The 57933-nt window shown below is 41.3% G+C and overlaps 2 protein-coding genes and 1 pseudogene across 3 annotated transcripts; 1 reads left to right on the top strand and 2 right to left on the bottom strand.

Moving 5' to 3' along the window:
- The first annotated feature begins 4499 nt into the window (after positions 1–4499).
- LOC105476526 (DNA polymerase beta) lies at positions 4500–44490 on the top strand. 2 transcript variants are annotated; one of them, XM_011732513.3, is made up of 14 exons: positions 4506–4718; positions 5045–5102; positions 11000–11066; positions 15093–15167; positions 16094–16152; positions 18629–18678; positions 21729–21780; positions 23335–23389; positions 23485–23557; positions 33961–34031; positions 35247–35333; positions 41988–42052; positions 42567–42706; positions 44245–44490. In XM_011732513.3, exons 1-14 carry the CDS (start codon positions 4658–4660, stop codon positions 44337–44339), a joined length of 1008 nt encoding a protein of 335 aa, XP_011730815.1. In that variant the 5' UTR covers positions 4506–4657; the 3' UTR covers positions 44340–44490. The 2 variants fall into 2 exon arrangements, with proteins under 2 accessions (XP_070924429.1, XP_011730815.1); XM_071068328.1 differs by lacking the exons at positions 41988–42052; positions 42567–42706; positions 44245–44490 and adding an exon at positions 37085–39786 and having other exon boundaries at positions 4500–4718; positions 35247–35334.
- Positions 7851–8744, bottom strand: LOC139355855 (large ribosomal subunit protein uL18 pseudogene; annotated as a pseudogene).
- A 2235-nt stretch (positions 44491–46725) lies between the features above and the next one.
- Positions 46726–50020, bottom strand: LOC105476524 (dickkopf WNT signaling pathway inhibitor 4). Its single transcript, XM_011732510.2, has 4 exons — positions 49563–50020; positions 48342–48492; positions 47416–47568; positions 46726–47022 (listed from the first exon to the last, which is right to left on the bottom strand). The coding sequence occupies exons 1-4, from the start codon at positions 49671–49673 to the stop codon at positions 46763–46765; spliced, it is 675 nt and encodes a 224-aa protein (XP_011730812.2). The 5' UTR covers positions 49674–50020; the 3' UTR covers positions 46726–46762.
- Between the last annotated feature and the right edge of the window lie 7913 nt (positions 50021–57933).

Genomic DNA, 57933 nt, shown 5'->3' with positions numbered 1-57933 from the left:
GCACCCCAAAATCCGTATTTGTCCTGCATGAAAAATACATTTATTCTGCCCAACATCTCCCAAAGTGTCAACTCATACAGCATGAACTAAGACCAAATTTGCATCTATATATTAGCTCAGAAGTCCTGCATCTCATCATCTAATCAGATGTGGGTGAGACCCCATGCATGATTCATTTTAGGATTAAATTTCTCTGGCTGTGGACCTGTGATACTACAGGTTATCAGCTTCTAAATAACTTTGGAATTTGGATAAATACATTTATTTAAGACTGATGTAATAGGCATGTGATAGATGTTCTCATTCTGAAAGGGAAAATTTGAAGGGATAAAGAAGTCACCATTCCCAACCAATTTCGATCCAGCAGAGAAAATTCTATTAGGATTCAAGGCCCGAAAATAATTCCCTAGCTTGAAGTGCCACCCACTGGGCCCACAGCAGTTCTGCAGACCTTTGTGTCTGCTCACAGCAGAACCATGGGCCTCTCTGTACCCATGGTGGCTCCATAGGCCTCTGAGTCTGTGCTCACAGTGACATCATAGGCCTGTGTCTCTGCATCCATCACTTCTGTCTGCTTCTCTAGCCTCTGTCTCTGTGCCCCTGGATCCGCTCCTGGAGTCATTCTTGCTTTTTCTTGAAGGATGGCATGTTTGCAGCCCAGTAGCTCTATCAATCCATTTCCTGCCTGTAGCAGTTTGGAATTCAATAGGCTTTTCTCATTTCACACTCTGTCTGTCACTTCCAGGCTAAGCTGTTTCTGCTGATGTAACATTCTCAAAAACCTTGTGGGTCCCCTGTGTATGTCATGGAGTTCAATGCCATTAGACAAGAGGGTCCTCCACAAATTTTCTGGGATAATCCCATCTCTATTCCTGGCATCTATTGAGATGGTTGAGTGAGTCCAAGAGTCCCATGCTTCATCTCTTCATGCCACCATACCCGGTACATTTTTCTTATTTTTGTAAAAGAGATGGGGTCTCGCCATGTTGCCCAGTCTGGTCTTGAACTCCTGGACTTGATCCTCCTGCCTCCGCCCCCCGGAGTGCTGGGATTACAGGTGGCCATGTTTGACACTTCAGCAAAACTGCAATTTAAGATATTAATATTTATCGAGTACTTATGTGGAAACAAAAATTAAGTCCCTTCTCCCATGGAGCTGGCATTGCACATTGGTGGGAGTGAGCAGGAGTGCATAATGTGCAAGCCATATGTGAAAGTTTCCAGTCCTTCTTAGTGCTATGAAGGAAACACACACACGGTAAAAACCTGGGCCTGGGCCTGGTCCAGGAACGTGACAAGGGTGTGACTGCCAGTCTGGGACCTGAGTGATGAGAAGAAGGCAGCCAGGGAAAGACCCATACAATGAGGGGACAACACTGAGCAGGCACATGTATGCATGAAATAGGGACATGTGTGTGTCCTAAACGAGAAAAGTGGGAAGAAATGCAGTAGGAGAGCAGGCAGGAGATGGATCACATAAGGCCTTGTGGGCCATGAAAAGGAGCTTGGATTTTTTTGTTTTTTGTTTTTTAAGACTCTCGTTGCCCAGACTGGAGGGCAGTAGCGCGATCTCGGCTCACTGCAGCCTCCGCCTCCAGGGTTCAAACAATTCTCCTGCCTCAGCCTCCCAAGTAGCTGGGATTACAGGCACCCACCACCATGCCTGGCTACTTTTTGTATTTTTAGTAGAAATGGGGTTTCACCATGTTGACTAGGCTGATCTGGAACTCCTGACCTCAGGTGATCCACCAGCCTCAGCCTCCCAAAGTGCTGGAATTACAGGCACGAGCCACTGCGCCCCGCCAGGAGCTTGGATTTTATCCTAAGTGCAGTGGGAGGGTGTATAAATAAATAGGGACATATTTTGATACTACATCCTGAAAAGATCAACCGTCCTGTTTGGGGAATGTTCTGTAAGAGGACAAGAGCAGAAGCAGGAAGCCCACTGAGGAGGCTTTGGCAACAGTTCAGGAGGTCATGGAAGTTTGAGCTAGGGCAGTGGCAGCTGAAGGGTTGAGTGGTCATCCAGTTCAGCACATATTCCTGAGAGAACAGATAAGGTCTGCTGGCAGACGGGATGTGGGGTGTGAAAAGAGCAATTAAGAATGACTCCTATGGGTTTGGCCTGATAGCAGGGTGGATTAAAATGCTATTAACTGAGATGGGGGAAAGTTAAAGAGAAGTTGGTGGGGCAAGAGTCAGGAGTTCTTTAGGACACTTTATCTTTGAGATGCCTATAATGGACTAGGGCTATCCAGTAGACAGCCTGATGTATGAGACTGGAACTCAAGGGACAGGTCAGGACTTGAACTATGAGTTTAGGAGACTTCAAGCTAGACATGCCATTTAAACAGGTAAAACTGGATAAGGTGGAAAAGCTGGTTTGAAGATTGAAGTGTGAAGCCATTTCCCATAAAGGCTGGAGAGTGGAGGAGGAGCTGGGAACCATTGCTCACGTGCACACGCGTGTGCACGCACACACACACACCCTGCTGAGGAGCAGCCAGTGAGGAAAAAGGAAACCCAGAGCATGTGGAATCTTAGAAGCCAATTGAAGCAAGTTATTTCAAGAAGAAAGTTGTGAAGCAGATCAAATGTAGGTTATTCTAAGATGACAAGGACAGATAATGGATTATTTTCCTTGGTTTCTCTGGCACTAATTTTAAAAATATAATATTTGTAAAAATGGGCTGGGTGCAGTGGCTCACGCCCGTAATCCTAGCCCTTTAGGAGGCCAAGGCGGGTGGATCACTTGAGGTCAGGAGTTTGAGACCAGCCTGGCCAACATGGTGAAACCCCATCTCTACTAAAAATACAAAAATTAGCTGGGCATGGTGGCGGGATCCTGTAATCCCAGCTACTAGGGAGGCTGAGGCAGGAGAATCACTTGAACCGGGGAGGCAGAGGTTGCAGTGAGCCGAGATCATGCCATTGAACTCTGGCCTGCGGGACAAGAGCGAAACTCTGTCTCAAAAAAACCAAAGAAAATTGTAAAAATGATCCCACAGTTCCCTACGTTTGTAACTTTTAAAATTCAGAGGTAAATACATTTTTATTTAAGGAGGAATAATTCTTCAGAGCAAAATAATCTGAATATCACCTGGAATAGAGATTGGACAGAAAAAAATGTGAACGGGAAAAACTAGGACAAGTCATAAGTAAATGACGGTAAGAATAAAGAGAATAAATGAGAGTGATCATGGCTCACTGCAGCTTAACTAATCAGATAGTTAAGAAGTTGCAGGCATAAAGTTAAAAAGCAAGTACTAAATTGAGGAAAACACAAATATTTACAAAATTTTTACAAAAGCTATCCATAAAAGGGCAAATAGTAATATATAGAAAGATCTACCAGATTAGTAACAAACTACCCCCATTAGAAAAATGAGTAAATGATATGAATAGGAAATTCAAAAAAAGAAGAATTACAGATTTCCAATAAGCCTAACTTAAGATATACACTGATACTGTAAGGAAACATAATCACCACAGCCTTGCTAATCAAAGAAACTAATATTTATTGGAAAATATTGGAAAATAATGGGAATTTTTAACAGACTGGGTTAGAAGACTAGAAGTGTATGTCCCAAAATATTAATAATAGTTCAGCTGTAGGGTGAGATCACTGATTTTAATTTTCTCCTTTTATACATTTTCCAGATTTCTCTACAGCAACTACATATCATTTTGTAATAAGATTTTAATTTGTCGATGCACAAAGCAATTGCCTGGAATTGCAGTTCGATATGAACCCAGGAGTTACGCTTGTAAAATAAACTATTGCTGATGTCACATTTCCATTTCTCGAGCAGATTGTAAATTTCTCAGATGTAGGTCATCATGTTATAATGAGGGTTCCATTGCTCATGATCTAGATAAAACACTTCTCCGTTTCTTGCAGTCTCTTCATTAATTTGGTCCCTACCGCAAAGGTAGGGGGATTAAAAATAAAATATCTTTTGACACTGGTTGGCAGGTGTACTAACACGTTGTGTGCGGAAGGACTCCTCGGCATGGTTCACGACAGGCTCCGGCAGCGCCCTAGTACTAAGGGGCTGCACTGGAGTGTGGACTGCCCGGTATCGTTAGAGAAAGTTTTGACAGTGTGACGCCAGAGTCGCCTCTGACCTCGAACAAAATGCGCCATGCATTGGGTCGCTATTACAATGCACATTTATGTGCAGGAAGCCAACCCACCAGCGCCAAGTATTTCAGAATCAAGATCGCACTCCTGTTTTCCCTTCTAAGGAAAGGATGCCAGATAAATACTGGGAAAACGGATTTAATCTCTTAACTCAGAACTCCAGGTCTTCCCAAAGGAAGGCCCCTGGGCTGTCATTCTGAGGTGCCTATTTCCTCCGCGCCGAGTCCGCGTCCACGAGTCCACAAACCCTCCGGGTTCCCTCTACTCACCGGCCGCGGGCGGGCGCGCCCCTCTAGCCCCGCCCCGCTTTGTCCCGCCCTGCCCAGGACGCGTGACGTCACAACAAGCGCCGTGCGCCGCGCCCCCTGTCAGGGACAGCCATTGTTCCGCCGGTCGCGCCGGTCGCGCCGGAGCTGGGTTGCTCCTGCACCCCTGTCTAAGTCCTGGTACCTCCTTCAAGCTGGGAGAGGGCCCTGGTTCTGAACACTCTGGGGTTCTCGGGTGCAGGCCGCCATGAGCAAACGGAAGGCGCCGCAGGAGACTCTCAACGGGGGAATCACCGACATGCTCACGGGTTAGCACCGGGCCGGGCCCCGCTGGCTTTCTTCTTTCTTTCCAGCCCCTTCGCCTGCCTTTCTTCTCTCCCACCCCGACTGTCCAGTGGGTGGGGTTGGCTCCTTGCAGCGGGTCGTCTTCCGTGGGGATCTCCCTCCGGCGCCCCTGGCTGGTCGTCAGTCCTGCCGGCGACACCTGGGCCATCGCTTGGGCTGCTTTTGGTCTGGCCCTTGAAGGAAATGGGTGGTCACTGTATCTTAGAGGCTGCCACATGCCCTTCCAGAAAACAGTTCTCGTTTGTTTACTCGTGGTTCTTGTTCACTCGAGCCTTCTGTTGCCTTTCAGAACTCGCAAACTTTGAGAAGAACGTGAGCCAAGCTATCCACAAGTACAATGCTTACAGGTGGGACAGTGCAGCATTCTCGGGTAGCATACGTTCTGGGATACCCTGTTTGGTGTGGCAGTTAACAGGACTGAGGGCCCAGTGGATATTTGGTCCATCTGCAAGAGCGGGAAAAAAGCAAGAATCGAGGCTGGTACTTTACTCAGTATTTCTTGAAGAATGTGGGCAGCGCTCTATAGGATCAGTTCAGATAAGTTCCCAATTCTGATTGCAGATAGCTGTAGCCTGATATGTATTTTTCTCATCATCAAACACGAATTACTAGAAATGCGGTGTAATTTTAACAATAATGAAAGACAGCGGATGAAGTCCATACTGTGAAATACGTGTGGTTCAAGGAATCACGTTTTTTCTTCTGGTTGGTCTGAAGCTGATCCTGTGGGATCCTGATCTCACCTTCATGGGATCCTGTCCTTGTTCATCTCACCAGGGACCTTATCCTATTCATTCTTTCCACATCCACCTACTTCTACTCCTTAGCCTATATTTATGTATGTATGTATGTTTGTATGTATGTATGTATGTTTGTTTGAGACAGGGTCTCGCTGTGGCATGATCACGGCTCACTGCAGCTTCGATCTTCCAGCCTCAAGCGATCTTCCCACCTCAGCCTCCTGAGTGGCTGGGACTACAGGCGCATGCCACCACACCCACCTTATTTCTTTTTTTTTTTTTTTCTCTCCTTCTTTCTTTCTTTTTTTTTCGGTTTTTTGTAGAGACTGGGTTTTGCTATGTTGCCCAGGCTGGTCTCCCAACTCCTGAGCTCAAATGGTCCACCCACCTCGGCCTCCCAGAGTGCTGAGATTCCAGGCATCAGCCTCGGTGCCAGCCCTCCTTAGCCTATAAATATGTACAAGTCCCTCAGCTCTTAAAAGCAAAACCAAAACAATCTTAACTTCCCTCTAGCTAGTACCTTATCTCTTTTCTCACTTTACAGTGAATCTTCTTGAAAAATCTTCATTCCTTGCCTGGACTTCTTAATACCTAATCATTTACTCATTAAGAAGTTCAGTCCTTGCCTGGACCTACCACTGCTCTGAAAATCCTCTCACCTACATCTCATCTTATTGGACTCTCAGTGGCATTCCTCCATAGCTCATGCTGTGAAAGTCTCGTGACTTCTGTAGTGACACTCTTTCTGGTCTTTCATCTCTTCTTCTGTCTTACCTTTTAATGTTTGTATAGGTTGAGCATCCCTAATCTGAAAATTTGAAATGCTCTAAAATCTGAATGATTGCCGACATGATGACACAAGTGGAAAATTCCACATCCAATCTCATGTGGTAGGTGGCAGTCAAAATGGTCAACACTGTGTTTCATGCAAAAAATTATTAAAATGATTGTATAAGAGTACCTTCAGGGTATGTGTGTAAGGTGTATGAGAAATGTAAATGAATTTTGTGTTTAGACTTGGACCTCACATATCCCTAAGATATCTTATTATGCATATGCAAATATTCTAAACCCTGAAACAAATTCAAAATCTGAAACAATGCTGGTCCCAGGCATTTCAGATAAGGGATAATTAACCTGTGGTTCCAGGAAGTCTGCCTGCCCTTAGCCCTCTTTTCTTACTTCTGTAGTTTCCCTGGCAATCTTGCCATTCTTGACTTTGAAATGCCACTTATATTGGTGACTCCAAATCTGTATCACTGGACTGTTTTCCACATTTTTAGCCCTAGTCAGCTGTCTTTATCCCAAGTCAGCTCCCTTCTTTCATTTCCACTCCACACAGTTCAGAGCTGATTGTGCTCCCTTCCTTCCTTACTTCTGTGACTTCCTATGTAAAGTAAAATAATTGTATTATCATCTATGCATTTGATCATTCAAAATCGTAGAGATATTCAACTTTGTATTCTATTTGGATCGCAGCAGGCCTCAGAAAGGAGGTGTTTAGTTTGAAGAAGCTCATCAGGGGATAAGTGAGAGGGCCAGCAGTCTAGACAAATAAAATGTGCCAAAGCATTGAGACATGAAGAGTATAACGTTTTCTAGGAGTCAGAAATTCAGTTTGCTTAAGGGGTATGGTGTGAGTGGGAAGTAAGTCTGGAAAAGCAGGTGATTCCCTACCACTCCTGCGTGCTTCTCTCTTTCCCAGTAGGCATTTCTCTTGATTGTGGCCAAAATATTCTTTTGAAAATAGTTATCTGATCTTGTCATTCAAATAATTAAATAATATTTTCTCTTTACCTTGATAAAACCCAAATACATCATAACATATAAAAGGCCTTTCATCTGATTCTTCTTCCCTTTTAGACTTTGCCTCACAGTGCCAATGACCTGGAACTACTTGCCTTTCCTGAAATGATCCCCTCCATAAACTGTTGTTGCCTGCTTCTTTACTTATAAATATGTCTTTTCAGATTCATCATCAGTCATGTGCTTAGAAAGAAGTTCAGATCCAAATCTAAAGGGTTATTTGTGCTATAACAGAATGAAAATCCAAGGTTCCAAAGACTATCCAGTATTTATGCTTTTGACTTAGCTGTACTGTCACTTCTCATCAGCATCAACTCTGAATTACATTTTGCATTGAAATTATGGACAGAATACCATCGGCGAGCTCCCAGGATGTATCTAATCTGTCAGCAGATTAACAAGCTGGATATGTGTGCAGGTGGACAAGAATTACAGGTCACTGATTTATGCTGAACTGCAATGGGAACAGTTTTTTTTTTTTTTTTTTTTTTTTCTGTCCATAAGTTTATTGTCTTTATCTGAAAAATCCTCATAGAAAATTGGTTTGGTTTAGTTCTCAGCAGCCCACTCCTGAGCCCTGAGGAAGCTTACCTTCTTTTGAGCTATGCGATCTTTCTTCTGAGCAAGGAACATTTTGGGACGGTTCCACCTCTTCTTTTTAACTTCTTTCTTGGGCTTCTTTTCATAGACTGGATTCTCTCCTGTAGCAGCATGAGCTTTCTTATACATCTCCTCCATCATGTCTGAAGTTATGCTATTCTTTATGTATTGAGAGAACTGTTTCTTGTAAGCATCTTTATCTTCTTCCATTAAGTAGCGCATGTAATCTGCAACATTCTGGCCTATGATGTGCTTTTGGTGTACTTCTGCATTGAATTCCTTGCTTTCAGAATCATAACCAGGGAATCATTTGGTACTGTGAGGGATAGACAAACTTCCATCCAGGTCACCAAAAACTTTATTGCCAGTAGTAATTCTCGCAAGGCCTGCATCCAAATAGCAGGTAAAGGCACTTGGTGGACCATCAATGCTTTCCACATTGTATTCATTGCCAGTCACCTCCACTTGGCCTTCATAGATCTTGTCCAATGCCAAACCTATTGAGAAGCCTGTGGGCCAGCAGCAGGCCAGTACAATACGCTGCAGCATAATTTGTCAGGCCAACCTTCACACCATATTTTGGCAGTTCATGTGCATATGCTGCGCAGGCTATCATATCCCCCTCTATACGGGCATAAGCAATCTGACAAATCGTATCTCTGTTTGTTACATGAACTATCATCCTGTATTGGGGTGTGTTGTATTTATTTTTATCCTGTATTACCAAGCATTTCTGAGCATAGTAGTCAGTTTTACCATCTTGTCATCTTTAAATTTCATTTGGTATCTCTTAAAGTAGGCCTTATTCTTAACAACTTTAACAAACTCCATGCTGTGGAACAGAGATCTGCAGGCCCAGCAGCACTAGGGGGTGGAAAGGTGGAAACAATTTTTAAAAACTGATATAGGGGCCAGGCATGGTGGCTCATGTCTATAATCCCAACACTTTGGGAGGCCAAGGCGGGTGGGTGGCTTGAGCCCAGGAGTTCAAGACCAACCTGGGCAACATAGGAACAGCCCATCTCCATTAAAAAAATAAATAAATTGATGTGGGGACATAAGGGAATACAATTTGAAACTATGAATTTTAAAATAGCTATCCAAGGGCTGGATGCTGTGGCTCATGCCTGTAATCCCAGCACTTTGGAAGACCGAAGCAGGTGGATCATTTGAGGTCAGGAGTTGGAAACCAGCCTGGCCAACATGGTGAAAACCTGTCTCTACTAAAAATACACAATTGGCTGGGCACAGTGGCTCATGCCTGTAATCCCGGCACTTTGGGAGGCCAAGGCGGGCAGATCACAAGGTGATCTTAGCAGGTGAGGTTAGCAGATCGCCTGGCTAACATGGCGAAACCCCGTCTCTACTAAAAATACAAAAAATTAGGGCGCGTGGTGGCAGGTGCCTGTAGTCCCAGCTGCTCGGGAGGCTGAGGCAGGAGAATGGCGTGAACCTGGGAGGCGGAGCTTGCGGTGAGCCGAGATCGTGCCACTGCACTCCAGCCTGGGCGACAGAGCGAGACTCCGTCTCAAAAAAAAGTACAAAATTAGCCAGGTGTGGAAGCACACACCTGTAGTCCAGCTACTCAGGAGGCTAAGGCAGGAGAATCACTTGAACCTGGGAGGCAGAGGCTGCAGTGAGTTGAGATGGCACCACTGCACTCCAGCCTGGGCGACTCCATCTCAAAATAAAATAGGTATCCATAAGCAGATCTGGTGTCTAATAATTCAAATGTGGCACATTTTTATGAGGGAGTTATGAACAATTTCTAAAAACTGGCTATTTTAAAAAAGGGGACCCAGTGATAATTTCTACTCCTAAAGAAAGAAAGACAGCTGGTCTCCCCATCCCTTGAGTATTATGTATACAGTTTAAATCACTTTGTTAGTCAGCACAAATCAAAACAAGTCACTTGGTTACTCAGTACAAATCATACTCTGACATATAGGGTTTAAATTCAGTTATTCTCAAATGTGGAGCTTTTCAAGATACTTTAAAAGTTAGACATAGGTCAGGCGCGGTGGCTCATGCCTGTAATCCCAGCACTTTTGGAGGCCATGGTGGACAGATCACAAGGTAAGGAGTTCGAGATGAGCCTGGCCAACATGGTGAAACCCTGTCTCTACTAAAAATACAAAAAAATTAGCCAGGCGTAGTGGCTCATGCCTGTAATCCCAGCTACTCGGGAGGCTGAGGGAGGAGAATTGCTTGAACACAGGAAGCGGAGGTTGCAGTGAGCGGAGATCACGCCACTGCACTCCAGCCTGGGCGACAGAGCGAGACTCCGTCTCAAAAAAAAAAAGTGGCCGGGAGCAGTGATTCACGCCTGTAATCCTAGCACTTTGGGAGGCTAAGGCAAGTGGATCACCTGAGGTCTGAGTTCGAGACCAGCCTGGCCAACATGGAGAAACCCCATCTCTACTAAAAATACAAAAAATTACCCGGGTGTGGTGGCAGGCACCTATAATCCCAGCAACTCGGGAAGCTGAGGCAGGAGAATCGCTTGAACCCAGGAGGCAGAGGTTGTGGTGAGCCGAGATTGCGCCATTGCACTCCAGCCTGGGCAACAAGCAAAACTCCGTCTCAAAAAAAAAAAAAAAAAAAGCTAGACATATAGTAGGTGGTCTGTCAGCTCATGTGAGTTTGAAGTTTCATATGGAGATAGAAAATTAGGCCAGGCACAGTGGCTCGCTCCTGTAATCCTGGCGCTTTGGGAGGCCAAGGCGGGTGGATCACGAGGTCAGGAGATCGACACCATCCTGGCCAACATGGTGAAACACCATCTCCACTAAAATACAGAAAACTCCGGGTGTGATGATGTACGCCTGTAGTCCCAGCTACTCGAGAGGCTGAGGCAAGTTAATCACTTGAACCCGGGAGGCGGAGGTTCCAGTGAGCTGAGATCACACCACTGCACTCCAGCCTGGTGACAGAGGGAGACTCCATCCCAAAAAATACCAAAAAACAAAAAAAAAGAAAATTAGTTATCTTGGTGAAACCATAAGCATAGATATTTGCTTGTATATATATTCCAGTTTAAGAAAAATGAAGGCCCTGCTGGATTTCTAATTGGTTTTCCTTTTTCTCTTTCCTTATAGAAAAGCAGCATCTGTTATAGCAAAATACCCATACAAAATAAAGAGTGGAGCTGAAGCTAAGAAATTGGTAAGTTTAGTTAGCATGTTGATCGAAGAGTTCACATGTGTACAAATTTGGTGGGTTTCCACCAAACCAAACTTGCCTATGTGAAGCGGCCTTGACCCACACAGGCTGATTTCACTACTCCTGATTTCTTGGAATGGCATTCATGCTGTTTCATACACACTTTTTCAAGCTCAAAATGTTTTCATTTGGGGGAAGATGGGTTAAAATTTTTTAAAATATTTGTAATTACAGTTTTCTTCCTCTCTGTTACAATATATACATGTACTCACATTGAATTTCAACTTGAGTGTTGGTTTTTAAGAAGGGCGACCAAGTGGCACTAGCATATCTGGTCCCCACCTATTTTTCTCTGATCCCCAGGTGTAGGAACCTATGTGAGTTAGTGAGAGTGCGTGTTCCCCAGAGAGATCTTACTAATAAGCACATGATTAAGCCCCTTTTATTTTATGGCATTTAGCCCTATTCTCTGTAATTTCCATGAAGCCTTGTGTACCGTATCACAGTTTCTAGAGGGTCACATCCCTTGTTAATTTGTAATATAATACCCCTTATCTGAAATGCTTGGGAACAGAAGTATTTTGGATTTTGGATTTTTTTTTCTTTTTGGAATATTTGTATATGGTTGAATATTCCTAACCGGAAAATCCAAAATCCAAAATACTCCAATAAGCATTTCATTTCCTTTGAGTGTCATGTCAGCACTCAAAATGCTTCAGATTTTGGACATTCTGGAATGTGGATTTTTGTATTAGGGATACTCAACCTGTAATATCACTAAGAATATCCTGAGATGGTCTATCTATTGATAGTCAGATTGTTGTCTCATCTAAATCTTACTAAATGATTCAAAGTTCCTCAAATTTAAGGACCATATCTTATTCATCTTTTGTGAAAGATGTCAAATTAATATGACTTGTTTGTTTGTTTTGAGACAGAGTCTCACCCTGTTGCTCAGGCTAGAGTGCAGTGGCACGATCTTGGCTCACTGCAGCCTCCGCCTCTGGGGTTCAAGTGATTCTCCTGCCTCAGCCTCCCGAATCGCTGGGACTACAGGCATGCGCCACCACGCCCAGCTAATTTTTGTATTTTTGGTAGAGACCGGGTTTCACTATGTTGGCCAGGCTGGTCTCAAACTCCTGACCTCAGGTGTTTGGGAGGCCTTGAGCCTCCCAAAGTGCTGGGATTACAGTTGTGAGCCACTGCACCTAGCCTGAGATGACTTTTGATTAGTCCAGATCCTGATAGTTATCACCTCCTTTTGTTCTTTACCTATTAATGTTTCACAAACGTTCTCTGGAATTTGAGTATTAATATTTGATTATCTTTAACCTTCTCAGGAGATGAGCCATAATTGCCCCTTTTTTTTTTTTTTTTTTGAGACAGGATCTTGCTCTGTCACTCAGGCTGGAGTGCAGTGGTGGCATGATCACAGCTTATTGCTGCAGCCCTGATCTCCAGCCAAGCGATCCTCCCATCTTAGCCTCCTGAGTAGCTGGGACTACAGGCATGCACCACCACACTCGGATATCTCTCTCTCTCTCTATATATATATATACTTTTTAAAATTTCTTTTGTAGAGATTGGATCTTGTTATGTTGCCAGGCTAGTCTTGAATTCTTGGGCTCAAGTGATCCTCCTGCCTCAGCCTCCCAAAGTGCTGGGATTACAAGTGTGAGCCACCATGCCTGGCCCATAATTGCCATTATATTTTTGCCCTTCAGAGTCATAACATTATCATAATCTTGGACATCTTGTAATTTAGTGACAAATTGTCCACATTCAACATGTGCCACATCTTAACCTTGACTTTGTTACTCAGTACAAATCATGCTCTGATATATAGGCTTTAAATCCTTGTGGCATAGACAGTTCTCAGCATCAGTATATCCTCCTTAAAGAGACTAGCCAAGTAAGTTACAAATACATTAGACTTTAATTCTGAGTTTCTGTCTTGGTGAACTGACCCATTGATAGTCTCAGGAACCACTCCTGCTTCCTTTCAGTTCCTCTTTTATCCCTGCAGTACTTCCTTTTTTATGTTTATTGCAAATAGCCTGCTCATTTCTTAGAGAAAAACTTCTGAAAAGCTCTGATACACTTCATCTGAAATCTGCGCTTATGGTATATTCCTAAAAAGAATACAAAGGTATCCAAAATTCCTTTTGCACAAGACTGGATGTAAAAATCTCATCATTGTGCCTTTTCACAATCATTTAAGAATCACAGAGCTACTATCTAGCCCATTTCTAGAATTACTTCTCAGTAATTCTAGAAATTATTCTAGATTATCTAATCTATTACTTCTCAGTAATTCTAGAAATCTGAAATTTCCAGAGTGAGTAGTTTGCCTTTTATTCCTTAATGTTAGGTATAGAAAGTAGCTTGGGTCTAAATTGCTTGAGGTCAGTATGTTATTGAGTAAAATTATTGTAGCGCTATCTGTAAAGGGAAAAATAATTACCTTGTAAAAAATCTTCTGATACAGGAAATGAGCCTGAGCAGTTTCCTTTTTCTAATCTATTCTGCTTTCTAACTCTTTTGTTCATTTCTATCTGGTAATTGCTATTTTCCAAGCTTGAATATGCTTTCAGTAATTTGGGGACATTTATTAAACATCAAATAAATCAAGAATATTGATGAGTGAACTTAGGCCTAAGAGGCAGTCAGAAATAACTGGCACACCTGTTATTAAGCATGCGGAATGTTTAACTAAAAAGGACCAATACACATGAAAAAAAGTTCAATTTTACTGATACCAAAGTTGCAAATTAAGCAAAACACTATATAGTGCCCATCAAATACATGCAGTGTGGAGAAAGATGTGAAAAAAAGGACACTCATTTACTGCCCATGAAAGTGTTGGTTGTTACAGCCTTTCCGAAGGCTGCTTTGTCAGAATGTATATATCCTTTGACCTAGCAATTCCACTTTGACATATTTTTCCTAAGGAAACTAATAGAGATGTGTAACTACTAGGATTCATTAATTCATAATTTTTGATCACCTGTATGCCAGTCACTAGGGATAAAACAATGAAAAGACAGGATCTCTGCTCTCCTAAAACTTAGATTCTAGAGAAGTGCTGCCCAATACAGCAACCACGAGCCACATTTGGCCGTTGAGTTCTTGAAATGTGGATGTTGTGACTGAAGAATAGAATTTTAAATTGTAATTAATCTAAACTTAAATTGTCATATGTGGCTAATGTACCACGTTGGAATGTGCAGTTCCAGAGCAGTGCTTCTTAGAACGAGGTGTCTAGGCCAGCAGCATCAGCGTCCCCTGAGAACTTAGGCATATTCTTGGCCCTACCCCAGACATGGTGAATGAGAAACTCTAGGGTGGAACTCAGCATTCTGTGTTTTAACAAGTGCCCCCATGTGATGCTGATGTATGCAGAAGCTTGACAACCTCTGTTCCAAAGGAATTTTATGAATATTATTATACTGTCAAATAATTGGAAAAAATATACATGTTTACCTGGAGGGTATTTGCTAATTAAATTATTACGCATTTATATAATGATATACTGTGCAGCCATTAAAGATACTGTTGGATTTATTTATTGGTATGGAAATTTGCTCATGATGTATTAAGAACAGAGTGTGTACGTCACCCAACTAATTCTGCCTATATTTGTAAGCAGAAAAGATGTCAAATAATATATACCAAATGTTGGAGAATGAGTTTACAGATGATTTTACTTTTCAGGGTAATGAAACTGGTAAGTGAATGCTCTTCTTTATGCAACTCTGTATTTTCTAATTTTTCTATAACAAAAGTTAATTTTAAATAAGATATATTTATAATTATTTTGTCAGGGTTTCCCTCTTGTCATTCATATAAGCATTCTGTCTTTGGGAGAATTTATTTTCACTGGGGTTCAATTTTCTGTATCCTTTATTTCAAAACCTTATCACATGGTATTCATTTGTTTTTCATTTTCTGCTTTTTACTTTATCTTTTAATGATTTGGTGGTAAGCATTATATTCATATGACTTTTATATTTCTAATTTTCCATGTAGCCTGGAGTAGGAACAAAAATTGCTGAAAAGATTGATGAGTTTTTAGCAACTGGAAAATTACGTAAACTGGAAAAGGTAAAATTTTAACTTGTTTACTTCATTAATTATAGTATCTGCCTTTATGGCCACTATGTAGCGTCATTGCAGGGTGACTGATGCCATTCACTCTAGTGAAACTCACAGGAAATGAGGTGAGTGGAGTTGATGGCTTTAACTATTGTATCTTTAAAATTTTGAATATTGTTTCTATAAAATGTTCACTTGTTTTATGTGGCATTTAAGCGACTGTTAATACCTATAGTAGAGTTGGCTCATCATTTTCAGTACTATTCAGAAAAGAGATTATAAACTTTTGACTAAAAGATCGTTATCTTTTAAAATTTATTTATTTATTTTTTTGAGACGGAATCTTGCTCTGTCACCCAGGCTGAAGTGCAGTGGTGCGATCTCGGCTCACTGCAAGCTCCGCCTTCCGGGTTCATGCCATTCTCCTGCCTCAGCCTCCCGAGTAGCTGGGACTACAGGTGCCTGCCACCATGCCTGGCTAATTTTTTGTATTTTAGTAGAGATGGGGTTTCACCGTGTCAGCCAGGATGGTCTTGAACTCCTGACCTTGTTATCCACCTGCCTTGGCCTCCCAAAGTGCTGGGATTACAGGCATGAGCCACTGCACCCAGTCATCTTTTAGAATTTCTGTGTTTAAACTCTCCCAAGCATTTTTATGGTTTTATTTCAGCCCTATGATAGTAATTATATCACTTCTGATCTGTTATGAATAGACCTTTTAAAAGTATTGGATAACTTAAGAGATAAGACATCTTCAGTTACTCTGTTATTCACCTTTTACTCCCTAGATTACCTGTGAATAATTTTGTGTGGGTCATCCAGGCAATTGTAAATAGCTCTTCATGTCTTTTAGCAGACTGGTATGTTTCCAATAAGATCATTTAAGTCCTCAAAGCATTCTTAAATTATTGTTAGACTTTTTTCTTTTCTTAAAGATTCGGCAGGATGATACGAGTTCATCCATCAATTTCCTGACTCGAGTTAGTGGCATTGGGTAAGAACTATTTTTTAAGCAGACACAGTCATCAATTGGCTTATTTTTCTTGTTAGCCAAAGTAAATTACTTGCTGTTTCTCAAAACCTGTACTTCACCACCTCTCTACCTTAGCCATACAGTTCACCCTTCCATAGTTTATGATCTGAGGCTGATTCTTCAGATAATGCCTCTACTGTAAAGGCCCCATCCAAGGCAAATGTTACCTCCTTCATGAAACCAGTTTGGTTCCCCAGCCAGAAAGAACCTCTCCTTCCTCTGAACTCCACTACCACTTGTTCCGTGTGCATCTATTTCCTGCTCCAGCTTGGCGTCTTTTGTTTCTATTTATATTTATTATGATATTTATCATAGCACCTCATGAATGGAACAAGCCCTCAATTTTTTTTTAAATTATTTTTTATTGAGACAGGGTCGCTATATTGCCCATGCAGGCCTTAAACTCCTGGGCTCAAGTGATTCTTCTTCCTCAGCCTCCCAAGTAAGGCTTGGATTATAGGTGCACACCCCCTTGCCCAGCTTCAGGCATTTTTAAATGAAGGGATTATTATCTTAAAATTTGAACTAGTACCAAGGGGGGCTTTTTTGACACTGGCTGAAGTAAAGATTAACATTGAAATATTAAGACTTTAGTGCTCTCATCTTTATGGCATGGGGCATTCCTTTAAATATAATGATGTGTTCTTTAAATGGCAGCATTTTCAGTGAAAGTTATTCTAAAACATATTAAATTCTTAAACCTAGTATATTGAAAATGAGCATGACTCCTTGGGGGACTCAAGGCCATTTTAAAATTTTCATTAGAGGAATTACAATTTTTTTTTTTTTTTTTTTTTAGAGATAGGGTCTTACTCTGCCATCCAGGCTGGAGTGCAGTGGTGCTATTATAGCTCACTGTAACTTTGAACTCTTGGGGTAAAGTGACTCTCCTGCCTTAGTACTCCTTTTGAGTAGCTGAGACGACAGGGTTGTGCTACCATGTGTGGCCAATTTTTGTTATTTTTTGTAGAGAAGATGTCTCCCTATGTTGCCTAGGCTGGTCTTGAATGCCTGGCCTCAAGCAATCCTCCCACTTCAGCCTCCCAGAATGCTGGGATTATAGGTGTGAACCACAAGGTGTTTTAGAGAGCATCTATTATCCCTTTTTTCCAGGCAAGAGAACTGAAAGTTGAATATAGAACATGAGTAACCATGGCAGAGCCAGATTTGAACCCATATCTTCTGACTCCGAGTTCAGTTCTGTTTCTTCTATGCTGCATTGCCTTCCTAACTAACATCAGTATCAGTTTCTATATCACAATATAATGTGATGATATTTGCACAGCTTATTGAATGATATAGGTTTATTTGTCCCAAAACACTGTGGCCTCAGACTGTTGTGCTTGCATGTTTATATTTGTGTGTATCCTTTTCTTTCTGTTCCCCGCTCCTGCTTTATTATGCTACAAACTGGTATGGTGAGAAGAGAGTCAGGAAATCTGAGTAATGGTCCCAATGCTAGCACCAGCTAGATTTGTGACCTTAGCAAATCGCTTCATCTTTCTAGGTTTCTGTGTTCTTCCTTATGAAATAAGAGAGAAGTTGGGTTAGTCAGTAAGGTTCCTTCTGCGCCCATCCTATAAGAGCATCTTTAGTCATTTCTGACATTCTGATTTATTTATATGAATAAAGTGATATTTTAGAAACCTAAATCAGATTTTGTCATTGCTTTGTGTGGTGTCTTCTAATAGCTTTCCATTGCACTCAGAATAAAATCCAAACCTATCACCATGACTGTAAAAGCACAGCAGAGTGTAACACCTGTGTACTGCTCCATAGCACCTCATACCATCACTTACATCACTCTATGCATCCTAATTTTTCTCTTCTCTTGAGCAGGCCAAGTTCATGCCAGCCTTAGGGCCCTAGCACTAATTGTTTCCTTTTCCCGAAATGTTTTTCTCTTTGATCCCCTAGATAGCTGGTTCTTTAGTCATTCAAACCTCAGCTTAGGTATCATCTCAAAGGCCTTATACCACTCAGTCTAAAGTAGGACCCAGCCATTCTGTCATATCATTCTATTTTAATTTATCCACTGATATTTTTCTTGTTTATGTAACTATCTATTGTCTCTATCTACCCACTTACATTCTTATTCCTGCTACGTTTTCACCACCCAGAAGAGTATCTGACACATAATGGCTCTTAGTAAATCTTAGTTCAATGAATGAACGGTTTTCAAGTGCCATCTGTACATGCGCAGTATGACAGCAGCTGCTTAGACATCTTTTTCATGTCTGAGTTCATAGTTGTCTTCCTAATGATTGACACTTCAATAATTCATACTTTGGATAAAGTTGAACATTACCAAAGTAGCCATGCAACATTTTAGCAGGTCTTGTTTAGCTTAATAGCAACTCTTCTTACTATTAAGACATGGTTGTTACAAGAATCCCAAGTTTCACCCATTATTGAAGTAATGCTTTTCTTTTTGTAGTCCATCTGCTGCAAGGAAGTTTGTAGATGAAGGAATTAAAACACTAGAAGGTGAGTATGACTGTAGGTCACTAATTCCAGGTTAAATATGGTCCTGAAGTACCATTAGTGCTCTAACAAACTTCAAATTGAAAAATCCATTCTCAATCAGATACAAATGATAAGATTTTCTTTTTAACTCTGTAGTAGAGTAGGTATAGGGTATAGTTTATATTACCATCATAAACATTTTTAGGTTTGTAACTAACTCAGAGAAAACTAAGAAGACCAAGAACTAGGGCCGGGCATGGTGGCTTACACCTGTAATCCCAGCACTTTGGGAGGCAGGCGAATCACTTGAGGTCAGGAGTTCAAGACCAGTATAGCCAACGTGGTGAAACCCTATCTCTACTAAAAATACAAAATTAGGCAGGCACCTGTAATCCCTGCTACTCAGGAGGCTGAGGCAGGAGAATTGCTTGAACCCAGGAGGCAGAGGTTGCAGTGAGCCGAAGTGGTGCCACTGCACTCCAGCCTGGATTACAGAGTGAGACTCTGTCTCAAAAAAAAAAAAAAAAAAAAAGACCAAGAACCAATCTCTTGACCTAAAAGCAATGAAATAGTTATCATTTGCAGATTTTTCAAATATCTAAATTGCCTTTATTTCTTTTTCTTTTTTTGAGATGGAGTTTTGCTCTGTTGCCGAAGCTGGAGTGTAGTGGCGTGATCTAGGCTCACTGCAAGCTCTGCCTTCCGGGTTCATGCTATTCTACCTCAGCCTCCCAAGTAGCTGGGACTACAGGCACCCACCACCACACCCAGCTAATTTTTTTTTTTTTTTTTTGTATTTTTAGTAGAGACGGGGTTTCACCGTGTTAGCCAGGTTGGTCTCGATCTGACATCGTGATCTGCCCACCTTGGCCTCCCAAAGTGCTGGGATTACAGGCGTGAGCCACTGCGCCCAGCCCCCTTTATTTCTTTAATAAAATTTTAAGCAATAAAATCTTGTATCAGATTAAAAGCTAAGTTATATATTATTGAGAAAGATTCTGTAAGAGATTTGTAATGGTTTATTAAAGAAATTTTTGCTTTGAAAAAAAAGATAAAAATAGAGCCTAACAAGTAATTATAAAATGTTTTCCTTAAATATAGTAATCCTTTACATGTAAGTATCTCTTTATACTTTTCATGGGTGTATGTACACATATGGATTCATTACAGCGTATCCTTGGCATTTGGGATTTAGTATTTGTGAGTTCAGCTGTTTGCAAGCAGTCCAGTGGTTAGGCAGGTTTTGGAGACTGACCTGGCTTTGAATCCCACCTCCACTACTTTTTTAAGAATGGATGACCTTATTGCTTCAGTTTTCACACCTACAAAATGGGTATTTGTGCTTCATACGATTAAATGCAATAATGTATGTAAAGCCCTTAGCAGAGTGCTTGGTACATAGTAAGTACTACTTAAAAATGGTAACCAACTCTTATGAGGCATGATCAGTAATATTACTAAGTTAAGAATTTGTGTGAGCCATATTGCTAGAGAATGAACTCTACATGTGCATCTCATAGGGGGTTTATGCTTTGCTGCTTGTGGTATAGACAGCTTATATGAGAGAAATGATTGGCTAAAGGGGTCAAGAATCTGTGGGTTTCTTGGAGGTATTGAGTTGCATCTCTTGGGAGTGTCAAGGATCTACTGTTCTGGTTTTTATATTATTTTACAATTCACAGATAAGTAATACAACTATTGATATCTATAACTATATATATCTATATAACACACTCAATATTTCCACTTCAGTTTTAGTCATATACCTTAGTGTATTCTGTGTGCACACAACCATAGGAAATATTAAGTGCTCTATGATTCATAAAGATGCTTATTTTTCTCCATTTTATATCTCCAGAGTGAATGTGTGTATTTGTGACTATAAGGGGGCTTGTAGGAATTGCTTTTTAAGCATGTTTATCTTGCTGTTTCTTTAACAAGGCTCACAGCTGGACTCATGTCCAATAAAGGGACACCTGAATGGAACTAAGTCACTTTTAGACTTAATATGGGATGTTACGACAATTTTTAAGTTAAAAAATGCAGGTACAGTAATAGTTTTCCTTTCAAAAGGATTTTTTTTTTTTTTGGAGACAGAGTCTTGCTCTGTCTGCCCAGAAGTGCAGTGGTGCGATCTCAGCTCACTGCAACCTCTGCCACTTGGGTTCAAGTGATTCTCCTGCCCCAGCCTCCTGAGTAGCTGGGATTACAGGTGCGCAGCACCATGCCTGGCTAATTTTTGAAGTTTTAGTAGAGATGGGGTTTCACCGTGTTGGTCAGGCTAGGCTCGAACTCCTGACATGATCCTCCCGCCTCGGCCTCCCAAAGTGCTGGGATTACAGGCATGAGCCACTGCGCCCGGCTTCACAGGATTTTTAGCACAATGACTGCACAAATCTACTACTCAGTACTAATGGAATGAAAGAGTGAAAGAAAAATGAATAATATGAATAAACCTGGTTAATCAGAAAACATTTAGAAGTTGTTGTTACTACTGCTACTCTTAGAATAAATTAAACCATATTGGTTCTTATAAGGTTGTTTTTTGCTGTAGTCAGTAAAATTTGGTGTCATTCTGGTTTTTTGTTTGTTTGTTTGTTTGTTTTTCCTGAAATAGGGTCTCACTCTGTTGCCAAGGCTGGATTGCAGTGGTGCAATCTCGGCTCACTGCAGCTTCCACCTCCCGGGTTCAAGTGATTCTCTTGCCTCAGCCTCCCAAGTAGCTGGGATTACAGGGGCACACCACCATGCCCAATTTTTTGCATTTTCAGTAGAGATGGGGTTTCACCATGTTGGCCAGGCTGGTCTCGAACTCCTGACCTCGTGATCCGCCCGCCTTGGCCTCCCAAAGTGCTGGGATTACAGGTGTGAGCCACCGTGCCCAGCCCTAAGAGTCACTTTTATCTAGCTCTTCATATCTGAAATTTTTTTCTCATTATGTTTTCAGTCATTTCAGTGTATTTGTTCCCCAGGTGGTTCTTTATAAAAAGTCATTGAGTTTAGCATTTTTCCCCTGAAAAGCATTTAAATTAACATGTCAATTTATTTATCTTTATTTATCTTCTGTACAGATCTCAGAAAAAATGAAGATAAATTGAACCATCATCAGCGAATTGGGCTGAAGTAAGATGGCAAATTTTCTTTTGACACTTGAGATGTAAAAGTAAAATTTTTATAGACATTCTTTTATATACCACGAGGACTCTTCAAACTTAGCTAAACCACAACCATTTTCCTATTCAGAAGTGCTAAGATTTGTGGACTTCTATAGAGTATCTACCTGTGTTCACACAATGCTTTCACTTTTGCTTTCTAGTTTACTTGTTTTGAGGATTTCCCTTGTTCTTTCGACTTTAGCAGGGAACTTCCTCTTGAAATACCTAGGACTGAGTGTATCAGGCAGTCAGTGGGTTTTTATTTCATGCTCACATTGTACAAAGCACTACACTAGGTTTGAGGTAAAGATATAGAGAGGTTGAGTATAACTTTTAAGGAGTTTATAGTCTACCCAAGAAGATAGGACATGAATGTGAAAAACTAAATTAAAAAAAAGGACAAACCTCATACCTAAATAACCATATAGGAATAACTCCTAGGCATATTTCTATATCAGCATCAATAATTATTTTGTACAGTTATAGTGCATAAGCACTATATATATCTTTTCTGGCATTATATAGTGTTGTGGGTGATTCAGTTCTAATAACCTTTTGAATTTTCCTATTGATGCTTTACCATAATATTTTAAACTTACACTACCATTCCAAAATCTTGAGCCAGTAAGAGACCTAGATGGTATGATTCTTGCTTTCCTGGCATTTCTGTAGTAAATGGAGGTCTTCTGAAGAACTGGTTTGGTGAGAATTGGCTGTGAACAGGCGCTTCATCATGCTGAAGCATATGCTTAGATGTTGTTTCACACTGAGTTTCCTAACAGCCTTATTGAGATGTAATTCATATGTCCTGTAATTCATCCATTTAAAATATACAATTCAGTGACTTTTAGTATATTCACAGAGTTGTGCAACCATCACTACAGTCAGTTTTAGGACATTTTGTTATCTCAGAAAGAACCCTGTACCTATTACTAGTCATTCCCCCATTGCCTCCCCCTACACCCACCTTAGACCTAGGCAGCTGCTCATCTACTTTCTATCTCTATGGATTTGCCTATTCTGGACACTTAATGTAAATGAAGTCATACAGTATGTGGTCTTTTGTGACTGACTTCTTTCACTTAGCATATTGTTGTCTGAGTTCATCCATGTTACAGGATAGTATTTGAAAATATAATTTTGCAGGTTGTAAGAGCCATAAACCATAACCCCTTGCCTTGTCAGTAGAGAGCAGTCTACTTTGAAATTATGCCCTAACTTAAATGTATTTATTTACTCTTGTTACATGAATAGGTAGCTTATTTACAAATAAGTTTAGATGGAGTCTTTGAAATATTACAAAGGATGACACTTAAGGATTTTGATCCAATTTAGGAATAAACCTTCCCCCATTCATCCCACCCCCAATTTTGCTGTTGTCTTCTCAATGAATTCATTCTAGCCTTGATTTGTGAGAATGATCTGCTGGTATGGCCTGGACAATTGTTATAAAAGACAATTTAATTTTTAAGGAGATTTAAATTTTGCAAAAATCTTTTGTCTACTTATTCTGTCTTTATAGATACTTTGGGGACTTTGAAAAAAGAATTCCTCGTGAAGAGATGTTACAAATGCAAGTAAGATGTGTCAAATTATATTCTTTGATTAGAATTGAGAGTGTCACGTGTGAAAAGCCATTTTGGGAATACTGACTTAATTTTTCTTCTATTAGGATATTGTACTAAATGAAGTTAAAAAAGTGGATTCTGAATACATTGCTACAGTCTGTGGCAGTTTCAGAAGAGGTAACATACTTCCTAATGTTGGGTTATTTTTGCCCTGCTACTAAAATTGCCTAATGTATGTGAAGAACTTGGATTAAAAAGATGTAATTTGTGGTACTTCATAGACTCACTAAGACCTAGTAGTATTAGTTAAGGGTATTTGTTTATAGATGGGAATATGTAACAAGGGGAAATTCATCCTGATTTTATTATAGGATGATATTTTAATGACTAGTTTTAATGACACTTATTAAATGACTTTAAGTATATTGAAATGCTAGTAATGGTAGTCTTTGGCTCTTTGGCTAGATGATAGTGAAATTGTGGGTAGTTTTGTTAATTTACCTTTCTTTTTCTTTTTTTTTTTTTTTTTTTTTTGAGACAGAGTCTCACTCTCTCACCAGGCTGGAGTGCAGTGGTGCCATCTTGGCTCACTGCAACCTCTGCCTCCCAGGTTCAAGTGATTCTCCTGCCTCAGCCTCCTGCGTAGCTGGGACTACAGGCGCGTGCCACCATGCTCAGCTAATTTTTGTATTTTTAGTAGAAACGGGGTTTCACCATGTTGGCCAGGATGGTCTCAATCTCTTGGCCTCGTGATCCGCCCACCTCGGCCTCCCAAAGTGCTGGGATTACAGGCGTGAGCCACCATGCCTGACTGCCCAAGTTTTCTATAATAGAGCTAAGAATAATGTTTTAGAAGTACCAGTTCAAAACCAATTCTTACAACAAGCGGATTCATCAGAAGAGTTCTGCTTACTATGTGAATGTGAGCAAAGAAAGAACCACACAATCCTGGTGTCTTACTGATTTAAAATTTTGAAAAACTCATACATGCTTAAAAATATTAACTTTTGGCCAGGCACAGTGGCTCACGCCTGTAATCCCAACACTATGGGAGGCTGAGGCGGGCGGATCATGAGGTCAGGAGATTGAGACCATCCTGGCTAACACGGTGAAACCCTGTCTCTACTAAAAATACAAAAAATTAGCCGAGCGTGGTGGCGGGCACCTGTAGTCCCAGCTACTTGGGAGGCTGAGGCAGGAGAATGGCATGAACCTGGGAGGTGGAGCTTACAGTGAGCCGAAATCGTGCCACTGCACTCCAGCCTGGGCAACAGAGCGAGACTACGTCTCAAAAAAAAGTTAACTTTTAAAATTGGAGTAGAAAAACCTTATTTAAAACATTTTAGAGTATGTTGGAGTAGATAGAATAGATACCTGAACTGAATCTCTGGTCACCTATGGGATTTTGTCTAGGAAGTAGGTGATGGCCTGTCAGGAATACTCTGGGTAGCTGCTGTAAGAATCTAGAGTTGGGGAGAGAAGACTAAATCCATACTCACTGATTAGTAGAAAGAACGTTGGACCGGGGTCAAAAGACCTGGGGTCTGAGGCCAAATCTACCACTGTTATGTCTCTCCTGATCTTAGATTCCATACTTGCAAAATGAGAGAACTGAAATTAACCAGTTGTTCAAGTATGTCTGCATCAGAAATACCTAGGACTTAAAAAAAAAAATACATGTTGTTGTACCCTCCTACAAATCTGCTAAATAAGAACCTCCTTAGGTGGGAATTGGGATTCTGTCTTTTCAAAATGTAGATTTGGAGGTACAGCAAGCCACATGCTTGCTATCATGGCTATGACAACCTTCCTGGATTTATTTATTTCTATTTTATTTTTACTTTTTTGGGGTATGTTGTATGGTTATATGCTTTCACATAAAAAGGTATACACTAAGATGTCTCACTTCCACAGTCCCTGTGCACTCCTTCCTACTCCTTCCTACTAAGTCCCATTAAGAACCACTTCCCTATGGATTCTTGTAATGTTTCTTCCTGAAAATACAACTACATGTTAGTATACCACCTTTATTTCTTCTCCCTTTCTTTCATAAAGTAACATAATATGTATACAATACTATACCTTGCTTTTTTCACTTACAAATATATCCTGGAGATTTTTCCATATCAGTATGTAGAAAACTTCCTTCTTTATTTATTTTTTGAGATGGGGTCTCTCTCTGTCACCCAGGCTGGAGTGTAGTGGCGTGATCTCGGCTCACTGCAACCTCTGCCTCCTGTGCTGAAGTGATCCTCCCACTTCAACCTCTAGAGTAGCTGGGACCACAGGCATGTGCCAACACACCCGGCTAATTTTTTTTTTTTTTTTTTTTTGGTAGAGACCTGGTTTTACTATGTTGCCTGGGCTGGTCTCAACTCTTGGCTCAAGTGATCCACCCACCTCAGCCTCCCAAAGTGCTGATATTACAGGCATGAACCACCATACCTGGCCCCTTATTCTTTTTTGTAGCTGCGTAACATTCAGTTGTATGCATGTATCATACTTCATTTATTTATCCAGTCCCCTATTAATGGACCCTTGGGTTGTTTCTGTTTTTTCGCTCATACAGTTTTTTTGTTTTTGTTTTTTTAGATAAAGTGAAACGTTGTTGGTAGGCAGAGGGTGAAAGACATCCAGCTTTTAGGAGAAGGAAATGAGAAGAAGAGAAGGCGTAGAATTTCCTTTACTAAAATAGCTTCCATGGATGTCCAGTACACAGTCTAGTCTTCTTTTTCTTTTTGAGGTGGTGTCTCGCTGTGTCGCCCAGGCTGGAGTGCAGTGGTGTGATCTCAGCTCATTGCAACCTCTGCTTCCCAGGTTCAAGCAATTCTCCTGCCTCAACCTCCTGAGTAGCTGAGATTACAGGCACACACCACCATGCCTGGCAAATTTTTGTATTTTTATTTTTTAATTATACTTTAAGTTCTAGGGTACATGTGGATAACGTGCAGGTTTGTTACATATGTATACTTGTGCCATGTTGGCGTGCTGCACCCATCAACTCGTCAGCACCCATCAACTCGTCATTTACATCAGGTATAACTACCAATGCAATCCCTCCCTCCTCCCCCCTCCCCGTGATAGGCCCCAGTGTGTGATGTTCCCCTTCCCGAGTCCAAGTGATTTCATTGTTCAGTTCCCACCTATGAGTGAGAACATGCGGTGTTTGGTTTTCTGTTCTTGCGATAGTTTGCTGAGAATGATGGTTTCCAGCTGCATCCATGTCCCTACAAAGGACACAAACTCATCCTTTTTTATGGCTGCATAGTATTCCATGGTGTATATGTGCCACATTTTCTTTTTTTTTTTTTTTTTTTTTTTTTGAGACGGAGTCTCGCTCTGTCGCCCAGCCCAGGCTGGAGTGCAGTGGCACGATCTCGGCTCACTGCAAGCTCCGCCTCCCGGGTTCACGCCATTCTCCTGCCTTAGCCTCCCGAGTAGCTGGGACTACAGGCGCCCACAACCGCGCCCGGCTAATTTTTTTTGTATTTTTAGTAGAGACGGGGTTTCACCGTGGTCTCGATCTCCTGACCTTGTGATCCGCCCGCCTCGGCCTCCCAAAGTGCTGGGATTACAGGCGTGAGCCACCGCGCCCGGCCTTGTGCCACATTTTCTTAATCCAGTCTGTCACTGATGGACATTTGGGTTGATTCCAAGTCTTTGCTATTGTGAATAGTGCCACAATAAACATATGTGTGCATGTGTCTTTATAGCAGCATGATTTATAATCCTTTGGGTATATACCCAGTAATGGGATGGCTGGGTCATATGGTACTTCTAGTTCTAGATCCTTGAGGAATCGCCATACTGTTTTCCATAATGGTTGAACTAGTTTACAATCCCACCAACAGTGTAAAAGTGTTCCTATTTCTCCACATTCTCTCCAGCACCTGTTGTTTCCTGACTTTTTAATGATTGCCATTCTAACTGGTATGAGATGGTATCTCATTGTGGTTTTGATTTGCATTTCTCTGATGGCCAGTGATGATGTGCATTTTTCATGTGTCTGTTGGCTGTATGAATGTCTTCTTTTGAGAACTGTCTGTTCATATCTGTTGCCCACTTTTCGATGGGGTTGTTTGTTTTTTTCTTGTAAATTTGTTTGAGTTCTTTGTAGGTTCTGGATATTAGCCCTTTGTCTGATGAGTAGATTGCAAAAATTTTCTCCCATTCTGTAGGTTGCCTGTTCACTCTGATGGTAGTTTCTTTTGCTGTGCAGAAGCTCTTTAGTTTAATTAGATCCCATTTGTCAATTTTGGCTTTTGTTGCTGTTGCTTTTGGTATTTTAGACATGAAGTCCTTGCCCATGCCTATGTCCTGAATGGTATTACCTAGGTTTTCTTCTAGGGTTTTTATGGTATTAGGTCTAATATTTAAGTCTCTAATCCATCTTGAATTAATTTTCATACAAGGAGTAAGGAAAGGATCCAGTTTCAGCTTTCTACTTATGGCTAGCCAGCTTTCCCAGCACCATTTATTAAATAGGGAATGCTTTCCCCATTTCTTGTTTTTCTCAGGTTTCTCAAAGATCAGATGGCTGTACATGTGTGGTATTATTTCTGAGGACTCTGTTCTTATCCATTGGTCTATACTCTGTTTTGGTACCAGTACCATGCTGTTTTGGTTACTGTAGCCTTGTAGTATAGTTTGAAGTCAGGTAGCGTGATGCCTCCAGCTTTGTTCTTTTGACTTAGGATTGTCTTGGCAATGCGGGCTCTTTTTTGGTTCCATATGAACTTTAAAGCAGTTTTTTTCCAATTCTGTGAAGAAACTCATTGGTAGCTTGATGGGGATGGCATTGAATCTATGAATTACCTTGGGCAGTATGGCCATTTTCACGATATTGATTCTTCCTATCCATGAGCATGATATGTTCTTCCATTTGTTTGTGTCCTCTTTTATTTCACTGAGCAGTGGCTTGTAGTTCTCCTTGAAGAGGTCCTTTACATCCTTAGTAAGTTGGATTCCTAGGTATTTCATTCTCTTTGAAGCAATTGTGAATGGAAGTTCATTCATGATTTGGCTCTCTGTCTATTATTGGTGTATAAGAATGCTTGTGATTTTTGCACATTAATTTTGTATCCTGAGACTTTGCTGAAGTTTCTTATCAGCTTAAGGAGATTTTGGGCTGAGACAATGGGGTTTTCTAAATAGACAATCATGTCATCTGCAAACAGGGACAACTTGACTTCTTCTTTTCCTAACTGAATACCCTTGATTTCTTTCTCTTGCCTGATTGCCCTAGCCAGAACTTCCAACACTGTGTTGAATAGGAGTGGTGAGAGAGGGCATCCCTGTCTTGTGCCAGTTTTCAAAGGGAATTTTTCCAGTTTTTGCCCATTCAGTATGATATTGGCTGTGGGTTTGTCATAAATAGCTCTTATTATTTTGAGATACGTTCTATCAATACCGAATTTATTGAGCGTTTTTAGCATGAAGGGCTGTTGAATTTTGTCAAAGGCCTTTTCTGCATCTATTGAGATAATCATGTGGTTTTTGTCTTTGGTTCTGTTTATATGCTGGATTACGTTTGTTGACTTCCGTATGTTGAACCAGCCTTGCATCCCAGGGATGAAGCCCACTTGATCATGGTGGATAAGCTTTTGGATGTGCTGCTGGATCTGGTTTGCCAGTATTTTATTGAGGATTTTTGCATCGATGTTCATCAGGGATATTGGTCTAAAATTCTCTTTTTTTGTTGTGTCTCTGCCAGGCTTTGGTATCAGGATGATGTTGGCCTCATAAAATGAGTTAGGGAGGATTCCCTCTTTTTCTATTGATTGGAATAGTTTCAGAAGGAATGGTACTAGCTCCTCCTTGTACCTCTGGTATAATTTAGCTGTGAATCCATCTGGTCCTGGACTTTTTTTCGTTAGTAGGCTATTAATTCTTGCCTCAATTTCAGAGCCTGCTATTGGTCTATTCAGGAATTCAGCTTCTTCCTGGTTTAGTCTTGGGAGAGTGTAAGTGTCCAGGAAATTATCCATTTCTTCTAGATTTTCTAGTTTATTTGCATAGAGGTGTTTATAGTATTCTCTGATGGTAGTTTGTATTTCTGTGGGGTCGGTGGTGCTGACCCCTTTATCATTTTTTATTGCATCTATTTGATTCTTCTCTCTTTTCTTCTTTATTAGTCTTGCTAGCGGTCTATCAATTTTGTTGATCTTTTCAAAAAACCAACTCCTGGATTCATTGATTTTTTGGAGGGTTTTTTGTGTCTCTATCTCCTTCAGTTCTGCTCTGATCTTAGTTATTTCTTGCCTTCTGCTAGCTTTTGAATGTGTTTGCTCTTGCTTCTCTAGTTCTTTTAATTGTGATGTTAGAGTGTCAATTTTAGATCTTTCCAGCTTTCTCTTGTGGGCATTTAGTGCTATAAATTTCCCTCTACACACTGCTTTAAATGTGTCCCAGAGATTCTGGTATGTTGTATCTTTGTTCTCATTGGTTTCAAAGAACATCTTTATTTCTGTCTTCATTTCGTTATGTACCCAGTAGTCATTCAGGAGCAGGTTATTCAGTTTCCATGTAGTTGGGCGGTTTTGATTGAGTTTCTTAGTCCTGAGTTCTAGTTTGATTGCACTGTGGTCTGAGAGACAGTTTGTTATAATTTCTGTTCTTGTACATTTGCTGAGGAGTGCTTTACTTCCAATTATGTGGTCAGTTTTGGAATAAGTGTGATTTGGTGCTGAGTAGAATGTATATTCTGTTGATGTGGGGTGGAGAGTTCTGTAGATGTCTATTAGGTCTGCTTGCTGCAGAGATGAGTTCAATTCCTGTATATCCTTGTTAACTTTCTGTCTCGTTGATCTGTCTAATGTTGACAGTGGGGTGTTGAAGTCTCCCATTATTATTGTATGGGAGTCTAAGTCTCTTTGTAAGTCTTTAAGGACTTGCTTTATGAATGTGGGTGCTCCTGTATTGGGTGCATATATATTTAGGATAGTTAGCTCTTCCTGTTGAATTGATCCCTTTACCATTATGTAATGGCCTTCTTTGTCTCTTTTGATCTTTGATGGTTTAAAGTCTGTTTTGTCAGAGACTAGTATTGCAACCCCTGCTTTTTTTTGTTCTCCATTTGCTTGGTAGACCTTCCTCCATCCCTTTATTTTGAGTCTATGTATGTCTCTGCATGTGAGATGGGTCTCCTGAATACAGCAAACTGATGGGTCTTCACTGTATCCAGTTTGCCAGTCTGTGTCTTTTAATTGGAGCATTTAGTCCATTTACATTTAAGGTTAATATTGTTATGTGTGAACTTGATCCTGCCATTATGATATTAACTGGTTTTTTTGCTCGTTACTTGATGCAGTTTCTTCCTAGCCTCGGTGGTCTTTACATTTTGGCATGTTTTTGCAATGGCTGGTACCGGTTGTTCCTTTCCATGTTTAGTGCTTCCTTCAGGGTCTCTTGTAAGGCAGGCCTGGTGGTGACAGAATCTCTAAGCATTTACTTATCTGTAAAGGATTTTATTTCTCCTTCACTTATGAAACTTAGTTTGGCTGGATATGAAATTCTGGGTTGAAAATTCTTTTCTTTAAGAATGTTGAATATTGGCCCCCACTCTCTTCTGGCTTGTAGAGTTTCTGCTGAGAGATCTGCTGTTAGTCTCATGGGCTTCCCTTTGTGTGTAACCCGACCTTTCTCTCTGGCTGCCCTTAAGATTTTTTCCTTCATTTCAACTTTGGTGAATCTGGCAATTATGTGTCTTGGAGTTGCTCTTCTCGAGGAGTATCTTTGTGGCGTTCTCTGTATTTCCTGAATTTGAATGTTGGCCTGCCCTACTAGGTTGGGGAAGTTCTCCTGGATGATATCCTGAAGAGTGTTTTCCAACTTAGTTCCATTTTCCCCCTCACTTTCAGGCACCCCAATCAGACTTAGATTTGGTCTTTTTACATAATCCCATACTTCTTGCAGGCTTTGTTCATTTCTTTTTCTTCTTTTTTTCTTTAGGTTTCTCTTCTCGCTTTATTTCATTCATTTGATCCTCAATCGCTGATACTCTTTCTTCCAGTTGATCGAGTCGGTTACTGAAGCTTGTGCATTTGTCACGTATTTCTCGTGTCATGGTTTTCATCTCTGTCCATTCGTTTATGGCCTTCTCTGCATTAATTATTCTAGTTATCAATTCTTCCACTTTTTTTTCAAGATTTTTAGTTTCTTTGCGCTGGGTACGTAATTCCTCCTTTAGCTCTGAGAAGTTTGATGGACTGGAGCCTTCTTCTCTCATCTCGTCAAAGTCATTCTCCGTCCAGCTTTGATCCGTCGCTGGCGATGAGCTGCGTTCCTTTGCAGGGGGCGATGTGCTCTTATTTTTTGAATTTCCAGCTTTTCTGCCCTGCTTTTTCCCCATCTTTGTGGTTTTATCTGCCTCTGGTCTTTGATGATGGTGATGTACTGATGGGGTTTTGGTGTGGGTGTCCTTCCTGTTTGTTAGTTTTCATTCTAACAGTCAGGACCCTCAGCTGTAGGTCTGTTGGAGATTGCTTGAGTTCCACTCCAGACCCTGTTTGCCTGGGTATCAGCAGCAGAGGCTGCAGAAGATAGAATACTGCCGAACAGCAAGTGTACCTGTCCGATTCTTGCTTTGGAAGCTTCCTCTCAGTGGTGTACTCCACCGTGTGAGGTGTGGGGTGTCAGACTGCCCCTAGTGGGGGATGTCTCCCAGTTAGGCTACTCAGGGGTCAGGGACCCACTTGAGCAGGTAGTCTGTCGGTTCTCAGATCTCAACCTCCGTGTTGGGAGATCCCCCACTGCTCTCTTCAAAGCTGTCAGACAGAGTTGTTTGCGTCTGCAGAGGTTTCAGCTGGTTGTTGTTGTTGTTGTTGTTGTTGTTGTTTAGCTGTGCCCTGTCCCCAGAGGTGGAGTCTACAGAGACAGGCAGGACTTCTTGAGCTGCTGTGAGCTCCACCCAGTTCGAGCTTCCCAGCTGCTTTGTTTATCTACTTAAGCCTCAGCAAAGGCGGGCGCCCCTCCCCCAGCCTTGCTGCTGCCTTGCTGGGAGATCGCAGACTGCTGTGCTAGCAATGAGGGAGGCTCTGTGGGCATGGGACCCTCCCGGCCAGGTGTGGGATATAGTCTCCTGGTGTGCCCATTTGCTAAGATCCTTGGTAGAGCGCAGTATTGGGGTGGAAGTTACCCGATTTTCCAGGTGTTGTGTGTCTCAGTTCCCCTGGCTAGGAAAAGGGATTCCCTTCCCCCTTGCGCTTCCCAGGTGAGGCGATGCCTCGCCCTGCTTCAGCTCTTGCTGGTCAGGCTGCAGCAGCTGACCAGCACTGATTGTCAGGCACTCCCTAGTGAGATAAACCCAGTACCTCAGTTGAAAATGCAGAAATCACCTGTCTTCTGTGTCGCTCGCGCTGGGAGTTGGAGACTGGAGCTGTTCCTATTCGGCCATCTTGCTCCGCCCCATTTTTTTTTTTTTTTTAGTAGAAATACGGTTTCACCATGTTGGCCAGACTGGTCTTGAACTCCTGACCTCAAGTGATCCGCGCACCTTGGCCTCCCAAAGTTCTGGGATTATACATGTGAGCTGCCGTGCCCGGCCTAGCCTTCTTTATATTTAAATATTTGGTTAAGGCGCTGTGGCTCATGCTTGTAATCCCAGCACTTTGGGAGGCTGAAGTGAGAGGATCTCAAAGACACTGCAAGATCTTTAGTCACCAAAAGTATGTTTGGCCTCTATTGTACTTATCAAAATGCAAGGCAGGAGATAGACTGGATTCTTTTATGCTGTATACCAGGCACTATAGTGGATACTTTTACATATGTTTTTATTTACACAATAGCAGATGAAGTAGTTTTTAGTAGTTTACATATAAGAAAACTGAGGTCTAGAGGAATGAAGAGTCCTCATTTGCAACACTGAAAAAAAGTAAAATGAACAAATTCCATCTAAGTGGAGACAGAATTTCATAGAATATAGGAAAAGAAAGGTTTAAATAGCTGCATGTAACTTGCCTGAAGCTATGTGGTTGTAGAGTATAGATCGATTAATTGAGTTCAATCATAGGAATTGAAGTGAGTTTTCTTTTTTTAAAAAAAAAAAAAGAGAGAGCCTGGGTCTCTCTATGTTGACTGGGTTGGTCTCGAACTGCTGGGCTCAGCGATCCTGTGGCCTCAGCCTCTCAAAGCGCTGGGATTACAGGCATGAGCCACTGTGCCCGGCCGAAATGAGTTTTCTGATTGACTTTTATAGAGTTACAGTATATTGTTTAATTTGAGATTTTTACATATAGAGTTGTTCATAGGTGTATTTTAAAGCTATTTTAAAACATTGTTTTTATTCATTATTGAGTAGTTACTTAGGTGCATTTTTAACACATTAAATTAACTTATTGTATGCAATGTGTATCTAATGCTGATTACTGTTGTCATCACAGATTCTGCTGTCTACATCAATACACCTGAATAGTTGGACAGAAAATTGAAATCTTTTAACTAATTCTGACTATGAAGCACAGTGAAATAGAAAGTTAGGCTGTAAGAAGTAAGGCTCTTCTGTGTGTGTCATCAGCTTGGTTCCATTTGCCCAACTGATACATTTATGTGGACAATCTCATATGTGTCTTCTGTCATCACAGGTGCAGAGTCCAGTGGTGACATGGATGTTCTCCTGACCCATCCCAGCTTCACTTCGGAATCAACCAAACAGGTGCCTCAGCGTTTATAATCAATGTGATCAGTCTTACACAACAGTGAATTTCACTTTTTAAATGATAGTTGATATTTTCAGAATAAGTTTTGGTTTTGCCTTCCCGAAAAGTCTACTGAAGAGCTCTGTACTGATTGAATTCTGCGAAAGGCAAATTTCTTGAAAGGGATACCTATTGTTCTTCCATGAGGAGCTGGGAGGACAGTCTAACATTTGAAAGAGATGACATCTAATACAATAGTTTTAGAACGACTTACTATCTGTGATAAATACGTTAGAAATACTATAATCAGGTTTTCATTAAAGGAATATTTTCACTTAAAAAATGAAATATTGAGAAACCTTACTTCTATTAGAAAACCTGTGAAGGCAAAACATTTTTTTATTTTACAACATATGCCTTTAAAAGATGAAACAGCTGACTCTTTGGTTTTTTTTCCCATGAGCCATTTCAAGAACAGTAAAACTCTTTGATTTAAGGAAACAGATGAATACAACTGATCATTGTTTTAACAATCATAATACCTTAAACAGTGGTTTCTAAAAATATGTTTCAAAGGTGAATTTTCTATTGGAAAAAGTACTTGCTCAGAACATTAAAAAACATAGAGATGGCCGGGCACGGTGGCTCACGCATGTAATCCCAACACTTTGGGAGGCCAAGATAGGCAGATCACGAGGTCAAGAGATCGAGACCATCCTGCCCAACATCGTGAAACCCCGTCTCCACTAAAAATATAAAAATTAACTGGGCGCGGTGGTGCATGCCTGTAGTCGCAGCTACTCGGGATGCTGAGGCAGGAGAATCACTTGAACCTGGGAGACAAAGGTTGCAGTGAGCTGAGATCATACCACTGCACTCCAGCCTGGCAACAGAGCGAGACTCTGTCTTAAAAAAAAAAAAGAGAGATTTCTCCATAAATAATTAGAAAACTCATGTTAAAAATGTTTTCTTTCCGGGCTCAATTCGCTGCCAAAAAAAACGGTTTCTTAGCCAGGCATGATGTTGTTCCTGGTACTCTGGATGCTGAGGTAGGAGGATCACTTGAGTCCAGGAGTTCAAGGCTATAGTTTGCCATGATTGTACCTGTGAAGAGCACAAATCTCTAGTCTGTGCAATATAGCAAGACTCTGTCTCTAAAGATATTGTTAAATATTTTCTTACCATTACAAAGTAATTACTCTTTTTCTTATTCCCTAATTATGATTCTGCAGCCAAAACTGTTACATCAGGTTGTGGAGCAGTTACAGAAGGTTCGTTTTATCACAGATACCCTGTCGAAGGGTGAGACAAAGTTCATGGTAAGTACTTGTTAAGAGTTAGCACATCTAAAAAAAAAACTTGGAGACTGTTTAGTAACCATTCTGAGTGTGTGACTTCATGGTAGCTTTGAATTACTGTCAACAAATAGAGTATCCATGAGACTTTAAAGAAAAATAATCAGCAGGATGCCTGATTCTCATAACTACTCTCAGAATATTTTAGGAAAGAATTTTCTTTTAATTCTCCACTTGTAAATAACAGGTGTCATCAGAATAGTTAATTAGGCCCGGGCATGGCAGGATAATCCCAGCTCTTTGGGAGGCCGAGGTGGGCAGATCGTGAGGTCAGGTGATCAAGACCATCCTGGCTAACATGGTGAAACCCCGTCTCTATTAAAAATACCAAAAATTAGCCAGGCATGGTGGCGGGCGCCTGTAGTCCCAGCTACTTGGGAGGCTGAGGCAGGAGAATCACTTGAACCCGGGAGGCAGAGGTTGCAGTGAGTCGAGATCATACCACTGCACTCCAGCCTGGGTGACAGAGCGAGACTCTGTCTCAAAAAAAAAAGAATAGTTAATGAGGCATAATCTGCTTTTTGAAAATATCAGTAATGACTTTGACACACATTAAGTTTTTCCCTAAAATAGCAAATGGTTCTCATCTTCTCTGACTCAGAATTCTTCAATAAGTGAAGTTAGAATTGATTGAAAAATATTAATCTATTTCAACACCAAAGAAAGAAAAGTCATCACGGTCTGTGATAGAACACTCAGGGGAAGAAACATGTTACATGGAATGGTAACGAGGGAAGTTGATTGGGGGGGAATTAAGACTTAATAATTCAAGATGAATGGCTAGTGGATTAAAAGCAGATTAATAAGTGATTCTGTATACCAACAGGAACGCAGATAGAAATCTAGAATTGAGATTCTTTTTTTTTTTTTTTTTTTTTTTTTTGAGATGGAGTTTTACTCTTATCACCCAGGCTGGAGTGCAGTGGGGTAATCTCGGCTCACTGTAACCTCCGCCTCCCGGGTTCAAGCGATTCTCCTGCCTCACCCTGCCGAGTAGCTGGGATTTCAGGCGCCTGCCACCATGCCCAACTAATTTTTATATTTTTAGTAGAGACTGGGTTTCACCATGTTGTCTGGGCTGGTCTCGAACTCCTGACCTCAGGTGATCTGCCTGCCTCGGCCTCCCAAAGTGCTGGGATTACAGGCATGAGCCACTGTGCCCAGCCTAGAATTAAGACTCTTCCTCTTTTTTGAGACAGGGTCTTGGTCTGTCACCTAGGCTGTAGTGCAGTGACGAAACATGGCTCACTGCAGCCTCAATCTCTGGGGTTCAAGCAGTCCTCCCACCTCAACCTCCTGAGTAGCTGGGACTAAAGGTACACATCACCATGCCCAGCTAATTTTTGTATTTTTTGTGGAGATGGGGTTTCACCATGTTGCTCAGACTGGTCTCGAACTCCTCATCTCAAGTGATCCACCCTCCTTGCCCTCCCAGAGTACTGGGATTACATACATGAGCCACTGTGCCCGGGCCTCTTCTTTCTTAAGGTGACATTTAGTGTTCTGTCACTTATATACATCATTTGAGTCAATTTTCTCCACACCCCACTTTTCCCGGGTTATATGACTGAAAGGAAAGAGACTGTGCTTTTAGAGAGTTGACATGCTAAAATTAGTAAGCGTCTCAGTGCATAGATTTGACAAGAGTTTTAGCCAAAACTAGAAGATAGTTGAGAAAGATAATTAAATTGTCATGTCATTCAGAAAGTAGAGTGGTGTTTGCCAGGGCCTGGAAGGAGGGGGTAATAGGGAGTTCCTGTTTAAATGGCACAGAGTTTCAGTTGCGGAAGATGAAAACATTCTGGACATGGATGGTGGCGATGGTTGCACAACAATGTGAATGTACTTAATGCCACAGAATGGTACACTTAAAAATGGTTAAAATAGTAGTCAGGCACAGTGGCTCATGTCCATAATCCCAGTGACTTGGGAGGCTAAGGTCGGAGAATGGCTTGAGCCCAGGAGTTTGAGGGTATAGTGAGCCATGATCGCATTACTGCACTCTAGCCTGGGTGACAGAGCAAGACCCCATCTCAAAAAAGAAAAGAAAAGAAAAAAAAAGAGATGGCAAATAGATAGTAAATTGTATGTCGTGTATATTTAACCCACACACATATAAAAAATCATGTCATTAAGTTCAGCATGGTGATATTAGTGGGCTGTGAAAGTGTATTTTCTAAGCTGGTCACACTTCAACAACACTTCCAAACGAACTTTGGAAAGATAAAAGTAAAGGTTCTAGTCAGTCTTTGGAAATTAAATCTCTGATTTGTTCTCTTGACTCTGTGAGGTTTTGAAGTCTTACTCTGTTCCCAAAAGTATATACATACATGAGATGATATTAAAAATAGGGCTTGTGTATGCCCCATGAACAGCCTTTTCAAATTTAGGTGAATTTTAATTCACTCTAAATGAATGTTCATGAATCTTACATTTAAGAATATTCAGTCAGATAAAATCCTGAAAACAATATCTGCTAGACAAGCTGGATGTTTTGCACAGTAGAAAAGTGTCTTGCTACATCTGGGCATATTGTGGGGACCTCTCTGGCCTAAATCTCTTCCTCAAGTATCATCCCTGGGAAAGTCACTAGAAATCCTTACTGGGAAGTGTGCCAACTATTTTCAGAGTTAATGACTAGGAAGGTATTTCCACACTACCATGGCAGAAGCCATTTTTTATAATCTTAATGGTGTTCTGCTGTATTCGAAGAGAAATCCAGAGGAAAAACCAACAGAAGCTATAGGAATCCAGCTAGCAAGAATACAAGGTAAAAGGGCCTAGCATGGTGACTCACACCTATAATCTCAGCACTTTGGGAGGCTGAGGCAGGTGAATCACCTGAGGTCAGGAGTTTGAGACCAGCCTGGCCAACATGGCGAAACCCCGTCTCTACTAAAAATACAAAAATTAGCTGGGCGTGGTGGTGGGCGCCTGTAATCCCAGCTACTGAGGAGGCTGAGATGGAAGGGTCGCTTGAACCTGGCAGGCAGTGGTTGCAGTGAGCTGAGATTGCGCCATTGCATTCCAGCCTGGGCGACAGAGCAAGACTCCCTCACCCTCCCAAAAAAAGGAAAAAGTATCATCTAGTGGGCTGGATGTAACCTGAAAAGGAAAGGTGGGTAGCCAGGTCTTTGTGATCTTGTTGATAGTGGTGGACTTGGGTTGTCCCAGTAGTTGCTCAATCAAAGAAAGAAAACCCTTTGCCTAGGAAGTGCAAGGGCAGCCAAATCCCAGTTATTGCTAGAGATGAGGCTAGTTTAGACCTCACTGTGCGTGTGCCACAGGAATGAAGACTAAGGCCACTCACCCATCCTAGGATAGACCTGGGATTGTAGGAACCATGCCCTATCTTGACTTCCCAGTCTTTAAATCATACATCTGGCAGCACATCTAGCGGTATTGACAGGAAAGCATCCCCCAGACATATCTCCAGAAGAAAACAGGCTAAAACACAAGAAGACTGGGTCTGTTTATTTGTTTTTAAGTGTAGAAGATTCAGATGACAATAAGAACAAGAAACTAAGATCTTTAGGTTGCGACGTAGGAATCCATCTCGGTGGTTTTTGACAAAATTTGGATGTTATACCTGTGGTTCATAGTCCCTGGAACTTAAAAAAATACCATAGTTGAGCGTGCTGTTTTGACATTTGTAATCATTGTTAGGAAGAGAAGCACTCGAGGTCAACTTTCAAATCAATTTTAGAGACAGTTAAGAGGTGGTTTGTATCTTTCATTATAGAAGAATAGATTTGGATATAGAAGATAGAGGGTCTTATTCTGGCTCCATTGCTAATACTCTGTGTGGCATTGGGAAGGTGGATTTACTTCTAAAAGGCCTGAGTTTTATCTTTAAAATTGATATTTGCCCTACGTCAGAAGACCGTTATGCAGATCAAAATTAAATAATATATGTGGAAACTTTGAAGAGTTTGTGCAATTATTTGATGTACAAATAAGAATTTGCACAACTTCAGAGATACTGGATCTTCCAAGAGTTGTACAAAGAGAGCTGCACAAATATAAGATGTCATCTGTGTGGAAATGGATCAGGAGAGGAAGGTGACCTGGTAAGGATTAGATTGGGGAACAAAGGAAGGGATAGAGAGAGGATGGTGCCATGAAAGAAGAACAGAATGAGGAGAGTGAGCACCCCCAGGGCAGAAGTTGTATTCAGTCAATTCAGCAAATACATACAAGCATTCCAGGCACTGTTCTGGAAGCTTGGGATGTATCCATGAATTTAAGTAAAACTCACATTTGAGGATTGTGGGAAGGGACTGATAGTTAACAATGAACATAATAAATATGTGAATTATATAATAGGTTAGAGTAGTAAGTGGTTTTTATTTTTTATTTTTTATTTTTTATTTTTTTTGAGACAGAGTCTCACTCTGTTGCCCAGGCTGGAGTGCAGTGGCGCGATCTCGGCTCACTGCAAGCTCCGCCTCCCGGGTTCACGCCATTCTCCTGCCTCAGCCTCCCGAGTAGCTGGGACTACAGGCGCCGGCCACCTCGCCCGGCTAATTTTCTTATATTTTTAGTAGAGACGGGGTTTCACCGTGTTAGCCAGGATGGTCTTGATCTCCTGACCTCGTGATCCACCTGCCTCGGCCTCCCAAAGTGCTGGGATTACAGGCCTGAGCCACCGCGCCCGGCCGTTAAGTGCTATTTTTTAAAAAGGAAGAACAGGGTGTAGGGGAGAGGAGAGTGCAGGAGGCAGTATTAAATAGTGTGGTTGGAGGCAGCCTCATTGAGAACATGAGACTTAGGGAAAGACATAGGGAGTTAGCTAAGCAGATATCTGAGGGAAGAGATAGCCAGGCAGGAGTTCAAGCAGCAAGCCTATGGGAATGAGCGTGACCAAGATATCCGAAGAAGCTAAGAGCTCTAGGCTTCTAAAAGGAAACTGGCTGCAAAATGATTTCAACTTAGGTAGTGAAATAAACCATTCTCATTCCATATTTTTGCAAAACCTCTTCTTGCTATCACCACTTACTAGTCTTAAAGATATGCCTCTCCATGTGTTTTGCAAGTTATCTTCAAGATACAAATTCCTTTAAGCTAATAGTAAACAAACAGTAGGAAAGCCATGGTTATTCCAGATCATCTTGTACAATCATAGTCTTTAGATAATTGAGCTGTTCTTCCTGTGAATATAGTAGCACTCAGAAGAAAAAAAGAGTTTCCTCTGCATTTAACTATTGGTTTTATGTAAGGTGAGTGTCATTCAAATTTCAGTATTTTGTGCAAGTTTGGCCTTGGGTGATTTTCTGTGAAATATCTGCAGTAAGAATTCAAGGGACAATAGGAGATACCATGGCTACTGTGAGGAAATGAAAGAGGCTTTATTTCAGACACTCAGTATGAAGCTCCCCAAATGAAATGCCAAACAAAGCTAATCCACTCAATCTAATACAGAATTTACAGTAAAACAGAGAAATTCTTTAACATTAGCACTTCAGAAAAAGTGCAGGAAATAAAATTAGCCTCAAGGAAAGGAACAAAGCCATGAGATAAAATCCTATTACTGATGTGACAAACAGCAACATCATTCCCTGTGGCATCTAGACATCCGCATCCGCAAGGTAATACCTCCTGGTAATTCCAGGTGGAAATGACTTCTGATCCACTTGAAGGTGGAAGTTGAGTTGGAACTTGTTAGTTCCTAAGAAGGTAGGTATTTTGAAGGTAAACATGTTTCATTAATCTTTCTTCCATAGGAACAGCTCAAGAATTAGTTTAGATTTTAATTTTTCTATTTTGCTGAGTGAAAAAGTATGGCTTTTAGTGGCATGTGTTAACTTGACCACTCTTGGGGACCAGAAGCTTGTCACTTGTGTATTTTTCTTAGAATGTAGCATTTGATACTTTTAATTGGAAATTTGGTGGTGCTAATAGCTTGTTTTGCATATGTATGGGTTACTGACCAGTCCAGATTTTTTGTCCATTTTTCTGGAAAGGGAAAAGATAAAACAGACTTGAATAACTTTTGTTTGAAAACTGTAGAAGTATAATGAAAACTTAACCTGTGGAGAAGGAAGAAAGTGATCCTCTCATTTTCTGATCTCATATTTTTCTTATTTTCCGTGTCTTTCTCCCTTCTAGTATCTGAGAGATTTATTCAATTTCAAACTCTTTTACTTCTGCTACCTATCATTTTAAATTTTGATTTAAACTTTTCCCTGAGGGTTTTCTGTAGTATTCTGTCCTTGCTTCATGGATAGACTATCTTCCGTTATCTGAGACTATTACTGGTAGCTTTTTTGTTTATTTTCTTCTTCCTGCATAATCGTTTCTTCCACCTTGCTCTCTTCTGTTTATTTTGATGTCTGTGTTTTGTGTTCAGTGTTTTCTTTGATTAGTTTCTTGTTTAGAATCATGCAAAGGCCAAATCCTCATAATGAGAATCCTCATTTGCGGTTTCGTGTAGTTCTCTAATTATCATGAAGTGTAATAGAAAGGTGGGATAGTGTATCACTCACAGAAGCTGCTAAAAGTACTCAGAATTCTAGAGCTGCTAATATTAAAAACAAAAATGACCTTGTGTTTTGCTTGATTAAAATTAAGCCTTAAGTTTAGAACATCTTTAAACTTGGTTTAAAATATTCATTTTAGGGTGTTTGCCAGCTTCCCAGTAAAAATGATGAAAAAGAATATCCACACAGAAGAATTGATATCAGGTATTGTTCAGACTTTGTTGCTGACCTGTTAACTTTTCCAAACTTGTCTCGTTTTCTCCCTCCCTTTTTGTATCTTGGAGTTCACATTCATATCTAGAGCCTCTTTTTACTCCCGAGAGCCATATGTTCTTGCCAAATGCAATGTTTAGCTCCAAAGTATATGAAGAGTAATGACTGTCTACAGACTCTGATTTATTTTCTCCAGATTTGCACCTCACCATGATGCCTTCCACAGCTCAAAAGTCGTTTCCTGCCTGGGCTAAGTTAGTTGTATTAAGTGATAATGCGATTTCATTTCTCCACACCTCTTTCAGAACAAAGTTCATAGAAACGTAAACAAATTACAAGGTTGGGGTGATTTGAGCAGTCTACCTCATGATAGTCTTCTCTTCAATTTATTAGACCACTTAGGCTTATCTTAGGTATTTTGTTCCTTATTGATTTTAGGAGTCCTATATTTGCTAAACTTGAAATGCATGGTAAAAAAAATGTATCTACTGTCCATTTTTTTTAGGTTGATACCCAAAGATCAGTATTACTGTGGTGTTCTCTATTTCACTGGGAGTGATATTTTCAATAAGAATATGAGGGCTCATGCCCTAGAAAAGGGTTTCACAATCAATGAGTACACCATCCGTCCCTTGGGAGTCACTGGTGAGTGTCCACGTGTGTATTAGAGATCATTTCTCATCTCGAGAGAAGGTAATTTTCAAAGATACTTTGGTTTAGCAAACCTTCTAATAACTATGCCAGTTAGTGTAGTTTCTTTGTATTTTTAGTCCTTCAGGCAACAAGAAAGGATGTAATGCATAACATGCTCCTAGGCCCTCAGTTGAAAGCCATCAAGGCAAGTGTTATTTCTAGCTTTGTTAAAATGGATTAAATCCTTGCATGCTCAGTAAAACATCTTACTCATCTAAAAAGGTTTTTGTTTTTTGCTGTTGTTTAATGTACCTCCAAGACCCCTGAAAAACTCAAGTATCATTGTTTTCATTGCCACACACTTTGCTTTTAGTGCCACAGTATCTTTGGCCCCATGCTTTTAAAGTTTAAAGAATAAGGATTGCTGAATCTATGCTTAATGGGTCCTGTTAACATTTCACAGTATACTATGTGGTTTACCGTTCTCTACTAGGAGAATGAATTTTTGTCATTTTGTCCTCAAAGTATAAAATAAGGCTTTCATCCCTGGTAGACTAGGGCAGTACTTCTCACAATTCAGTATGCATACCAGCAACATGGGGGCCTCACTAAATTCAGATTCTAACTCCTTGGTCTTGCAGTGGGGCTCAGGATTCTGCATTTCTAGTAAGCTTCTAGATCAGAGGTTTCCAATCTTATAGCTTCCCTGGGCCACACTGGAAGAAGAATAATTGTCTTGGGCCACACATAAAATACACCAAGCTGATGAGCTTTAAAGAAAAAAATCACGAAAACATCTCATCGTGTTTGAAGAAAGTTTACAAATTTGTGTTGGGCCACATTCAAAGCTGTGCTGGGCCTCATGCGGCCCACAGGCCATAGGTTGGATAAGCTTGTTCTAGATGCCAGTGCTGCTAGTCCAAGAACCGAGTTGCAAAGGAACTCACTAGAGTATTTTATATAATACATACTGGCTCCAGCAGAGAGGACAATCAAGAGTGAGGATGACTTGAGTGACTCTAGCTGGGATCCCCAGGTTCCCTTTGTGGCACTGGTGACTCACAAGACGAAGCTCCAGCACAGGCTCCTGGGAGACAATAGAGTGGTCAGTGTCTTTTTTTTTTTTGAAACGGAGTTTCGCTCTTGTTGCCCAGGCTGGAGTGCAATGGCACATTCTCGGCTCACTGCAACCTCTGCCTCCTGGGTTCAAGCGATTCTCCTGCCTCAGCCTCCCGAGTAGCTGGGATTACAGGCATGCGCCACCACACCCGGCTAATTTTGTATTTTTAGTAGAGATGGGGTTTCTCCATGTTGGTCAGGCTGGTCTTGAACTCCTGACCTCAGGTGATCCGCCCGCCTCAACCTCCCAAAGTGCTGGGATTACAGGCGTGAGCTACCACGTCTGCCAGTGTCTTTCTTTTTTAGTGACTTGGTTACCATTTTCCTTTTTCTTCTGAAAGCAAATCCCACACAGCTTTTAATTTTGAACCCTCTATAACTAAACTATAAAACGGGTTCTTACAATAAGTTTTTTCTCTCTGTACTTGTAGGAGTTGCTGGAGAACCCCTGCCAGTGGATAGTGAGAAAGACATCTTTGATTACATCCAGTGGAAATACCGAGAACCCAAGGACCGGAGTGAATGAGGCCTGTGTCCTCCCTGGCAGACACAGCACAATAGGAGTCTTAATTTATTTCTTAACCTTTGCTATGTAAGGGTCTTTAGTGTTTTTAAATGATTGTTTCTTCTTCATGCTTTCGCTTGCAATGTAGTCAATAAAACCTTGTGTACTGTTATTGGATAATGATGTTCTTATTTTCTTAGCAAATATGTTTAGTTTAAATTTTCATATTATGTTCATGATCATACTTTACTATGGGTTTGGTAGAGAGAAATATGAGATGATAGCAGATCTTTAATGGGAGTTTTTATTTTCTCATATTCTGCTCTAGGCTATAAACCACATTACCCCTACTTACTGATCACAAATTAGTTAATTAAGGTACACCCAGAGACTAGCCTCTGGAAGATTGTTCAATATTTTCTAGAAACTAGGGGGGCCGGGCACGGTGGTTCATGCCTGTAATCCCAGTACTTCGGGAGGCTGGGGCAGGTGGATGGCCTGAGGCCAGCAGTTGGAGACTAGCCTGGCCAACATGGTGAAACCCTGTCTCTACCAAAAATACAAAAATTAGCTGGGGATGATGGCAAGTGCCTGTAATCCCAGCTACTTAGGAGGCCGAGGTGGGAAAATTGCTTGAACCTGGGAGGCGGAGGTTGCAGTGAGCCAAGATCATACCACTATACTCTAGTCTGGGCAACAGAGTGAGACTCCATCTCAAAAAAATAAACTAGAGACCTTCATAAATTTAATTTTTTGTTTTGCCCATATTTGATTGTATCAGTCCATTCTTACATTGCTCTAAAAGAATACTGGAGACTGGGTAGTTTATGAAGGAAAAAGGTTTAATTGGCTCATGGTTCTGCAGACTGTATAGGAAGCATGGCACTGGTATCTGCTAAGCTTGCTGGGAGGCCTCAGGAAGGTTTTACTCCTGGTGGGAGATGAAGCGGCAGCAGGCACTTCACATGGCGAAAGCAGGAGCGAGAGAGAGAGAGAAGGTGCCACACTCTTAAACAACCCGATCTTGTGTCAACTAACAGAACTCACTTATCACCAAGGGGATGGTGCTGAGCCATTCATGAGGAGTCCGCCCTCATTGTCCAGTCACCAGGCCCCACCTCCAGTACTGGAGGTCACATTTCAGCCAGGAGTTACGGAAGGGACAAATGTCCAAACCATATCATTGAATCTTGCAATATATACTTATAACCTGAATAGAAAAACAGGTGTATGGTTTATCTCTTAAATGAAATCTGTAGCACTTGCTTGAAATCCACTAGAAAGAGCTCCCCTAAGCACAACCACTTCTACTATGCACAAAATACAGCCTTTTAAACTCCAAACAAAAATTTCACTTTTTTGCCCGAGTCTTCCTCTGGGCTTTTAAGTGCAAGTGGTCAAAATGTATAAATAAAAACACTCCTTGAAAGCCCTGCCTTTCAAATATTAAAATTATATAAATATAAAATAGACAAAGGTATCAAATGGTAAGTAAAGCTACTGAAAACGTGAAAATGCTTTATAACTTGCAAAGGACTATACAAATATAAGATATCTTTTGAAACTTCTTTATTAACCAAATTATTTTGTAGTGAAATGCCATTTCCCTTCTAAGAAATGAATGGAAATAAACAATAGAGTTTTTAAGGAAAAATATAGTATTTGCTGTGATAATTTTCCCTGGTAAGATGTAAGAATTAACTTACTTTTAACTTTAGGTGCTATCATTTTTACCCCCTAGGATACTGTCAGGCACCAGCCCTTTACCAGAAATTGCTTAAAGATGTATTTGGAGAGAGAGATGTGACTCGGTTATAGTATATGTATTTCAAAACGTCATGCTATACACTGTAAATATATACAATTTCAATTCTTTGTTGTTGTTGTTGTTTTGAGACGGAGTCTCGCACTGTTGCCTGGGCTGGAGTGCAATGGTGCGATCTCGGCTCATTGCAACCTCCGCCTCCTGGGTTCAAGCAATTCTCCTGCCTCAATTTCCCAAGTAGCTGGGATTATAGGCGCCTGCCACCATGCCCAGCTAATTTTTTGTATTTTTTAGCAGAGACAAGGTTTTACTGTGTTGGCCAGTCTGGTCTCAAACTCCTGACCTCGTGATCCACCCGCCTCAGCCTCCCAAAGTGCTGGGATTACAGGCGTGAGCCACTGCGCCGGGCCTCAATTCTTGAAGATTTGAATTAATTGAGTCCCTAGATTAGAAATAAATTTTTTTTGTTACAGAGTCCCATCAGTTTTCTGGAAAACCGGACAAAAAACTAAAGCTAGTTTCATTCATCACAAGGTCGCCAACTCTTAGTTCTCTAGTTTCAGGCTATTTCACTTGCTACAAGATTTGATTTTAAGAGAGATCTGTATGGAAGCATTTTAAAGTTAATGTCCAAGATTGAGCTCAAATGCAATGTAGATTCTTCTTTATTTTGAAATATTTATAGCTTTTCTATTTTTTGGCATACTCGTAACCGTGCATGCTGCCGATTGCTGGTCAGTTGGCTTCGACACAGTAGTCCGGGGCCACAGTCGCAACGCTGGAAGATTTCTGGAGCTTGAGCAGTGTCTTTATGCCCTCTCCTGGAGCAGACCTGTCCCTCCAAAAGGACTGGCTTACAAATTTTCGTCCAAAAATGACGAGCACAGCAAAGTCCAGGGCCACAGTCAAAAGTTCTCAGACAACTTTCTCCCTCTTGTCCTGTAACAAGGTTAATGTGGGCTTTAGTGATAAATAAGGAAAGTGGCCTGCCAGGGGTTTGCTACTGGGATAAGGGAATGGGACCTACGACTGACAGACACAAAGTAAAAATAGACACAGCACGCGGGTCTCACAGAGCTAGGTCTTACGCTAAAAGCGGTAATGCAATGGTGACTCCACCCCTACCCATCGGAATTGTTGTTACTGGCTGCAGACTACCTTAGGGTACTCTGTACATGACCCCCACAGCTTCTTATAGAAAGAGATTACAAACAGCACGTGCTCCCTAAGTGTTTCTGGGATGGAGAAGAATAAAATCAATCTCACCCTATCCTTAAGAGGCTGGGAGGAGAAAATGCATTTCTGAAAATGTGCTCAGAATGCTGTTCTTACCCTTCCTGCCTTGTGATTTCTTAATACTTGGCTTCCTCTTGGGTTGGTTTTCCTGGACTGGGTGCCCAGTTGTTACTTCTGCATGTGTGCCATCTTGCTCATCAAGCTGCCTTTCCCATTTTGGGGTTGCGTCTTCCATCGTAGTACAAACATCTGAGGGACAACCAGGTATAACTAGAATTACTAACTTCAAGGGGGAGAAACACAGACACACTAATTATCCTACTGTTGCATAGTTTAGTAGCACCTCTGCCTTCAGTTTATATATAACTTTCTAGATTTCTGGGACATGCACTAAATATTTACATGCTCACATATGGCAGAGAAAGTAGTTAAGTGGAAGTTGGATTCCATTAAAGGTAGTTAATGGTATCCAAGTGGAAATGGAAGTATTTGAATGATTCCAACTTGAGTCTTTCCTTTAAAATCATTATCTCCAAGTCATTGGCAAGAGCTGTTGCCAGGAAATAAATTATTTTGTTTCATGAAGAAAAGGCAGGCCAGGCCTGGTGGCTTATGCCTGTAATCCCAGCACTTTGGGAGGCCAAGGTAGGTGGATCGCCTGAGGTCAGGAGGTCGAGACTAGCCTGACCAACATGGTGAAACCCTGTCTCTACTAAAACCACAAAAATTAGCCGGGCGTGGTAGTGCACGCCTGTAATGCCAGTTACTCCAGAGACTGAGGCAAGAGAACCGCCTGAACCCGGGAGGCCAAGGCTGCAGTGAGCTGAGATCATGCCATTGCACTCCAGCCTGGAAACTCCATCTCCGAAAAAAAAGGAAAAGAAAAGGCAGCTGCATAAACTTACTTCAAGCATGAATCTAGGAAGCGCCATTAGAGAGTATCTACCCTGGAATGTGCTAGTCTATGGGGCTTAGACACTACCTTTGGTTTAAAAACCACTGTTGGTGTTATGGTCGCTCACCATTCATGCAGAGTGTCCCAGGGCAGCACATGGCATCTCGCTGGCACCTCCTCTGCAACCCACGACATGTAGCACAGAACGGCTTCTCATTGTGGGACTGGAGGCAGAACTTTCTGGTATTGCAGTCCGTGTCAGACAGGCACTGTGAGCCCTGTGGAGGGAATCTGTTGTCACAAGGCTAGGAAACCCAACACGATGGAAGGCAGGAGGTGGAGGGAGCCAAAGGACAGTGGCGCTGTGACAAACCCCAGGCAGCATCTTATTTTCCAGTGGAAATGGTTTTCTCCCACAAAGGGAAGCTCAGGTCACCTGGGGAGAGACCCAGGCCCTGCAAAGGCTATTTGAGTTTGAAAAATTGTCTTAACTCAGAATTTAGTTTTCCTGTGCTCTTTGTGAAAATGGAAAAAAATGGTTTCCTATGTGTGTCTTAACAGGTGATTATGAGATTTTCAATATATCTTAACTCTAGAAGCTGGCTGCAGTTTAATTAAATATACTATTGATGTTTTGGGCATTCTTGTTTGATTTTTCACTCTAGTGAATCACATTTAGCTCGCAGACCCTCCCTAAGTGAACTGTCCTTTGATTTTCAATGATGCCTCATTGACATAGAGAAAGAGATAGCGAAGATCAATTGTTCTCATCCACAGTTGATACTTTTAATGTTGGTATAGTATATATGATATATGTAATAATAGATAGGATATATAATAACATATACACATATACAAAGCGATCCCTAAAACAACTCTCTCTGTGAAGTTAGACGGTGACAAGGCAATGCATCATGGTCCTCTGTTTAAATTCTCATTCCCATGTTTGCCAGCTTTGTGAGCTTGGGTAAGCTCTTCAAAATCTCTGAGTCTTATTTCCTCATCTGGAATCAGGGGGTGTTTCATCTATCTCAAATTGTGAGGAAGGAGTACATGAGGTATCACATGTAAAAGAGCTGGCACATGGTAGAGCTTCCAAAGTGTTCGTTTATTCCCTGATTTATAGACAAACTTATGGCCAAATGATGTGAAAAGCCACTGTGTTTATTTCATACATTCATGCTAAGGCCACTGATCCTACCAGGGTGCCCTCCCAAATCCAAAACCAATTCAATTTACCTGCTAGATAAGACATTTCACACATGAATCAAAACGACTTACTGAAGCCCAAACAGAACACCCCGACTGTCAGCAGCCCCGTACCTCAGCCCCTCCCTAGCAGCCTTACCTTCCGGGCCCCAAGCAGGTCGGCAGAGCTCCTGATGTTGTTGAAGTCCAGGACCAGAGCTCCCAGGGGAGAGCAGAGCCAGCTCAGTCCCAGCAGGACGGCCGCCGCCATCCTTCAATCCCTGGGCTCCTGGAGGGTCTCAGCACTGTGCGTCACCGAAGCGAGGCTGCTCTCCACCCAGAGCAGAGCTTCCACTAAGGTGGCAACTCAGTATGTCGTCTGTTTGTCACTGCTTTTTCTGAAAGAGAAGCAAACCTTAGTCTGAGTAAGGTGCGTGAAATCGGCTGAGCAAAGTCTGACCAGCAGGTTCCTCCTTTAACTATTTATAACCAGATGTGCCCCCTCCCCGTTCTGTTCCTTCCTCCTGCCCCACACAAGCTTCAACAAATCCCTTCAAATCTGTTTGATCAATCGTTCAAAACAAGGACTCAATAGAAGGAGAGAAGAGGCAGGGCCACGCGGCTTCTCCTCCAGGGGTTGAATCCCTCTTAATTATTGCATATCAAAGATAGTTCAAAGGGCCACGGCAGAGCAGGATGTCTGTATCAAAGGCAAACTGATAATCACCTGCATTTCCTACCTTCAGTAATCCTTTGGGGGTAGGGAGGGAGTCTGTCCTAAGATCTGTTTTCACAGCTAATTGTGCTCAAAGAAAGGATGAATCATACTGGCCAATATGCTATAGAGGATGCCAAAAACTAATGAGGTACAAAATACACTGAGAAGCTGTAAACTGGGCTTCAGATAGTGAAGACAGATAGAAAAAGAGAAAACGCCCCCTGATTAGCTCTGGCATCCAGATGTAACAGCACCTGTTCTGACTAAATGCCATTTGGGAAATTACTTTCCTTTAAATGAAAATTGAACTGTTTGAAGTTAAGGTTCTTAGGAAAGTAATGTAATTTATGAAAGTCCCATTTTTCAGTGGTGGGGACAATGATAGAAAGCCCATTTTACACAATTCAGTAGAAGCTTTGGGTCCATTTTATCAGCAATATATTTAATTTGCATTGTATTATGTATCGCTTCTCGGCCTTTTGGCTAAGATCAGGTGCACTGCATTATGTAAAACTCACTTAAGCAAAATGAGGATCCAAGTCTCTGGCTGATTTCAGATGAAATTTCATGTATTTCCAATTTTCCTAATACGAATTTTTTAAAACTTCTGCTTCATCCCTTTCCTGTCTGATTTTTTTTTTTTTTTCCATTTGGACTATTAGAGAAGTCAGGTAATTTAGACATGTGCTTATCACTGTCGTAAATACTTTAAGAGTAGAACAATCTAGATCTGTGTCAAAAAATCATTTTTTTCTTCATTGTTTCATTGCTCTTAGCATAGAGTCATCTGAAAGTGCATTTTTTTCTATGCCATAAATGATAATCTTATTATTTACTACGTTTTCCTGCAGAACAACCTAACATCAGTTCATTAACATGAATCTCGGCATTCTGTGCATGAGAACATTCTCAATTTTGAGTAATGCAGCGCCGTTCTGAAGGTGATGCAGGTGATTCAAGCCTTCCCACTACTTGGCTCTCGTCCTTGGGTTGGTGTTGCTTGTCTACCTCTCATATGGAAGTTACTTATTTTAATCCCTTAAACTGACAACATCAAACACCCTTTGATAGCGTGATAACCCTGGTGACTAGGGGTATTACAGAATTTATTTTGAAGTTGGACAATTATGACCAAGGATAAAGGAGAGAGCCCCAGGGTTCTGTCTCTGCTGGGTTTCTCTGCTTCCTGCTGCCTCACTGTAAGGGAATTTCAGGTTACCAAAAGCCCCTGGCAATATACACAGGTGAAAAGAACCTATGGGAACTCCTGTAACACGGCACAAACAGCCACTGAGCACTTAGCAGGAGCAGAGCCTCAGATTAGATGTCGGGAATAAAATTTGAAACTCCAATGGCCTGGCACAGTGGCTCACACCTGTAATCTCAGCACTTTGGGAGGCCAAGGTGGGAAGATCTCCTGAACTGGGGAGTGCAGATGTGTAGGAATGCTAGGTATGGTTGGTTAATGCCAATGGTGACTATTATCAGACCTAGTTGGCTTGAAGTAGAGAAGGCTACAATTTTTTTAATATCGTTTTGTGTGAGAGCGCAAATGGCTGTGAATAGGGTGGTAATGGCTCCTAGGCATAATGTAAGATTTTGGATCAATATGTTGTTTTCTATTAAAGGGTGGAAGCGAATGAGTAAGAATACTCCGGCGACGACTATGGTGCTAGAGGGAAGTAAAGCTGAGACTGGAGTTGGGCCTTCCATGGCAGAAGGCAGTCAGGGGTGGAGGCCAAATTGGGCTGATTTTCCTGCTGCTGCCAGGAGAATACCTATTAGTGGAAGGAGATTTAAGTTGGAGTTCAGGGCTAGTATTTGTTGAAAGTCTCATGAGTTGTAATGTAAGAGAAATCATGTTATAGCTAGGATAAGACCAATGTCACCAATGCGGTTATATAGGATTGCTTGGATGGCTGCTGTGTTGGCGTCTGTTCGAGCATGTCATCAGCTAATTAGGAGGAAAGATATAATTCCTACGCCCTCTCAGCCAATGAAGAGTAGGAAAAGGTTGTTAGCGGTGACTAGAATTAGTATGGCAGTGAGGAAAATAAGGAGGTATTTGAAGAATTGATTGATATTTGGATCTGAGCTTATGTATCATAGCGAGAATTCTATAATGGACCAGGTGATGAATAGTGCGATTGGAATGAATATTATGGAGAAGTAATCCAGTTTAAAGCTTAATGTTAGATTTAATGTTTGGGTTATTATTCAATGTCAACTCCAAATGATTGTTTCTTGGTTTAGGAAAATGTATAAGGTTGTTGAAAGAAAGCTAGTAACAAAAGCATATATTACAGTTAATTTTACATAATTTGGGTATGAGCGTTTTTTGTTAGGGTTGATGAGGGCGGCAAAGATTGGGAGAGTTAGGGAGGTGAGGGTTGTTATTATAATAGGAGTATACATGGTTGTTACTTTTATTTGGAGTTGCACCAATGTTTTTGGCTCCTAAGGCCAATGGATAGCTGTTATCCTTTAAAAGTTGAGAAAGCCGTAATTTTAAACACGGAAGCATGGATTAGCAGTCCTTGCGAGTTTTCTCGGTAAATAAGAAGTGGTAGGCTTCTATAGTTAGGTTCACAATCTAATGTTTTGATTAAACTATATTTACAGGAGGTAAACCCTAGAATGATGTTGGGGTTGAGGGATAGAAGAATAATCAGGGCGAGGTGTATAAATATTAATGTATTTTCTCGTGTGAAGGAAGGTTTTATGTTAATTATGTGGTATGTAAGTGTTCCTTGTTGCATTGTGATAAACATGTGGAGGGAGTAGAGAGCTGTGATTAGTATGTTGAGTCCTGTTAGTATAATAGTAATATGGGATCAGGAAAATAAGGTTGTGATTACAAAGAGTTCGCCTAGTAGGTTGATGGTGGGGGTAGGGCAAGATTGGTGAGGTTTACTGTGAATCATCAAAAGGCTATTAATGGGAGTAGGGTTTGGAGTCCTCGAGATAGTAGTATGATGCGGCTGTGGGTATGTTCATAGTTTGAGTTAGCTAGGCAGAAATATATGGAGGAGGTAAGTCCATGGGCAATTATAAGGATGGTTGCGCCAGAGAAGCTTCAGGGGGTTTGGATGAGGGAGGCTACGATTACTAGGGCTATGTGACTTACAGAAGAGTATGCGATGAGTGATTTTAAGTCTGTTTGTCGGAGACATGTTGAGCTTGTTATGATTATGCCTCATAGGGATAACATAAGGAATGGATAGGCCATGTGTTCTGTTAAGGGGTCAAGAATGGAAGTAAGTCATATTATGCCATAGCCACCTAGTTTTAGGAGTACCGCGGCAAGAACTATTGATCCTGCAATAGGGGCTTCAACATGAGCTTTGGGGAGTCATAAGTGTAAGCCATATAGAGGTATTTTTGTTATAAAAGCTATTATGCATGCTAGTCAGGTAAAGTTGTGGGATCAGGTAGTTGTTAGTTTTTGGTTTGTGAATGTTAGTAGTATAATGTTTAGTGAGCCTGTGTTGTTGTAGGTGTGGTTTAGTATAATGAGTAGGGGTAGAGAGCCAGTTAGTGTGTAGAATAGAAAATATGTGCTTGCGTTGAGACGTTCTGCTTGGTTGCCTCATTTAGTGATGATAATTAGGGTGGGAATGAGGGTGGTTTCAAATAGAATGTAGAATATAATTAGGTCTGTAGCCATGAATGTCAGAATTAAGGTGATTTGTAGGAAAATTATTATGGAAAGGTAAAGTTTCTTTTGTGAAGGGGGTTCGTTGCATAGGTGATATTGACTCGCTATAATTATGAGGGGTAGGAGTCAGGCAGTCAGTATTAGGAGGGGTGTTGTTAGTGGGTCAGAGGATAAGTAGGTTGAGTAATTAAGGAGATTGTTGTTGGTTTGGTTAAAGAATAATAGGGGAATGAGGCTGATAGTTAGGCTGTGTGTAGTCAAGTTGATTCAGATTGTATTAATTTTGGAGAATCATGTCACAGGTAGTAGCATGATTGTGGGAATGATTATTTTTAGCATTGAAGCAGGCTTAAGTTGTGAATATAATCTAGCCCATATGTATTGGAGATTGAGATTAGTAAGGCAAGGCCTACTGCTGCTTTGCAAGCGGCAAATACTAGTAGGATGATGGGTATAATGTTGATTAAAGGGAAATGTATGTTCGAGGCAATGAGGGCAGTTATGATAAAAAGTTATATTATTATTATTCCTTCTAGACAGAGGAGGGAAGCTATTAGGTGTGAACGGTAAATTAATATGCCTAGAAGTGAGATGGTAAATGCTAATATAATGTTTATGTGGGTAGGAGTCATTTGGTTAGTATGGCTATCATAATCTAATGAGTCGAAATCATTTGTTTTATTTAAACTACTTACCAACTCGGTCCAATCTAGTCCTTTTTGAGTTCATTCGTAGGCTAAACTGAGAATTAGGATAATGATAAAAGCAATGGTTGATTTGATTATTATTGGGAGGTTTGTTGTTTGGATAGCTCACGGTAGGGATAGTAGTAGAGCGATCTCTAGGTCAAATAGTAGAAAAGTGATGGCGACTAGGAAAAACTTTATTGAGAATGGGATGCGAGCAGGATTTAGGGGATCAAATCCACACTCGTAGGGGTTAGTTTTTTCTGCATAGGAGTTGAGTTGGGGTAATCAGAATATGATAATTATTAGTAGCGAGGTTAAGAGGGTATTGATTATTAAGGCTAGTACTAGGTTGATTACTCTTTTTTGAATATTGTCAAAACTAATTGATTGGAAGTCAATTGTACTGGTTATACTAAAAGAGTAGGACCCTCATCAATAGATAGAAATATAGAGGAATAGTCAGACGACATCTACGAAGTGCCAGTATCAAGCGGCGGCCTCGAAGCCGAAATGGTGGTTTGATGTGAAATGGTATAGTAGTTGGCGAATGAGGCAAATAAAAAGGAATGTGGATCCAATAATAACGTGAAGCCCATGGAAGCCTGTGGCGACGAAAAATGTTGAACCGTAAATGCCATTGGAGATGGTGAAAGGTGCTTCAAAGTATTCTGAGATTTGTAGTAGAGTGAAGTAGGTGCCTAGTAGAATTGTAATAAGTAGGGCTTGGATTGTTTGTTTTCGGCTACTATTTATGAGGCTGTGATGGGCTCAGGTGATTGTGACTCCGGATGCGAGTAGTACGGAGGTGTTTAGGAGGGGTACTTCTAGGGGGTTTAAAGGGGTAATGCCTGTTGGTGGTCAATGGCCTCCCAAGCAGGGTGTTGGGGCAAGACTTGAGTGGTAAAATGCTCAGAAGAAGCTAATAAAGAAGAAGACTTCTGAGATGATGAACAATGTTATTCCATATCGAAGGCTTTTTTGGACGGGTGTTGTGTGGTGGCCTTGATATGTGCTCTCTCGTACAATATCACGTCACCATTGATATAAGGTTAGTGTGTTGGTTAGTAGGCCTAATACCAGTAGGGTGGTAGAGTAGAAGTGGAATCATATAACTAAGCCAGATGTTATCAGAAGAGCTGATAGGGCTCCTGTCAGTGGCCAGGGACTGGGTTTAACTATGTGATAGGCATGGAGTTGGTGAGTCATTAGGTGTTGTTGTGTAGATAGAGGCTGACTAAGAGTGTGAAGACGTAGCCTTGGATCAGGGCTACTGCAATTTCTAGGATGGTTAGTAGTGTTAGGAGTATAGTGGTTAGTAGGGCAATGGAGAAGTTGATGGTTAATAGTACTAGTACAGCGTTTCCAATTAGGTGCATTAGTAGATGGCCAGCTGTGATATTGGCGGTTAGTCGTACAGCTAGGGCTACTGGTTGAATAAGTAGGCTAATAGTTTCGATTATTACTAGTATAGGAATGAGTGGTGTGGGTGTACCTTGTGGTAGAAGATGAGCCAGGGAATTTTTAGTTTTAAAGCGAAGCCCTATGATCACTGTGCCAGCTCATAGGGGAATTGCTATGGCTAGGTTTATGGAAAGTTGGGTGGTTGGTGTAAATGAGTGGGGCAGGAGTCCTAAGAGGTTTGTTGTGGTAATAAAGGCAATTAGAGACGTTAGTATTAGAGATCAGGTTTGTCCTTTAACGTTGTGAATTATTATTATTTGTTTTAGAGTAAGTTGAGTTAGGTTTTGTTGAATGGTAATTAGTTGATTGTTAATAAGATATTTAGAGGTTGGGATTAGTAACATGGGGAATAGGATGATGGGGATTGTAGCGGGTTGGCCTAGGATTGTTGGAGTTGAGAATGGGGTAAACAGATTTTCGTTCAGGAAAATCTGAGATTCTGTCTCCACAAAAAAAAATATTGAGATTCTGTCTCCACAAAAAAAAAAAAAAAAAAAAAAAAAAAAAAGGTCAGGCGCGGTGGCTGATGCCTGTAATCCTCAGCACTTTGGGAGGCCGAGGTGGGTGGATCACCTGAGGTCAGGAGTTCGAGACCAGCCTGGCCAATACAGTGAAACCCCGTCTCTACCAAAAATATAAAAACTAGCCAGGCGTGGTGGTGGGCGCCTGTAATCCCAGCTACTCGGGAGGCTGAGGCAGGAGAATTGTTTGAACCCAGGAGACGGAGGTTGTGGTGAGCCAACACGGTGCCACTGCACTCCAGCCTCGGCGACAGAGTGAGACTCCATCCCCCCACAAAAAAATTAGCCAGGCATAGTGGTGTTCACCTGTAGTTTCAGCGACTCAGGAAGCTGAGGTGGGAGGATCATTTAAGCCCAGGAGATTGAGGCTGCAGTGAGGTGCAGTGAGCTATAATTGCACCACTACACTCCACCCTCTCTCTCTCTATATATATATATTCTGCACTCCACCCTCTCTCTATATACATATTCTCTCTCTCTCTAAAGAGAGAGAGAGAGATCCAGAGAGAGAAAGATTCAGACAGAAAACTTGTATGTATGGATGACTGGGCCTGGGTGAGAGAGACAGCAAGTGTGAGGTCCAGACAGAAGACATATATGTATGGATGATTTCAATATATTATAATTGATTTCAATATATTATGTCAAGCACTAAAATAAAGGTATAATGTAAGGGTGGAGGACTTACAAAGATATAAATACAGAGGAAGGCATGATTGAGACTTTCTAGAGAAATAAAGGAATGTGTTTACAGATGAGGTAATATTTGAGCTGAATTTTGTGGTTGCATAGGAGCTTCCTAGGTTGGGAAGTTGGAGATGTCCTCACCTGGGCTCAGAGGGTGAGGTGTGTGCGAGGGCGAGGAGGTGCACTCAGGTGCTAGTGAGAGATTCTGTGGCTGCGGCAGATGATGGAAGGACGAGATGAAGCAAGATGCAGACCCTGATATGCTGTGCTAAGAAAATCAGATTCTATTCTCTGCACGATATAAAGTCATTGGAGATATTTCAGACTGAGAATGGCATGGTCAGCTGGGTGCAGTGGCTCATGCTTGTACCCAGCACTTCGTGAGGAGGATAAGGCAAGAGGACCACTTGAGGCCAGGGAGCAGGGAGCACTTGAGGCAGGGAGCCCGAACAACAAAGCAAGACCTTGTCTCCACAAAAAATAAAAAACATCAGCTGGGCATGCCAGCATGTGCCTGGAGTCTCTGTTACTTGGGAGGCTGAGGTGGGAGGATCACTTGAAGCCAGGAGTTCAAGACCAGCCTGAGCAACATAACAAGACTCCATCTCTACGAAAAATACAAAAATTACCCTGGTGTGGTGGCACGTGTCTGTAGTCCTAGCTGTTCAGGAGGCTGAGGTAAGAGGATCGCTTGAGCCTAGGAGTTCAAGGCTGCATGATCATATCGCTGCACTCAAGCCTGGGTGACAAAGCGAGACCCTGTCCTCCCACCAAAAAGAAGGAAGGAAAGAAGGAAG

This window comes from Macaca nemestrina, chromosome 8 (assembly GCF_043159975.1).
Source record: "Macaca nemestrina isolate mMacNem1 chromosome 8, mMacNem.hap1, whole genome shotgun sequence".
Taxonomy (NCBI): domain Eukaryota; kingdom Metazoa; phylum Chordata; class Mammalia; order Primates; family Cercopithecidae; genus Macaca; species Macaca nemestrina.
This window is presented reverse-complemented; position numbering and strand designations above follow the sequence as displayed.

What these genes read in the sequence shown, in the direction of transcription:
- LOC105476526 (XM_011732513.3), top strand. Translation starts at nt 4,658, where the DNA reads ATGAGCAAACGGAAGGCGCCGCAGGAGACTCTCAACGGGGGAATCACC. An exon ending in CACAAGTACAATGCTTACAG is followed by an intron (nt 5,103 to 10,999) that starts GTGGGACAGTGC and finishes CTTTCCTTATAG; the next exon opens with AAAAGCAGCATCTGTTATAG. An exon ending in CTGTGGCAGTTTCAGAAGAG is followed by an intron (nt 23,558 to 33,960) that starts GTAACATACTTC and finishes CTGTCATCACAG; the next exon opens with GTGCAGAGTCCAGTGGTGAC.
- LOC105476524 (XM_011732510.2), bottom strand. Translation starts at nt 49,673, where the DNA reads ATGGCGGCGGCCGTCCTGCTGGGACTGAGCTGGCTCTGCTCTCCCCTG. An exon ending in ACCTGCTTGGGGCCCGGAAG is followed by an intron (nt 48,493 to 49,562) that starts GTAAGGCTGCTA and finishes TTCCCTCCACAG; the next exon opens with GGCTCACAGTGCCTGTCTGA. An exon ending in TGGGACACTCTGCATGAATG is followed by an intron (nt 47,569 to 48,341) that starts GTGAGCGACCAT and finishes GTTGTCCCTCAG; the next exon opens with ATGTTTGTACTACGATGGAA.